At 46.5% G+C, this 72,089-nt stretch overlaps 2 protein-coding genes across 3 annotated transcripts; both read left to right on the forward strand.

The window, feature by feature from the left end:
• Positions 1-8,661: 8,661 nt before the first annotated feature.
• Positions 8,662-37,945, forward strand: LOC311231610 (tektin-4-like; the record flags this gene model as incomplete). The annotated part of the gene is made up of 7 exons (XM_084318238.1): positions 8,662-9,135; positions 9,347-9,417; positions 16,869-17,012; positions 18,597-18,683; positions 19,274-19,409; positions 37,298-37,452; positions 37,738-37,945. The coding sequence occupies 7 exons, from the start codon at positions 8,662-8,664 to the stop codon at positions 37,943-37,945; spliced, it is 1,275 nt and encodes a 424-aa protein (XP_084174364.1).
• A 6,887-nt stretch (positions 37,946-44,832) lies between these two features.
• LOC311231539 (tektin-4-like) lies at positions 44,833-52,380 on the forward strand (the record flags this gene model as incomplete). 2 transcript variants are annotated; one of them, XM_084318161.1, is made up of 7 exons in its annotated part: positions 44,833-45,363; positions 45,578-45,648; positions 46,608-46,751; positions 49,657-49,743; positions 50,328-50,463; positions 51,737-51,891; positions 52,081-52,380. In XM_084318161.1, the coding sequence occupies 7 exons, from the start codon at positions 44,833-44,835 to the stop codon at positions 52,292-52,294; spliced, it is 1,338 nt and encodes a 445-aa protein (XP_084174287.1). In that variant the 3' UTR covers positions 52,295-52,380. The 2 variants fall into 2 exon arrangements, with proteins under 2 accessions (XP_084174287.1, XP_084174288.1); XM_084318162.1 differs by lacking the exon at positions 46,608-46,751.
• Positions 52,381-72,089: the final 19,709 nt, after the last annotated feature.

The following is a 72,089-nucleotide window of genomic DNA, read 5'->3' on the forward strand; positions in this document are numbered from 1 at the left end:
GACCAGACAGCTGGTTCTTTTCAGCGTTTATTGCTTTTTCTGGTCAAGCATGACCGACAGAAACAGGTTGAATGGGGTATAGATTAGGGGAAGACACTCTGAGAAAATACGGCGAGTCCGGGAGTCGAACTCGTGTACCCCAGATCCGTGACGCGCACGGTTGTCCCCGACGCCGAAATAGCGCCGAGATACGCGGTGAGCTACTGGAGCTCCCCCGATCACAACTTTTATGTAGACGACTGCCTGAAGTCTACATCCTCGGAGGGAGATGCAATTAAGCTTGTAAAGGATTTGACTCTGCTCTGTAGTCAGGGAGGATTCAGCCTTCAAAAATGGGTGACAACCAGCCGTTATGTTTTGACATCAATCCCAGGTGACATCAGAGCAGCAGAGATGAAAGAGCTGGATTTGGACAAAGATCACCTGCCTATGGAAAGAGCACTTGGACTGCAATGGTGCGTTGAGTCCGACCAGTTCAGCTTTAGGACTTCATTACAGCCACGCCCACAAACCAGGAGAGGTATCTTGTCAGTGGTCAGCTCTCTGTATGACCCTATAGGATTTTTGGCTCCTTTTACAATGCCAGCCAAGTTACTGCTGCAGGAGCTTTGCCGGCAAAACCTGAAGTGGGATGAACACATTTCCCCCTCCTTCTCCAAACAGTGGTCTGATTGGCTGAGCGACCTCCAAAGGATGAGTGTATTCAAGGTGGAACGCTGTATCAAAACCCTGAACTTTGAAACATCTGTGACAGCACAAATTCATAATTTTGCTGATGCCAGTGAAGCTGGTTATGGTACAGTGTCGTACCTGAGACTGAAGGATAAAGATAGAGGTGATAAGGTGCATGTTTCATTTCTTGCTGGAAAGGCCAGAGTTGCACCTCTGAAGCACATCACCATTCCTCGTTTGGAACTCGCAGCAGCAGTCCTTGCTGTCCGAATGGATGGCATGCTTCAAAGGGAACTACAGTGGCAACTGGAGAAGTCAGTGTTTTGGACCGATAGCACGACTGTCATCAAATACATCTCCAATGAAACCAGACGTTTTCATACGTTTGTTGCCAACAGAGTCACTGTAATCAGAGAAGCTACAGATGTTGACCAGTGGAAGTATGTGGGCTCCAAGGCCAATCCTGCTGATGAAGCATCACGTGGATTGAGAGCTGAAGAATTTCTCACACATGGAAAATGGATTTAAGGCCCAGATTTCCTGTATTTGCCTGAAAATGAGTGGCCTACACTGGAAATGGATTCAGTGATTCCCAGTGATGACCCGGAGGTCAAAAGAGAAGCGGCAGTGAATGCCATTGTTAAGGATTCAGAAAATCCAACAGACCATCTCATCAGCTACTTCTCATCTTGGAAGAAGCTTAAAACGTCTGTTGCCTGGTTCCTTGAACTTAAAAGACTTCTGTTGCTTCTGAGTCAAAAAAGAAAGGAACTTAAAGCTACCGAAGATGACAAAGATCCTGGAGTGAAAAGTACAGTTGAACAGAAACTCAAGAGCTTCAAAGCCACACTCTGTGGAAAACATTTGACTCCAGATGATTGTGATGAAGCAGAAAAGGCAATTTGTTTTGTTCAGAAACACAGGTTCAAGAGTGAAATTGCCTCCCTCAAACATGGCTTCAAACATGGCTTAAATATCGTCTCCAAGGACAGCCCACTGTACAAACTAGACCCCATACTGGAGGACAACATCCTCAGAGTTGGTGGTCGTTTGAACAGGTCTGCATTACCATCAGAAACTAAGCACCCTGTCATTCTTTCCAAAGACCTGCATGTCTCCCAGCTCATTTTACGTCATATCTATCAACAACTAGGACACGCTGGGAGGAACCACATGTTGTACAGACTTCAACAGAGGTATTGGATAATCAATGCCAATTCAGCTGCAAGGAAGACTATTACAGAGTGCATGGTGTGTAGACGGCACAGAGGAAAACTTGGGGAACAGAAGATGGCAGACCTGCCTGAAGAGCGAGTTGTGCCAGACAAGGCTCCTTTTACTAAAGTGGGAGTTGATTATTTTGGGCCCATAGAAGTGAAAAGAGGAAGAAGCCTTCTAAAAAGGTATGGAGTGATTTTCACTTGTCTGACCAGCCGTGCAATACACCTGGAGGTGGCACATTCACTTGACACAGACTCTTGCATTAACGCCTTGCGGAGATTCATATGCAGAAGAGGCCCTGTGTCAAATTTAAGATCTGATAACGGCACAAATTTTGTTGGAGCAAACAAAGAATTGAAGCAAAGTCTTGCTGCTTTGAATAATGCAAAGATCCAGGATGCCTTAATTCAGGATGGAATTAAGTGGAGCTTTAATACGCCAACAGCCTCACACCAAGGTGGCGTTTGGGAGCGTCTCATTCGATCAGTAAGGAGTATACTGACCTCTGTTCTTGGACAGCAGGTTTTGGATGATGAAGGCCTGCAGACACTGAAGTAGTGGCGATACTAAACGATAGACCCCTCACAAAAGTGTCTGATGACCCTAATGACCTCGAGGCCCTCACCCCAAACCATATTCTCCTGCTGAAAGGAAAACCCATCTTTCCCCCAGGACTCTTTGAAAAGAGTGACCTGTACATCAGAAGAAAATGGAAGCAAGTACAGTATATCGCAGAGCTGTTTTGGAAGAGATGGACATCCGAATACTTACTTGTGATGAAAGACAGAGATGGGCAGCTCCAAAAAGAAACTTCTCCCCAGGAGATATTGTCATTATTGCCGATGCTACAGCTCCAAGAGGATCCTGGAAGATGGGTCGAGTTTTGAGTACCAAGTCCGACTACAAAGGATTGGTCCGCTCTGTGTGCATCCAAACTAAAACCAGCGTTTTGGAGAGACCTGTAACAAAGATCTGCCTGCTGGTGGAGGCCACAGAATAATAATAATACTTGTTCTATCTATTTTCTCTTTCTATCCTGTCTTCTTACCATCTGTTTTCTTTCAGTGGCAACAGAGAAGGAGACACAGAAGACGCTTGGATAGAAAGAATAGCTCCCTTACATGTTATATATATATATATAAGGGTAATTGTGACTCTCACAATTAGGGGCCGAGTTGTGGGAGCTATTGACTATTTTCACATTTATTTAATATATTTATTTGTTATGTGATTTTGTAGAATTAATTTGTTTACAGCCATATTATTTAAGTTATTATGAGTTGCAGCTAAATGCTTTTACTTTGAAGGGGTTTTAAGCAATTGGGAAGTACAGCTGGGTGTATTTAGGTAATTAGAGACAATAGCACAGTGGGCATCAGGGAAGGTATATGGTTTTTACCAGCGTCAGGAGATCATATAGTTTCATATAGTTTCAAACATAATTTTTCTGTATTCTTTGATTAACAGACAATAAATGCCACAAAACTGTCAAATGCTGTCTGGACAATTGATTGATTGATTGATTGAAAAGTTTATTAACAGATTGCAGAATGGGTACAGTACAGTACAGCTCAATACATACAATTGTTAAGGGGATGCAGACCAGAGAAAGACTTTCGTCTTGTTTACATCAGGGTCCCCCATCTTCAATTCATCATAACATATATGACATACATGACATACAGATAGACAGTACTGCTACATCTATACATTTATGACATATCAGATTTGCAAATACAGTACTGTTTGTGATACAAAAAGTGTCCAGAAAAAGAGTCTATATACATTTGACGTAGAAACTGTACATTGGAGGAGGTTGGGTGAGTGGGGTGGGGTTGGTGGGTGGGTGGGGGCTGTACATTGGAGGGGGACGATGACACTGTACTCTGTACATTGGAATACTGACAAAGCCATACTTGGTAATTTACTGTACATGTTATGGTTTGTAACCGACCCCAATCGCACAACACAAGACAGGTATGAGAGTAAGCCAAAACAGGGCAAATCTTTATTATAGAACAAACAGTCCCTTTATGGGAGAACACAAAAACACTAGAGTCAAGGAAAACTGGAAAATGCTGCACTGTGCCTTTAAGAGGCGAACAGGCTAAGGGACTAGGGCTAAAGGACAGGGCCAGGGCTAAATGTCAAGGACTAGGACCAGGGGCACTGGAGAGGGGAACAGGGGAGAACACAAAACACTAGAGTCAAGGAAAACTGGAAAATGCGGCACTGTGCCTTTAAGAGGCGAGCAGGCTAAGGGACTAGGGCTAAAGGACAGGGCCAGGGCTAAATGTCAAGGACTAGGACCAGGGGCACTGGAGAGGGGAACAGGGGAGAACACAAAACACTAGAGTCAAGGAAATAAGGAAAATGCGGCACTGTGCCTTTAAGAGGCGAACAGGCTAAGGGACAGGGCTAAGTGTCAGGGACAAAGGCTAAGGGCCAGGGCTACGGGCCAGGGCTGCTTACAGGGATGAGGACAGGGTTCCGACGGCGGAGGCCTGGCAAGGGGACAGGGGCCCGACGGCGGGGGCCGGGCACGGAGACAGGGGCCCGACAGCGGAGGCCGGGCACGGAGGCAGGGGCCCGACGGCGGAGGCCTGTCACGGGGACAGGGGCCCGACGGCGGAGGCCTGGTACGGAGACAGGGGCCCGACAGCGGGGGCCGGGCACGGAGACAGGGGCCCGACGGCGGAGGCCTGTCACAGGGACAGGGGCCCGACGGCGGAGGCCTGGTACGGAGACAGGGGCCCGACAGCGGAGGCCGGGGGGAAGAGGCGCCATCCTCCCGTGGAAATAGGGAGCGATGACGCGCCGGCTTGACGTCTGGAGTGGGAACACTGGCAACCTCCCGTAGAGAATTAGAGAGCGAAGGCGGTGTCCCACTCCAGGCACGGAGATCCTCTTCCTCCTCCTCGGGGGGGGGCACGGAGACTTGACTTGACTTGACTTGAGACAGGGGCCCGACAGCGGAGGCCGGGGGGAAGAGGCGCCATCCTCCCGTGGAAATAGGGAGCGATGACGCGCCGGCTTGACGTCTGGAGTGGGAACACTGGCAACCTCCCGTAGAGAATTAGAGAGCGAAGGCGGTGTCCCACTCCAGGCACGGAGATCCTCTTCCTCCTCCTCGGGGGGGCCGGGCACGGAGACTTGACTTGACTTGACTTGAGACAGGGGCCCGACAGCGGAGGCCGGGGGGAAGAGGCGCCATCCTCCCGTGGAAATAGGGAGCGATGACGCGCCGGCTTGACGTCTGGAGTGGGAACACTGGCAACCTCCCGTAGAGAATTAGAGAGAGAAGACGGTGTCCCACTCCAGGCAAACGGCGACAGGTGGTGATGGCTGGCACGTCGTCTCACGCCGGAGACGCGGCAGGTGATGGTAACGTACAGGATGGTAACGTACAGAACTCCATGAACACATTGTGAACACAGATACAGAACGACCCGACCAGGACTGGAAGGGAGGTCCAGGTATATAAAGCCCTCTGGGGCGCTAATCATAAACTATGACAGCTGTGTGAAGGTAGTCCAAGGGTGGGGGCTGGTGAAGAGTAGAGGAGAGTAAATCATCGCAAGGGTGGGGGCTGGTGAGGGAGAGTAGACAGGGAAAAGTTCAGGGAACAGGCGAATCCTCACAGTACAACTGGGTTAAGACATTTGTAGGGGCCAGTTTCGAATTGCAGTCTCCCGTAGGTGTTCTTTGAGAGTGTTTTTGAAAGTGGGTAGTGATTCACATTCCTTTACAGCTTTGGGTAGGGCGTTCCACATTGATGTGGCATAATTGCGAAACGTGTTTTGTCACTTGTTTGAGCCGAATCTGGGTTTAACATGATTTGTGGAGCTCCCTCTGGTGTTGTGATCGTGGTATTCACTGACCTTTGGGAAGTATTTTGACATGTACATGGGTACCTTGGTCGCGTAGTGTATCTTGTAGACCAGGCCCATTGCAAGTTGCTGTACTCTGTCGTCTACTCTAAGCCATCCTAGGTTGTCAAAGTGGGCCGGGGTGAGGTGGGTTCTAGGAGTCAGGTCAAGCAGTAGTCTGACTAGCTTGTTTTGAGATGTTTGTAATTTGTTTTTTAGTGCCTTTGAGGTGCTTTGGTACCATGAGGTGCAAGCATAGTCGTAGTACCCTTGAATGAGTGCTCCTGCCAGAGTCTTCAGGGTATTCTTGTTTACCAGAGAGGAGATCCGGTACAAGAATTGAGTTCGTTGGTTGACTTTTTTTTATTACATTGGATGCCATTTTGTCACAGGAAAGATTAGCCTCTAGGATGGAACCTAGGTAGGTAATTTCATCTTTCCTTGTGACAATATGGTCACCCACTGTAACCGAGAAGCCGTCGGTCTTGCTGAGTTTGTTATTTGAACCGAAGAGTATGGACTCTGTTTTGCCCATGTGTAATGATAGTTTGTTGTCGGCGAGCCATATGCAGATTTTGCCTAGTTCCGAGCTGAGGGCTTTTTCAACCTGTAACTTGTTCTTGTCAGAGACCAGCAGGGCTGAGTCGTCCGCAAACAGGAACAAGTTGCAGTCACAAGCTGACGACATGTCATTTGCATAAATTAGGAATAGTAGCGGTCCTAGTATGCTTCCTTGTGGAACACCACAGCTCACTGTGAGGGGGGGGGATAGGGTACCGTTTACCTCCACCATCTGTTCTCTCCCCTCCAGGTAGGATTGTATCCAGCTCACTGATAAACTATCAAAACCTACTGCTTTTAGCTTGTCAATCAGAATGGTGTGATTGACAGTGTCGAAGGCCTTTTGTAGGTCCAGCATGACCATGCCGCAGTATTTGCCCGCGTCCACCTCTTGTTTGATGTGGTCGTTCAAATAGAGAAGGCATGTGTCAGTGGAGTGGGATGTTCTGAAGCCAGATTGGAATTCGTAGATTAGATTTTTTTCCGCAAGGTACTTTTCGATCTGTTCGTATACTATTTTTTCCATGACTTTCGAGATGGATGTAAGGATAGAAATAGGGCGGTAGTTGCCTGGGTCTAGTTTGCTGCCCTTTTTGTGCAGGGGTGTTACTCTCGCAATTTTGAAGTCCTTGGGGACGTGTCCCTGTTTTATGGAGAGGTTTATTATGTGTGTGATGACTGGGGTGATGGCGGCTGCTGAGTCTCTGAGGAATTTGGAGGGGATGTTGTCATGGCCAGTGGCCTTGTTCGGTTGGAGGGCGCTCAGTTTTTTCTGTAGTTACCATTTCCAGTTTGAAGTAGTCTTTGTGGACGCCTAGGTTCTTGTAGTATGCTACTATGTGTTCTACCCCATACTGCCCTGAGTGGGAGGGTAGTTTGTCTACCAGTGTTGTGGCTATGTTTGTGAAGAAAGTGTTTAAGTAATTGGCTACATCCAGCTTGTCTGTGATGAGCGTGTTGTCCGTCTTTATGTTTATGTTTGAGAACCTGGTTTTAAGTTTTTTACTGCAGCCTAGTTGATTGTTGAGTAATTTCCAAAGTTCACATGGTTTATTTTTGTTTTCCTCAGTTTTGTCATTGATGACATTTTTTTAGCAGTTTTGATCATGGAGTTTACGTCATTTCTTAGTCTGTTTCTTTCTAGTTTGAGTTCAGTCACGTGGTCTTGGAGTTCACTGCTCGTGCTTTTGGCAAGCTTTGACTGACTTTTACGAAACTCAGAGCATTTTTTGTCTCTGGCTTTCATAGCGGTCAGTATTTCAGTGTGCATCCATGGCTCAGCGCGATTTTTTACCCTGGTGGTTCTTAGGGGGGCCATGTTGTTTAGTATTGATGAAAATTTGGATTTGAAGCCAAGCCAGGTTTCTTCAACCAGTGTACCATTGAGTTCATCTGACCAGTCCAGATTCTCCAGTTCAAGGTTAAAGGCCTCGCTAGAGTAGGTTTTGAGGTCTCTAGATGTGACTGTTTTGTGACAGCCAGCCTTTTGTTTTAGCTTTTTGCGGGTACAGAATATCATATAATGATCACTTAACCCGCATGCTATAACCCCTTACGCAGACTTCCTGATCTGTGTAAGATTCGCTGCCCTGGTGCTTCAGTGGCTTTTTAGTTTTTATTAGTTGTTGTTGACAAATAGCCACTACAAGTTGTTTTGACATGTGATATAGATAAAAATATTGTTTCATTGTGTATTGATTAACTTCACATTTGCGCTTCATTACTTTACAAAAGTTATACTGGCACATGGGTCTAATACCGCAATGGATTATGGGTAAATGCAACATTAAAGCAGTGCCAATGTAAGACTGACTTTACATTAAACAAATGACAATAATATAGTATAAAGTAGGGTATTATTTAGACTAAAGAATGGTGTTGTCTCACCCTACTCGCATGTTGAGGGAGAGCACCATACATTATACACTGAGAAACCACGGCCGAGAGTGAGCTCTCCGGGAACAACCCCACTTTGCTCGACAGCTTCTTGGCAACAGTCTTCCGGTCTGACTTCCTGAGCTAATGTTCTAATCTATACTGCTGCCACCTCTCGTCACGGAGGGGAATTGCAGCCATTTTGTATAAATAAATAAAAACTGGAAAAATACGGGAAAAGGACGGCGGGAGAGAAGGTTGAAATACAGGAGAATCCCGGGAAAAACGGGAAGGTTGACAGGTATGGACTAGAGAGTCACTGGAGTTCACCGCAAGTAACCTGGCAACGCCAAGCAACATAGATAAACAACATTAGTAACCAATGCGCTTTGCTTCGTAATTTGAACTTCTAACTGGGTTACACCGTTCTTTTCTACTTGAAATTATTCATTTTGAGAAAGAAATGTTTTCGGAAGAGAGAGAGGCAGCGTCGGACCAAGAGGCTTTGCACCCGTCTTCTGGTCTCACCTCCGCGGGATACCGTTCCGCTAAATACACCCCAGCGGAATGGCACTCGCAAAACGATGCCATCCTTCGCCAAGCCATTCACGGTAGTAACGAAGCCCAGATAATTCAGCAACAGTCCGAAACACTGTCCAAGGATACAGAGGCATGGACTCTACGGACTCAGGCGGGGGGCACGTGCCACCTGGGCGACCGGCTGCAAGATATTCACTTTTGGAAGTCAGACCTGCAAGTGCACATCGAAAAGCTGGGGGAGGAGACGGACCTGCTGCTGCCCCAGAAGCTGCGTCTGGAGAACGCGCTGGACGACACAGAGATTCCATATGCCATCGCCACTGATAACCTCATCTGCCGGGAGCGGCGACTTGGGCCTGACTTGGTGAAAGACAGTGTGGAGAACGAGCTGCTCAAGGTGAATATAAAAACTATAACAAGGCCTGCGTGCACTATTGAGTCGACTTACTGTACACGCACATACATGGATACGTGCTTATTATGATCAAATCAAGTGACTGAGCTGACTGTAGTTGCAGGAATTGTCCACCGATACCTTGTTTCTAAAAACGCCACACATGATAGATGAAAGGAATACAATAGTAAAAGTCTGCCCTTGTGGTCTGCAGGAGGTGGACTTGATCAGATGCATCCAGGCTCTACTGAAGAGAACCATCTCCCAGGCTGTCAATCAAATCAAGTGAGTGTCTATAGTACCTAGGGTGCAATTTGTTATGGGAAAAATTAAGAAAAAGTTATGTTAACTAACCAAACACATGTCCAAAACATACAATGGGTGGCATCACTCCTGGCCTATGTGTCTAGACAATATACTACTTTCGTGTAGCACCAAATGTATTGGGCCCCTTACCTGCTCCAATTCCCAACAGACACACACACACATACACTTTTACCAAATTGGAACTAAGTTACGTAAAAACATCTAACCAACGGAAAACCAGAGACAAACGGGAAGAAACAGGAACGATAGGTTATGTATATAACCTAGTTATATGAGTACTGGCTAAGCGTCCCGCTCTTATGCCATACCGAGATATACCTCATCTCCTAGTACCTACTGTACTACATAACGAAAAACTAAACACCCTTGCACTTGACCACACCGGGCGTGGTCACCACCACTCACCCTTCCATCAGAAACCCCCCCCCCAAGGGACCTCAGGGCACGCTAAGAGCGGGACACTTAGCCAGTACTCATATAACTAGCTTATATACATAACATATCGTTATATACTCATACTGGCATCGCGTCCCGCTCTTATGCCATACCGAGATATGGGGTAGAGCGGACGCGAGGCCCGACAAATGTACCCCCTGAGGACCCGTAAGCCCACATCAGGGGGGAGGGGAGTCCCGTCACCCCTCCTTCCTAGTGAAGAAGGGGCGGCAGTCAACTCCACCCAAGTGCGAAAAAGAGGGAACTAGAAACCTCCAAATGCACAGCACAGGCGGGACCACGTGTGACACAACACCTTGTGGTCCACACCCACACACCCCTGCTAACCCACCGAAAGGCGGGAAGCAGGGGAGGTTCCAGACCTCAGAACCGCCTGGGAGACAGAACCCCCAGTGATGTCCATGAGGTAAAACCTTACGAAGGGACCCGGGGAGGACCATGAGGCCGCAGCATAGATGTCCTTCACCGAGGCCCCTCCAAACAGGGGGTCAGAGGCTGCCACTCCACGAGTGGAGTGCGCCCTGACACCCCCAGGGGGGGCCAGCCCAGCCAACGTGTAGCAAAGGGCAATGCCCTCGCACAACCAATGGGACAGGCGCTGTTTCGACAGTGCCTTACCAGCGCGAGAGCCACCGTAACAGACAAAAAGCTGATCGGTAGCTCTGAGGTCCTGAGTCCGGCTGAGGTAAACCCCCAAAGCCCGGACCGGACACGACAGGTGAAGGCTCGCCTCTAACTCACCAGCGTGAGGAGGCGGATGAAACGCCTGAACCACAATATCCCTGGAGCGAAAAGAGCTCCGGATATTTTTTGGCACGAAGACTGGATTAGGCCTCAGAGTTGCACCGCTATTGACACGAATAGACAGGTACTCAGGCCGCACCGAGAGAGCACAGAGCTCACCCACGCGCTTAGCAGAGGTGATGGCCAGCAGGAACGCAGTCTTGAAGACAGCTGTTCCAAGGTGCCTGCTCAAGAGGCTCAAACGGGGCCTCGGACAACCGGCCGAGGACCAATTGAAGGTCCCAACTCGGAGACAGAGAACGTTTCACCGGCTTAAGGCGCTGAGCGCCAAGCAGGAAACGCTTCACAAGAGGGTGGCCTTACACCACTCTTGGAAAATACGCCACCTACCCACGTAAACCGCGATAGTGGAGGGAGCATGCGCGTTCCGGATGGTGTCAACCACAGAAGGATCCATCCTCCACTCACCCTCTCACCAGCCAAACCATCAGCGGCTGGCCCAGCACAGGGAACTAACAGAGACCTGTGCGCTTGAGAGAGGGCCCGCGATGACCAAGGAATAGGCCACGACGGGGCTATCAAGAGCTGGATCAGGACCGGCGCAATCAGGATCAAGGTCCTGTGCTCCTCACGCACCCGCCCCAACAACTGACCTAACAGATGTATGGGGGGAAGAATCCCAGGCGGCCACGGCATCGGTCCCAGACCTGCCTGACTATGTCCGGACGTAATCCCCACTCGTCAGGGTGAGGACCGCCCTGCGACATCACACCTGTACCCACATTCACCCTGCCGGGGATGTGGAGAGCCCTCAGGCTGCGCAGATGGAGAACACCCATAGCCAGCCGCCCGCCGCCCGGTGCAGACGGGGGGAGCGTACTCCTCCCTGTCTGTCGATATACAACGCTGATGTCGTATTGTCCGTCCTGATCAAACACCGTTTGAGGACCAGAAGGACCGCCTTCAATACCAACACATTGAACGTAGCGCAGACCGGACAGCATGTCTCCAGCGAGGTAGGCGTCGGTAAAAAACGTGACGTGTGACAGCCTACTGCCCATAGGGACCCCCCTGGTGAGGACCCCAGGCCCCCCCCCAAGGGGCAAGGTCCCCCAGTACTGACACGGGAACATTAGCCACTTCCACTTGCCTCTCACCGGGTCTATTTCCATACTGGAAAAAAACCACCTCCGTAACCTCCTCCTGGGGTGAAGAAGAGGCCAAGAGGGACCACGGAATAAGCAGATGCCATCATACCGAGCAGGCGTATAATGGACAGCGCCGTAACCGTCCTAGGACGGAACCTCCCGAGCGTGTCGATAACACGCTCTGAGAGGGATGCCCATAGCACTCCACCCGTTGACTGGGAAGAGGAGTACTCTACTTCCAGTCTACAGCAAACCCCAGGCTGGTAGGAATTCCACCACCTGCCTGGTATGAGACCTGACGATCCACCTTGACCGCCAAGGACCAGAACGTCATCAGGGCAGAATACACTTCGTAACCCCTGACGACGCAGAGGCCCCAGTGCGGCCTCCACGCACTTTGTGAAGATGCGGGGAGCCAGAGAAAAGCCGAACGGCAGCCTCTGGTACTCATACGCTAAACCCTGCAAAGGAAGCGTAGGTAAGCCCTAGGATGGAAGATCGGGGATGCGAATACGCATCCTACAGGTCTATGGAGGAGAACCAGGCCCCCACCTGACAGTGTTCAACAGGTAGGAGATGATCCCAAAATTGCTGAACCTTCCCATGGGACAGGTCCAGCATGAGTCTGACACCCCCCCCCTCCCGATTTCTCCGGCACCAGAGAATACCGGGAGGAAAACGCCACGACGATGGCTTGCTTCGTCCACAGAGATTGGATCTCGTTGACCAGAGCTGTCACTGCTGGTGACCCTGACAATAGGGTCTGTACCAAACCTGAAAATGGGTGGGGTTGTGTAAATACAAGTCCCCGCCTCAGCGTTCTCTCCATCCACATATGGCACTGCTGAAGCCATATGTGATGATACTCCCAGAGCGCACCCGCCGCCATTCGGCGCTGGTCCGCAAGGAACTGTATATAGGCGGCCCGGTCCCTCCTGCTGTGCGTAGCCAACTCTGAACCCGCCACCGTGTGGGCAGGGCGTTTCGTGGAATCGGGACAACGGCCCCTGATACAACCCACGAGGCAATCGCACCCAAGGGGGGACCCCGACAGAAAGGGCCGGTTTGATACGGGGGAAGCTGACATCAAACTAGGTGACAAAAGCTCCCCCACTGAACACCCCTCTAGAACATGCTGAGGAGTTGTTCTGCAGCTGGACATGCAAGGTGTGAGGCCCCCATGGGTTCCTACACACCGTAGCCCTGCAGTGATATTACTACCACCCAAATCACGCGCACCTGCGAGACCACTGCCAATCTTTCAGGAGTGGGAGGCACCAACGTGATACCCGGCCTGGCGAAGGCGAGGTCGGGGAAGCCTGCACTGTTTGCCTCAAAAAGGTCTCGAGCCCCCCTGCTGACAACACTTGTAGTTGACAGACGTAACACCAGGCTCAACCAAACACAGCTTATAGTGTGGGAGCCGCTTGACCACAACATTATCATGGACAGACCCAGGCTCAGCCATCAACTGGGTGTCAGCCCCTGTCCCCATGAGAAGCGAAACGTGGGGCCGCATGCGCTTCAACGAAGGCTCGCGGCCCGCAGCCAAAGGAAACAAATCAGAGCCCCTTTTCCGCTGGTGTTGGGGGAGGGAGTGATCGGAGAGCGGGCTGCTCGCGGCAGGACGGCGACAGCTTCTCAGGCCGTGCTCATCCAATATGGCCGATCCCTCGGCCGCCAAGGCTGTCGGCCTTGTGGACACCTGTTGACTCAACGCCCAGGGTACCTCTGTCGGGGAAACATGGCCGCCTGTCGAGGGCCTCGCCACAGCTGCTGGCGAGGCCGTGCTCTCACCTCTGGCTGCGCGGCGTGAGGCGGTGTGGGGCCTAGGTCCAACACCGCCCGCGCTCCAGCGGAAGACCAAAGATCCTCTGCGGAGAGGGGAGCCCTGAGGAGGGAAAATTTCTTTTTAACTTCTCACCCCCTCAAAGGGAGACTAATCCAACCAAGATGTCTGTAAACAAGCGTTGACAGCATCCTAGCCCTCCCTGCGGTTATAGCTTGCGGCTAGGTCAAAGCTAATAACGTCAACAACCTCGCGCGATGTTTCGACGTCGGCTGGCCCTCATGGCCCCGCCACCAGACACCATTTTTGACAGAAAAAAAACAGCAATGCGAACAAGTAGGGCTGGGCGATAAAACGATAACGATAACTATTGCGATAAATTATTTCCTCGAAATAAACATGAAACGTGGTCGCAAAGTTTCGATATATCGATTTTCCAAGCTTGGCTCCGTTCAGCCTCGGCTCAGCACACTCACTAACAACAACCAACGTTACGTGATGACGTGTTTACGCACAACAGCTAACAACCAATCAGTGAAGGAGATGGCCGAGAGCGAAGTATACCCGGAAGGAGATAGGACTCACTCAACAACAAGGCTTGCTAGGCTAATTAGCTTGCACGGCGATGTTTTATATATTTACGTGCCGAGTATTTGTGTGGCGTGAATTCTGAGGCCACGTTTATAGTAGTGGGGGTATACAGTGGACGTCGTTTCAATATATTGTGGCGGAAGAGAGTATTTTAGTGTCATATTTAGCACATTGTCGTCATGGAATACACCGCTTAGATACTACAGGCTTGCTAGGCTAATTAGCTTGCACGGCGATGTTTTATATATTTACGTGCCGAGTATGTGTGTGTTTTGAATTCTGAGGCCACGTTTATAGTAGTGTGGGGTATACAGTTCGTTTCAATATATTGTGGCGGAAGAGAGTATTTTAGTGTCATATTTATTGTCATGAGATACTCCGCTTGTCGGCTAACTACTAACGTGCGCGAACTGATGATGACATCAACTCGACTTGAGACATTCGCAGCAGCATAAGAAGTTAATTAAACTTGACGGACATTATATCGACGATAATTATCGATATCGAATTATATGAAAATAATTTTATAATTTTATCGCGATAACGTTTTTGGTCATATCGCCCAGCCCTACGAACAAGGTTACTAATCACTGCTAATTCTATACCGTGGCGGTACAGGCTTAACACAGCCCACCAGCCACCCGCCGGGCCGACCCACCTCATGGTGTCGGCCGGGCGGGGCACTGTTTCAACATGCCAGAGGCAAAGGACTGATGCCACCTGCTTCATAAACACTGAGCACCAGCGGTGGTTTTTAACCAGCAACCTCCACTGTGGTGTGCATCCATGAAGGGGTTAATGAATAAATTAACTAAAAACACCACCAATACACTGTAGAATGGGCTAGCCCATACACACAACGTTAAGGGGATGCGGACCAGAGAACCCAGTCCCGCATCCATTCATAATATTCACAACAAGCACACCAGCCCTAGACCTCAGCCCATTCACCGGGATCATCCCTATGTTCCCCGGGTCCTATGTTCCCCGGGTTCTATGTTCCCCGCTTTGATTGATTAATAGATTGAACATTTTATTAATTTTTATTATTTTATTAATTATTAATGTCCGCCTTGTTTCGAACGGTTAAGCTTAGGCCCTCTTTCGAACTGGTTAAGGTTAGAGTTTGGAATCAGGGCTGGTGGTCTAAAATGTTCAATCAATCAATCAATCAATCAATCAAAGCGGGGAACCCCGGGGAACATACTGTAGGACCTGGGGAACATAGACATGCTCCCCATTCACCCATGAACAGGTAAATAAGCCTGTGCAATACTCCCAACAGTAAACACCGATTGACCGTCAGCATGAATGGTTAAGAGGAGGGAAGACTTTAGACAGACATCCCTCAGCGGGGAAACAAACAGAAACAGTAGCCCAGCCTATAACATAGCGTTAGCCGCTCGCTCCAGGGTAACGGGGAAAACAACAACGTTTTTACCCAGATATCCTGCCCCTTGCGCCAATACACAACTCGGTTGTCTCACAGGACAACAAGCAGTATTATTAACACCAGCGTTAATGCCTGATGGCACAGATCCTACCTGAGTGCGAGTCAGCTCGATAGCTACACATCGCACGCCGTCCCTCGAAGTGCTGCCAAGATGAGGAAACACCAGGATAGACCCGAAGCGGAGATGCATCGAAATGCATCCATCTGCAGGGCCGCAGAACCCATATAAGCGCCGTTGGAAACATGCCGAAGATTCCAGTGGCTGGCAAATCTCCGGCATTATTCAATTTCTCTTTACACTTCATACTCGCTATCACTAGTTACACAGGGTGCAAAGCAGCCGCCATGATGGAAAACGAAAAAGAGGAAGGGTGAGTGGTGACCACGCCCGGTGTCTTATAGTAAGTCACTGGGGCGGGGCCTGGTCAAGTGAAAGGGTGTTTAGTTTTTCGTTATGTAGTACAGTAGGTACTAGGAGATGAGGTATATCTCGGTATGGCATAAGAGCGGGACGCGATGCCAGTACAAGTATATAACTGCCACATGGTTTTAAAATGGCAAACCAATCTTTAAATATATATATTCTTTTTTAAATAACCTTCTTACTGTCATGCACTCTTCCTAATGTACTAACATACACTCAACACTAGAATGTGGCCATCTGGTGGCTATGTTGGATTTGTAAGTGGCTAACATAATTGTCTTTAGCAAAGTAAACCCAACAGAACCTTTATGCCAAATCCAAATCAAATTATTGGACCATTTAGTCCATTTAGAGTCAGACCATTAGCCAATTCCTCCTGACTACTGTCGTTCTGGGAGGGTGTAGACTACCCTACTATCAGTCTAGGGAGGGTGTAGACTACCCTACTATCAGTCTGGGGAGGGTGTAGACCACCCTACTGTCAGTCTGGGGAGGGTGTAGACTACCCTACTATCAGTCTAGGGAGGGTGTAGACTAAGCTACTGTCAGTCTGGGGAGGGTGTAGACTACCCTACTGTCAGTCTGGCGAGGGTGTAGATTACCCTACTATCAGTCTAGGGAGGGTGTAGACTACCCTACTATCAGTCTAGGGAGGGTGTAGACTACCATATGCCTCCTCAAGTGGAGTTGCCAGCCGCTTCTTTTCACCTGAGAGCTAGGAGTGGTGCTCTTTCCCTTCATCTGGAGCAAGTTTGTGTGTCATTGTTATCAAATGAAACGTGTGTGTGCGTGTGCGTGTGTCAGGATCAACAGGGACACCAAGTCGACTCTGGAGTTGGACTGGTCTGATAAGTACCAGGCCTACGACTTAGACGACCAGTGTGGACATTACAGTAACATGAGCATAGACACAGAGCTACACCCCAGCTCTGCCACCATGCAGGACCAGTAAGAACACACACACACACACACACACACACACACACACACACACACACACACACACACACACACACACACACACACACACACACACACACACACACACACACACACACACACACACACACACACACACACACACACACACACACACACACACACACTGTGATAATTCTCCCACATTAGATACAAATAGATACCTCGCTAAGCTCCAGGCCATCAGGGAAAACCCCACCCATCCACTATACACAGACTTGGCTGACAGGAGGAGCATGTTCAGTGCTAGGCTCACACTACCCAAATGCAGCACTGAACGGCACAGGAAGTCCTTCATTCCAACAGCCATCAGACTATATAATGCATCACTGTGCCTCACTGCATCACTGAGCACAGAGTGGCAGCTCAATAGTGGCAGGAGGACGCGACTAGCGGCCTCCAGGCTCCACAACAGGGGGCAGCGACGGCTGCCAGACATTGATCTAAGTCTTATTGGAACCCAAGGAGGACAATACACTACCTAAAGCATACTGCACCTAGTTACACTGAATACTGGAATATATATTTCATTTAGTTAGATTTAAATTATAATTATATTGACCAAATTGTTTACCCCATGCTCAGTATGCTCAGTATATTCTTACTGTATTTATTTCTGTATATTTTATTTCATTTCATTTCATTTTATCCTATTTTATTTTACTCTACTCTTATCCTAGGCAACTTGATTTGATTTGTGTTATTATTCTAATTTGTGACCTGTCCTGTCTAAATGTTTAAATGTTGAGCGATTTGCAGTGTATAATTTCCCACGGGATAATAAAAGTATTTCTATTCTATTCTATTCTATACACGTAAAAAAAGAAAAGATATTTAAATACACAAGTTCTGGTCGTGCAGACGGTGCATCAGCAAAGCCTGCAGGTTTATCAAAGATCCCAACCGCGGACTGTTCCAGCTGATGCCGTCTGGTAAACGGTACGGAGTCTCAGGGTTTTCCCCCCAGGCAATAAGGCTCATAAACAAATAACCTACTGTAACTGCCTGCTTGTCTGCCCACTACTCACTCACTGTACTGAGTCAATGCTGAGACAATACTGTGGCTATTGTATTACAACTTAGTGATATTTATTGTGTTTTTGCTGCCACTTGCACACACTACACCCATACTGTTATTATATGGTGCAACAGGTTTCCTTTTATTTATTTAATTTTTTTTTATTTTTTACTGTTTGTGTGTTCTAACCACACTACCGACCAACCGGTAGGAGTCACTAATGCAATGACCAGGACTAATTAATATCCTCTCCGGCTTCCCACCCACTGCCAATTGTATTAATTGGACGGTCTGACCAAGCCAGAACTACAGCTACCGGGAATTGAACCCGGGTCTCTGCAGTAGTAGGCGGGTGTTTTTAACTCTACACTAACCAAACGCCCCTCACCCGGGGGATCTTAAGTAAAACAGGTTTACTTACCTTGAACTCTGGTTAGATGCCAACCTTTTGTTGTTGTACTGTACTTGTGCTGTGCAATGACAACTCAACTAATTATACTGTCATACACTACACTCTGTCTTTCTCCTTTGTTCAGAGTGAGTAACTGTGACTCGTGGATGAAATTCACACAGACCAACCTGAACGTGGCCTCGAGGGCGCTACAGGCCTCCATGGACCTCAGGTTAGACTCAATGGTTAGATCACACTCATCTATGGTTCAGAGTGCTGTAGAGAGCTACAGGCCTCCATGGACCTCAAGTTAAACCTTATGGTTAGATCTAGGCAAGCTAGCCTAGCTTAGCACAAATGAATGGAAGCGGATACAGACCACTAGCCTAGCTTAGAACTATGGGAGAGGTGTTTTTGGCCAACAGCTAGGCTAGCTGGTCCGTATCGGCTTCCATTTGTGTAAAGCTAGGTTAGCTTGCACTAACTTTCTACTGAACGCACAGAGAGGAAGATGGTATCTATAGTAGTCTCTAGTAGTCTAGTAGTCTCCTGTAGTAGTCTCCCTATGGTTATTGGTTAGACCATACCTACTCATCTATGGTTCAGAGTTTTTGAGGGCTGGGCAGTATACCAATGTTTACTGTTTACCTTCTATAATAGTGATTTATTTTCTTCCATTATGTTGTGCCAGTGAGTTGCACTATGAATCTATATTTTGTAAACATTCAACTTTGCAAAATTAATTATGTTGGTCGTCTACTAAATCTAGTTACTTGGCCAAGATGATGAGTGTGTGTGTGTGTGTGTGTGTGTGTGTGCCAGGGGGCTGGCGGACCGGGTGTTGCAGGAGATAGCAAAGGACCTGAAGGAACAATGTATTACCGTGGACCAGGCCTTCAACCAGCGTTGCCTGGAGATGACTGAGGCCAGGATACAGCTGGATCTACACCTCGCACAGGTGGCTGGGCATAGGGATGGATGGAGGTGTGGGTGGGTGGGTTGATGGATGGATGGATGAATGGATAGGTAGATCGAGGTTTGGGTGGGTGGATGGATGAATCAATGGGTGGATGGATAGATAGGATCGATATGATTGGTTAGTTAGCGGCACGGTGGTGTAGTGGTTCTATATCGTACTAGCTTCCGCTCAGCGTCATCTGCACACATCTCACTCCAGTGACGTGCACTGAATAAAAACTTCACAATGTACCTTTACATACCAACATCCGTCTGACCACACCCCCATCTGCTACCTACATAAGCAGGGGTGGGGCCACACACTCATCTCCTTCTCAAATTTCACCCCAAGAGAGTGCCTGTATACCAATCACTTTACGTGGGAAAGAAAGTATTTATCTGAAGAAAGGAAGAACAAGGAGATACGTTGACGTTATATCTTTATTTTCTCTCTCACTATTTCGAGAAAATACGGTGATAATGTCTTCGTCACTGGAGTGTCTGGAAGATGATGATCATTCTGACCTCCACCGGCTTTTTCGTATTAGGGGCTCGCGTCGCTGATATACTCCCCACCTGCAGTCCTCCTTGCTGCAGCTGGTTAGGTATGGAACCTCCGGTTATACAGCTGGACTGTGGGAGGCACCGGCTGTTGTGAGAAACTGGTTGCTTCCGAGCTGGGTGAGTAATGTTTTGCTTGCGAGCGCTAGTTGTCTGCTAGTGCTATGGGGGTTAGCTGACAATTTTACGAAAGCCGGCCCCAGATTGGGGTCCTCTGCTCGGCTTCTTAGGCGGCGGACGAAGGATCCTGGTCTGACGCCCATGATGGTCAAACTAGTGGGCCGCGACCGAGACCTGGTTGAACCTGGGATTCTCTGGACAAGCGGATGCTTTTCTGTCCCGTGCAGGCCCCATCTTTCACATGAATGTGAGAGTACACCCTAAAACACGAGGAAATGTGGGTATGGATCTTCGTTATCGGAAGTTCCATGCTCAAGTCGGCTGCAGCCCGTATGGGAATTGAGCCGACTCCGCTGTATGTCTGGTAAATCACCGTTGAAAACTGTGTTTGACATTTCTTTTTCTCTTCTCTCTTAGGATGAGGAGGGTTTCAGGCGCCGGCCTGTCTGAAGTGTGGCTTGTTATGTTGTGTACAGTTCAGGTGATAGCTGCTTAGCTTGCGTGCTCGTTTGTGGCCTACTGTTAGCCAGTCAGCTGTTAGCTGCGGCGCTAGCCTGTTGCGTTCACTAGGCTAGGAACGTTAGCTTGTTGCTATCAGTCGGGCGGCTGTTAGCTTAATGCTACACTGTTGAACGTTACTATGAGTATAACATGCCTTAAACACTCTGACTACGACGTCATCTTTGACAGAGGATGTTAGTCGACCCTACACCCGGGTGCCATGCCAGCGAGGACTTTGTCAACATGGAGAACGGCGGCTGGGTGGGTACGTCGCTCACCGTCCCCTCTTATTTTTTTTTTCACTTTTTTGTTTATTATACTTTTTTTGAGGACATAGAAATTATAAGTATATGTCTGCATATATACATTATTGTATTGTCATTGTCCACATAGAACAGATAACAACATTAAACAGAAGACAAGAAAATAAAAAATAAAAAACAAGAAAAAATTAAACAGAGTTCACAAGTAAATAATAATACAAACAAACACTGTCGCACGACAGTCGTCTCAAACGTATATACATAGTATATCAAATATATAGCACATGTTTAGGTACCCAAATATGCTTCTCCAATGTATATCCGGTATATCAAATAACTCACGTTGAATTAACGTTCACACAGATACCAACAAGTTGGCCATGCCTCTTTTTCCGGATCCACTGAGCGAAGAGGACAGTGAAATGCCCCAACTTTTTAATCACTTTGAACCACTGAGTATGGACGATGGCGAAGTTGGACCGCCGATGCCTGCGGTCTCCCCCTCTCGGCTCCGGTTCGGGTCATCTTCCTGGGCATCATCGGTGAGAAATGACCATGCTGGGTCTGGTCCATCCTCCCGTAGAAAGCGATCTTCACCTGGCAGCACTACTTCAAACTCCCCGGCCGCCTCCCCCTCCGGCAAGCGATCCAGAGTAAACCCAGCGTCAAATTCTTCCACCTCTCCCAGCCCCACTCGTCCACCTGCTGCTCCAACAGCGAGCATAACTCACCATGCCAGCCGCCTTCTTTTCCCACCTCCAGAGTGTATAATCATAGGTGATTCAATCGTTAGATCCGTTGCTGTCCCAAATAGCATTTCATACTCATTCTCAGGTGCAAAAATTCTCGATCTACTACAATATATCCCCACCATCATCGACCTTCACCCAGCTGCCCATAACGTGATTGTCCATGTGGGTACAAACGATATCAAGTGTAGACAATCAGTCAAGCTTCACGATGACTATGAACTACTGGCAGCAACGATCGAGAGCCTAGGCAAAACATGCATATTCTCAGGTTTAATCCCTACCCTCCGACGGGGCTCTGAGATGTTCAGCCGCCTCTACAGCGCCAACCAGTGGCTACAAAATTTCTGCCTGGCATGTGGCTTTGATTATATTAACCAGTTTGATTCATTTTGGAATAGGGTTGATCTATATAAAAGTGATAACCTGCATCTCAATCAGAAGGGAATTGCAGTCCTGGCCTCAAATTTTTCCCATCACCTAAGTAGCCAGACGCTAGCGGGAAATGTGCAGCACACTATACAGAATCTCCCACATGACTGACTATTTTTATTGCACACTCCTAACCCAGGCCATAGTAGTAGCTCCACTACTAGGCCTAACTCAGGCCACACCAGCAGATCTACCAACAGACCCGGCCATCCACATCGGATTATCACTGTCGTCACTACAAAATCAACGGCCGTGCCTCTGCCTGGGCAGTTGAGAGCACGTGGAAATGGTGTTGTCCACACCAACCTGCGCCCGCTGCGACGTGCTGCGTCCAGTGTGACGCCAGATATCACTCTCAACATGGCTCTTATAAATGCTAGATCGATTTTAAATAAGACATTTCTTCTAAATGATCTTTTTACTTTCCATAAACTGGATTTTATGTTTTTAACTGAGACCTGGCTCCACGCTGGTGACTGTACACCGTTCTCCAAACTGCTCCCTCCTGACTGTACATTTTTGAATTCCCCCCGGTCCTCCGGTAGAGGTGGAGGTTTAGCCTCCGTGTTCAAATCTTGCTTCCAGTGTCGCCTGTCCCAGCCTGTAGCAAGCTACTCTAGCTTTGAGCTGCAAACATTTGAACTGCACCTGTCATCCCCCGTGTTCTGTGCTGTTGTCTATCGTCCACCCAAATACAACAAGGATTTCATCACAGACTTTGCCGATTTTCTCGCTGGGATCATGGTGAAATATGACCACGTTTTAATTTGCGGTGATTTTAATGTTCATGTCTGCTGTCCGCTGCTACCCCTATCCCGGGACTTTCTGAATCTCATTGATTCATTTAATCTGATACAATCAGTCACTGGCCCAACACATGAAAAAGGTCACACGTTAGATCTTGTGTTATCGTTTGGTATATCTGTCACTATAACAGACATCTGTGCTGCAGGTCTTTGTGACCACTCACCTGTTGTGTTTACCTTAATAGCCCCGTGCCTACATAAGAACGACCATGCCCCTGCGCGCTACTCGCGTACGTTGGGCCCCCTGACTGCTGTGCTTTTTTCTGATGCTTTTAACGGTTCCCCACTTCACGCCTTGGGCGCAAACTGTGTTTTTAATATAGATGATTTAATTTCAATGTTTGACTCGACCTGCAAAAATATTTTAGACTCTGTTGCACCTCTCAGGTCCAAACGCAGCAAAACACTCCAAACACCATGGCTAAATGACTCCACGCGTGCTCAGACGCACATGTAGGCGTGCGGAGAGAAAGTGGAACAAGGATAAGCTCCACGTCTCCCTCAAAATCCTACGTGACTGCCTATCTGCATATCAAAATGCTGTCAAAACTGCTAAATGCAAATACATCTCCAATTTGATCTCTACAAATTGCCACAAGCCCCAGATTCTTTTTAAAATTCTTAACTCCCTCATTAACCCCCGTGATGTCTCCCCAGTTGTGCCATCATCTGCTCTCTGTGAACGTTTTTTAAAGTTTTTTATTGATAAAATCTCTGCTCTCAGACCAGTTCTCATTACAGCCTTCCCAGCCCCCCCCCCCTTCTCCCCTACACTCCCTGCCTGCTGTTTTTGAGCAGTTCCAGCCCGTCTCTCCCTCCTCTCTCTCTGACATAATTAAACACTTACGGCCCACAAACTGCCCCTCAGATAGCCTTCCCTCTCGCCTTCTAAAAGAAGTGCTCGATTCAGTCTTGCCCACTATTCTGTTGATGGTAAATTCCTCTCTCAGCTCTGGCTGTGTCCCAACTGCCTTTAAGCACGCTGTGGTTCAACCCCTGATAAAAAAGAAAAACCTTGATCCCTCTATTTTATCTAATTTCAGGCCTATTTCCCAATTACCCTTCCTGTCAAAAGTCCTAGAGCGAGCAGTTTACCTCCAGTTAAAACTGTTTTTAGATGTTCATCAAATCCATGAAAAGTTTCAGTCTGGCTTTAAACCGCGCCATAGCACTGAAACAGCCCTCCTGAGAGTCCAAAACGATCTAATTTTAGCTGCAGATTCTGGAAATCCCGCCATTCTCGTGCTTTTAGACCTTACAGCCGCCTTCGACACTATAGACCACACTGTCCTACTGTCGCGCCTGGAAAAACATGTTGGCATCACAGGCGTCGCCCTAAGCTGGTTCAAGTCCTACCTGACTGACCGGAGCTTCTCAGTCCAGCTTGGAGAATTCTTCTCCTCAGCGGCCCCACTTACCTGTGGGGTGCCCCAGGGGTCGATACTGGGCCCCATCCTCTTTTTATTATATATGTTGCCCTTAGGCTCAATCATTGCAAAGCACAACATGTCCTTCCATTGTTTTGCAGATGATGTGCAGATATATCTACCCTTACAAGCAAAAGGCAAGGTCACATTACAACCACTGCTAGATTGCCTGGCTGATATTAAATTATGGATGAGTTCAAACTTTCTCAACTTAAATGAGCGCAAAACAGAGATAATTTTATTTAGTAATGATTCACCTGACCCTACAGCCATTGCTCTAGGCCCCCTGGGCTCAAATATCCGCTCCTCTGTCAGAAACCTTGGAGTAATCTTCGACAGAAATTTTTAATTTGATAAGCAGGTTAGTTCGGTGGTCCAAACTAGCTTTTTCCACCTCAGACTCCTAGCCAAGACCAAACCATACCTCTCCCAGAAGGATCTGGAGAGGGTGATCCATGCCTTTATCTCGACCTGGCTCGATTACTGCAATGCGTTGTATATCGGCATTGACCAGTTGCTGCTTCGTCGCCTGCAACTGGTACAAAATGCGGCTGCCCGCCTGCTTTCCGGTACCAGGAAACGTGACCACATTACACCAGTTCTGGCTTCTCTCCACTGGCTCCCCGTCCGTTTCCGTATTGATTTTAAACTTTTACTGACTGTTTTTAAAGCACTACACGGGCTGGCTCCACCGTACCTAGCTGAGCTCCTACATCACCCCACCCCATCCAGAGCCTTAAGGTCTGCTGACCAGCTGCTGCTGGAGGTGCCTAGGACCAGGCTAAAAACCAGGGGAGATAGAGCCTTTGCTGCTGCTGCCCCCAGACTCTGGAACAGCCTCCCCCTCCACATAAGATCTGCCCAGAGCCTGGAGGTTTTTAAATCCTTGCTCAAAACACATCTCTTCTCCCTGGCCTTTGACCAGAGCTAGCCCAGCATCTATACATGACGTCAGCTGTCACTCTGCATTTTTATCAAATTTTCTTGTCTCTTTTATTGCACTTTGCACTTTGCACTTTGCACTGTACTGTACTCTACCTCTTTTCTAGTGTATTTTATTGCATTGTATGTGTTTTTTATCATGTTGTGAAGCACTTTGGTTTGGCTGTTAGTCATTTGTAAACGTGCTATACAAATAAAACTGACTTGACTTGACTTGACCAACAAGCAGCATACAAATTGCTATTCTGGAATAGTATGGAACTGTACATCATCCACAAGTACAAGGAATGAACCCCACGTTTTCTTGAACATAGATGAAGAACCTCTCAGAGTGCATCTTATCTTTTCAAGTTTGATAAAGTATAGTATGTCTCTAATCCAGTGAAGGTGAGTGGGGGAGCAGCGGACTTCCATTTAAAACAGAATCAGCCGCCTGGCCAGTAGAGTGGTAAATGCCACAACGTGTGCTTTGTGCTTTGAAAGTGATAACATAGGTGGAGAGTATCCAAAAAGCGCTGTCAATACATTTGGTTCAAGATTTGTCTCAATACTTCCCGAGATGGTTTCAAAAATATTTGTCCAATACCTGTGCAAGGAGGGGCATGTCCAAAACATGTGAGTATATGTGGCTGGGGCCGAATGACATCTATCACATATAGGATCGATATCTTCATACATTTTGGCTAATCTGACTTTCGTCAGGTGTACTCGATGAACAATTTTGCATTGTATCAGCCCGTGTCTTGCACAAATAGAAGAAGAATGAACAAGATGTAGAATGTCAACCCAAATGTCATCCGAGATCTCCTCCTCTAAATCCTCCTCCCATTTACTTTTAATATTGTGTATTGTGGTGGGACATAAGGAGAGAATGAGATTGTACATAGTCGATATCATGCCCTTGATGGAAGGGTTAAAAAGGAGTTGATGGGTGTTACCTCTGGAAGGTTGGGAAATATAGGGTTAATGCTACAGACATAGCTACGAATCTGTAGATACCGAAAGAAATGTCGGCTATGGATTGAATATTTCTCTGATAATTGCTGAAAGGAGGCAAAAACATTATCTATATACAGGTCACCTAGTGTGTTAATACCGAGTGAGGCCCATAAGGAGAATGCTCCATCCATCAATGAGGGGTGAAATAAAGGGTTAGCTGCTATCGGGGCCAAGTGGGATAGAGTTTTAAACCCAAAGTGGTGTCTGAATTGATTCCAAATTCTGAATGTAGTTTTAACGATTATATTTTTGAAGTAGGGGGCCAATGGAGAACTAATGGGGGCATGTATAAGACCGGTTAGTGAAGCAGGTTTGACAGATGAGGCTTCGATGTCAACCCACATACAGTAGGGCACACCAGAGGTTTGTCTGACTGTAGCCATTGCTGTATGATTCTGAGATTGGCTGCCCAATAGTAGGCTCTGAAGTTAGGTAGAGCCATGCCACCCAGAGATCTACGCCTTTGTAATAGAGCTTTACTAATTCTGGGAACTTTGTTATTCCAAATAAATTTGGACACTAGGCTGTAAATTTTTTGAAAGAATGAGTGGGGAAGAAAGATAGGCAGGCACTGGACAAGATAAGAAAACCTTGGGAGAGAGTTCATCTTAACGCAATTGATACGTGCAGCAAGAGAGAGAGGTAATAATGACCAACGTTCAAAATCTTCCTGAAATCGAGTCAGTAGAGAGCCAAAATAAAATTTGAATAGGTCCCCAAATGTATCCCTAATTTGGATACCGAGATATTTGAAGCCATGGGGGGAAATTTTCAATGGGAAGTTATGCAGTGGAGTGTGGTTGACGGGGTGGTGTTTCCCTCAGCCGCGTCGCATGGGACTTATGTCCGTATTATTTTTTCTGAAAAAAATTTAAATAAAAAAAGCGGCTTCTTGTCGTTCCCCAGGCGGCTTGGAGGAACGGTATCTGGTGTCTTGTTAGACTATCCATTGATGTGTTTTGGGTCTCGACGCGTACATAGTGCTGGCTCTGGGTGTTTCTGATAGGAATCACGCATGAGGCTGGTGCGCCTTGGTTGCTCGTTATTAAAACGGCGTTTTTATAGGGCAACTGGGATGGAGTTTGTCTCTTCCAAGCGCCAGTTTACTAGGTTTGTCTCGACGAATTATCGTTCATATCTGGGGGATGTTAACGGAATAAATCAAAGCATAGGTAGAGGGGTCTCACGCCCTTGGGGTGGGCCACTGAGCGCGGTACGAATGGGACCGTATGGGTGGCGCCCTCTATAATGTTTTAGATCGACACGCATACCTACCCCCCCTCCTGGAGTTGTGGATGTCGGAGTGATTAGGGCACGGGACTGGTTCTGGTCACGTTGGTCCAGGTCAGTTAACCCGTTGTCCGCCGGGGACGCAGATCTTCTGTTCTGGTACCCTGAGGGACTTGTGCTTTTTTCAGGGGGAAAATGCCAGGTCGGCCCGGGTGTCACAGGGTTGGGCGTTATGGAGACACTGTTGTTTGGTACATGTTGTACCTTGTGCTGTCATAAAGGGGCTTGGTTCTCCATTCTTTTCGCCCCTCTCTTCTCCCGCTTATGCATGGCTGAGAGGGGGCTGTTGAGGTGGTTTTTATAGTACTCCTCTGGCATCCCTGTGTACGTCCCGGTCCGCCGGGCCCGGTCCGAATTGGTTTTCGTCGACCCGTAGGCCTGGGATAACCCCTTTTTGAAAACTGAAACACTTGTACTGCGGTATAGCCAGTGTATACCCGCAGGTGTGTTTTGGAGTTTTTTCCTGAGGGGTTATAGGAACAACCACCGCATGAAGAGGGTGGTTGATTCCCTGGTGTGTTGGAGCGGAGTCAACTCCCGGGTACCCGGTTGAGTGTGCCCCCCTGCATGTTCATGACGTCTGCCAATCGTGTCAGCCTTCTCTGCCTCGGCCCCTCTAGAGTGTCGGGATTTGATGGAGGCTTTGACATGGTGCTCAAACAATGCCAGCATACGCCCCTTCCGCCGGGGTGCTGTTTTCAGTTGACCCCTTTGGCGCCTGTCTCTCGTCCACAGTGCTCCAGGCTCGGGTCAAGTGCCTGCTGCCTGGATTGAGGGACCGGCCTCTTCTGGAGGTAGTCTCCCCGGTGCGCTGCCTGCTCCCGCTGTTGTGTAGCCTCTTAAGTGCTTCGAGTTACAGCCATGCTGACTGCCTGAGTATGCCAGGATCAGTGTGCCAGGCGGCGTGCTAGTGGGGGGAAGGGCCTGCTCTTGGATGGGCCCTGTCCGAATACGCTGGCAATGTGGGGGGCGGTGTCACTAGTGACCGCCTGGTGAGGTCTTGATGCTGTGGCGTCATTGGCCTCTCCGGGCCCCCTTTTTCCGGGGGGATCCAGTCCCTTCTGGGTCTGCGTCTTCCTTCGCGCTCCGCTGCTATGGCCTTGCCACGGGGTTGAGTTTGCCACGGTCTGCTCACCCTGTGCGTTGAGTTGCTCGAGTTCCTCTTCGCACGGTCGGATCCGTCTCCCTCCCGTCCTCCAATAGGGAGGGTATCCCTCCATTAGGGAGGGTCGGGGGGCTCGGTCCTCCCCGGTTCTGATGGTTGTGGGCAGGGACGCGAGAAGTCCGCGAGGAGTGGGGGTGCTGAGATATCGATCGTTTTTGATAAAAAAAATCTTTTTTATATAAAATATATATATTATATAATTATACTTGTAGTTGTATTGTCTGCGAGACATCGCCACCACGCAACACGTCAAAATGTTCGCTATCTGCAAACAGCTCCACTGTCTGTCACATCATAACCAACACTCTCATTCACTAGAAGAGGATACTAGTATGATGAATTGAAAATGGGGGACCCTGATGTAAACAAGACAAAAGTCTTTCTCTGGTCTGCATCCCCTTAACAATTGTATGTATTGAGCTGTACTGTACTGTACCCATTCTGCAATCTGTTAATAAACTTTTCAATCAAACTTTTCAATCAAAACCGCTGCCCAACTCCGCGCTCTGAGCGTGCGACGGTGCGAGACAAGTAACTGTTCTGATGCACACATCACAGCCCAGCTTACCCCACATGGCTGTTGCGCCCTCCCTCTGCAATTCGTTCCCCGCATACATGATCGCCGGCATGCAAAAGGTCTTCAATCACGCTCGGGCTCGGATAGTTCTGCTGGCTTGTTCATATATTCCTTTACTGCGAATTCAGCGTCCCAAAAGTTAACTATCTTCCAGGCAGGGCGCAGCCGCTGTGTCTATTTTTTTTACCAACGGATTTCCAGTTCCGCGTTGATGCTTCCAGGCCGCGTCTAATCCCAACCGGTTCATGCGTCGGCTACACGCTGTTATAATATATATACTTAAGTGGCTTTCTAGTGCCAAACCTAACCACTTGCCCGGAATCAATGCGCTGCCAAGGGCATGTCCCGACTTGCCCAGACTCGCCCTTGAACCTGTCTGAGGACGAGACTGCCTGGCGCTGCCATCAGGGGGCATTATCCAATGAGGAAAGTGAATATTACTAGGATTTACACGCAGGCTTAAAGTGGAGATGAAGCATAGCGATAAATACATATTCATAGCATCACATTAGTATTTAGATAAGCCACAGAAAAAAATCACGTTATAAAAATAAGCAGTTTCTAAGAAAAAACGATTTGTTATGTGCATTTTTGAAGCATTTATAATTATGGGCGCGGCCATTTTGTTGCTGACGTCATTGGGCTGGTTTGGTGTATACACTGCTGGTTAGCTGCCTATAGTGAATGGGTCAGTCAGTAAATAAAATGTTGCCTACAAAACAACGGGACCGCGGTGGTTCTGTTTGTATTGCTCCTGGCTGTTTGTATTGCACCGCGGTCCCGTTGTTTTGTAGGCAACATTTTATTTACTGACTGACCCATTCACTATAGGCAGCTAACCAGCAGTGTATACACCAAACCAGCCCCATGACGTCAGCCATGACGTCAGCAACAAAATGGCGGCGCCCATGTTGAAAACAGGGATATTATATTTGATTTTTCAGACAAATACGATAGATTTCACATTTGATTATAGAACCCTGTCTTACACAAGGTACACACAAACAAACTAGGATCACATTGTTCACTGCTTCATCTCCACTTTAAAGGGATATAAATTGTATATATAAATAATATACAAGGTATATAAAACAATAAACGTAGATTCTCAGCTTTAATCTGGCCCTTCACAACAGCCGCCTCCTAATTAGTCCGCACCTAATTAGTTAAGGGAGACAGATTAATAGTCCAGTCAACTGCTCAATACTTGTTGTGAGGGGTAGGGCAATCTACAAAGTCAGTGGGTCATGGTCGTCATCAGGGGAGTCAGGGAGCTCCGGCAACTCTTATCAGCTTCGCCACGGGTCGGGTGTAAGTCCGCCCTTGGACTACGACTTCTGCCGCTCTGACCTTCCCATCGGCACCAGTAATCACTCTGCTTACGCGGCCGGCCGGCCACGTAGCTCGGGGTAGTGACTGGTCTATGATCGTAACGACGGTGTCCACCTTCAGGTTGTCCCTGTCCTTTACCCATTTCTGACGGGCTGGAAGGGATGGTAGGTAGCTTAGGAGGAAGCAGGCCCAAGACTGGTCGATCTGTGCTTGGTTGTGTCTCCACATCCTCCGTCCGTTCCTCTTGTTCTGTCTGTACACCGTCTGAGGAGGGGCCGGTTCCGGCCGCCCCATCAAGAGGTAGTTTGGGGTGCTGGGTTCGAGGTCAGCTACGTCGCTTGGAGCGCAGCTGAGGGGGGTGGAGTTCGGAACTCCCTCTTCTTGAGCCCACGGTTCTCTCACAAGCTTCTCGTCTAATGTCAATAGCCTCTCAACGGGCTGTACGAGAGAGTGGCCTGTGTCGCTCACCTTTGTGTACAGGCAGCGTGTAGACGTGGGTTGGCTGGCAAGTCCGTAGAGGGGGCCCTGGAGCGTCCACCCCAGTCGGGTCTGAAACGCGACTGGGCATCCTTTGGGTCCGATGTGGGCCGCCTCGATAGGGACAATGAGGTCCGCATGGTCGGAGCCTATGAGCAGGGTAGGTGTGGCGCCGTCGATGAGCGGTATAGGTAGTCTGCGTAGGTGCGCGTACTTCTCCATCAGCTGTGGGATGGGGTAGTCGTAGCTCGACAGACCTATGTCATGGCTTGTAAATGCCTTAGTGATGCTGTACCGCTTCTCGGGCTGCTCGACCGCTGCTATTGTGAATGAGACGTTTTTGCCCTTTATGGTCTTTAGGTCTCGCTGAATAGTACGGATTGTCATTGTTTCTTTGGTACCCCGCAGGCCCAACTGGGCTGTGGCGGAAGCGAGGAGGAGAGTCTTTTCTGACCCATCGTCGAGGACGGCGTAAGTGTCCAGGACCTTGCCCTCGTAGCTCAGGAGCACTCTGACCACTTTGATGAGCACTCGGGGGCTCCCACTATACTTGGGGTCGATGTGGAGCACTCCTGTTGGTGGGTTGCCTTGTAGGGCTAATCTTCTCTTGTGGGCCTCGCGCAGTGTATCGCAGCGAGCGTGGTCCTGTGTGTTCGTCCTACTCCACTGATCCATTTCGGCGGGGGTCAGTTTCTGGTATTCGTTACACCGTGACTTGGAGTGTCCGCTGCGGCAGTAAGTACACCAGGGGGGGGGCCAATGGATCTTCTGTAGTGGTGGGTATATATTCCCTTCCTCTGTGGCGGGGGAGTTGTGACTCGTCTGTGATGATACCGCCTCGGCCTGGTACATCACCGTGATGGGCCTACTTTGGTTTCCTGGTGGCCGTTTGTTGCTCTCATGTAGGACTTCTAGATGGGCGCCGTCACACTTGCCGCATCTTTTCTTCAGGCGGCACTCGGCTGCCATGTGGCCGCGCGCGCAGCGGAAGCAGCGGCGTTTTTCCTTAAGCCACTGACCTATTTCGGCTGTGGTTAGGTCTTTGAAGGCGTCGCACTGTGACAGCTGGTGTTCACTGTCACAGTACTGACAGACAGCCTTCCACTTCTCCTTGGTGTGGGGGTTGTGGCTCGTCTGCCGTGACACAGCCTCGGCCTGGTGCATCACGGTCACGGACCGGCGGTTGTCGTTGAACCTTCTCGGTCCATCTTTAGGGTCAGAGCCACCCCACACGAACGTGTCTAATCGTAGACTGCTGACCTCCCTGGCGAGGAAATCAGCCAGGTCTAGGAGGGATGGTTCTGGGCCGTGGGGGTCACGGTGGTCTTTCTGCCGCCGAAAACGCTCTTGACGGGCTGGAGGGAGCTTCTCCAGTATCCGCTCCACGTTGGAATTTGCATATAGTTCATATCTCCCCTTCTCCTTTTGTGACCCCAGCATCCCCACAAGGGATTGTACCTTGATAGAGAGGTCATCTAGTGCTCTATTGTCTTTGGCTGGGGGGAGGCGGTCAATATCTCGTATTTCTTGGATCACGTAATCCCATATGCGTCCATAGCGCGCGTCGAGGGCCACCAGAGTATCTGAGTAGGGGGTTCTTGAGTTCGAATATGCCAGCGCTATGTTATGTGCTCTGGGCACTTTAAGGTGCTTGAGGAGGATGGCATATTTATAAGACTCGTCGTGTACATCGGACATTATAGTCTCTAAACACATGCGTAGTTCCGTATACTGTGCTCTGTCCTCACGCGTAAAGTCTGGGAACGTGGGTGTTCCAAGGTAAGATGCCATGGATGGCTGGGACACAGATGCGCGTAGGGGGAGAGGCCTCCTGGGCGAGTCTCCCCGTACGGGTGGTCGTGGGTTTGTGCTGGGTGGGTACCAGAGGCCGGGCCCCCACGTACTGCTCCTCGGTGCTGACTGTATTAAACTCACCCATGGGTTGGGTTGGGGGTTTGTAACGCAGTGGCTCGGGGCTGAGGTCGGGGCTGTACTGGGCCTCCTGGTCCGAGATGGGTTCGTGCGTGTGGGCTTGATGTCCTCCCTCGTCCTCCGCTAGGTCTTGAAGTCTCTTAGTTAGTTTCTCGGCGACGTAGGCGGGATCTTCCCGTTGGCTGGGTCCCGTATAGACTGGTCGGGGAGGGGGCTCGGCGAAGTGAGCAGGTTCTTCCTTTTGGCTGGGTCCCGTGTAGATTTGTCAGGTAGGGGAAGGTGCCCTCGACCCGTGTCGTGATGATCTCCGGGAGCTCCGTGTGGATGAGTGGGGAGTCGCCCTCTGGAGCAATTGCTCCATCATCTGCGCCTGCCACCGGTCTCTTTCCGTCTCGCGCTGGGCATTGGCGACGTCGCGCTGTGCCTCGCGTTGCACATTGGCGCGGTCTCGTTGAATGTTTTCTTCAACCTGGAGGCGCCTCTCTTCCAGTCTGATGCGTTCTCTTTCCAGTGCAGACTGTTCGTGCTCACTCTGTTGTTGCGCTTGGAGACGTTCGCGCTCCACTGCAGACTGTTCGTGCGCACTCTGTTGTTGCGCTTGGAGGCGCTCTCGTTCCACTGCAGAGTGTTCGCGCTCACTAAGTGTCTGTGCTTGGAGACGGTCTCTTTCGGTTGATGCAGTTAGTGTGGCGATCAAGGCTTGTGCTAGTCGCTGGTCAGCCTCGCTGGGGGATGACACTGATGGAGGTGATCGGGCGCTGACAGGACTTGGTGGGGACCTGTTCTCTTGGCGCGCTCCGAGGTCCATCTCTTGAGCGCTGCTTCTTGATTTCTCCCGCGCCCCCCGAGGTCCATCTCTAAGACGCGGTACTCTTCTCTTGGGTGCGCGCCGAGGTCTACAGTATCTCGGGTGCGCGCTCTTGGGTCTCTTGCGTTCCGGGGTCTATCCCGGTGGCGCTTTCTTTATCCTTGGGCGCTCCGGGGTCTATCCCGGTGGCGCTGTCTTGGGGTATAGTCACGTCATGTCCCGCTTGTTCCCCCCCGTGAGCTAAGTCAGTTTTGTTTGAACCCACTGGGGTCTCTACTGGTGGGGCCGACAAGTCGATAGGATTGGGCATGCTTAAGCTATCAGTTTTATCCGTGCTTAGCGTCTTTTTAGATAAGCTAGGAGGTAAAACAAAAGCGTAGTCCTCCAGGTGTGGAGGTGGCTGACGTTTGCGCCTAGGGCGCTCTAGTTTGGGAGAGCCGTCTGGAGAGTGTCCGCCGCTGGCCATATCAATATTAATATGATATTAAGATTACTGATACCCTCCGGCTCGAAGGACCAATTGTAACTGAGGGGTTACAAAACCCTGACTGTATTAAAGATTGTGATAGATTAAACCACTGCTAATTATGTACTTAGTATTACTTGCCAGACAGTACAACTAATTATGGCAGACACTCAGAATAACACGGCACGGTGACAAAGAAATATCATTGAGGGTATTTATTATTATGCAGCAAATTGTACAGATATGAGAATTAAGGTTGCGCTTGTATGGCGAAGAATATGCATAAGTCAGTCAGTAGCAAAAGTCAGTGGGAATAGAATAATTCCTACGATGGGGTACTAGGCTTAGGATGGCAATTATAGGGGGAAACGCTGGTACCGCTGGAGACAAGGCGTTTCCTCCCAGAGATGTAAGCTCTGGAGGGAAGAAGAATGTTCGGATACTCAGTCTGTTCAATTGAAGAAGAAGGGGGTTCACGTACAGAATCCAGTCCTTGTAATCCAAATGCTCAGCAACAAAGCAATAACTGTAATCCAATTGCACGATAGCAATGACGATAGCCAGCTAGCTTCGGTCCACGAAGCCGGCCCGAAGTAGATCCTCACGGTGGTTAAATCCAAACGACAGTGGGTATTAACGATGCTCTTCTCCAAGGGTAGTACGTTCCACAGTCACTATAATCCAACCAATACTGGTTCTGCAATCGCCGCCGTCGGTTCCAATATGCACATGTCCAGTAGGTTCTCCGACTAGGCCCTCCTCGTGTACTGGCACCAATGTATTTAGTCCACGCACACTGGCTACGGTTCCACTAGCTAAACGAACGAACTGCTGGGTAATGCTGCACACGAACGAACTGCTGTTGGCACGATACACAATAATTAACGACTCTTTACTTCACATTAAGCTAAGTCGAACTTGACGTTACTGCATTAAATCTGACACTTTTACTATTCACTTCGCATGTGGTTCTCAACGCTCTGTTAGACGAACTGCTTCTCACTACATTAGAATCACACTGAACTTGATGAACTTGTTCGCACCTGCCGCGATATATATACTTAAGTGGCTTTCTAGTGCCAAACCTAACCACTTGCCCGGAATCAATGCGCTGCCAAGGGCATGTCCCGACTTGCCCAGACTCGCCCTTGAACCTGTCTGAGGACGAGACTGCCTGGCGCTGCCATCAGGGGGCATTACCCAATGAGGAAAGTGAATATTACTAGGATTTACACGCAGGCTTAAAGGGATATAAATTGTATATATAAATAATATACAAGGTATATAAAACAATAAACGTAGATTCTCAGCTTTAATCTGGCCCTTCACAACACTTGTGGTGAAATGATTGAGAAGGAGATGAGTGTGTGGCCCCACCCCTGCTTATGTAGGTAGCAGATGGGTGTGGTCAGACGGATGTTGGTATGTAAAGGTACATTGTGAAGTTTTTATTCAGTGCACGTCACTGGAGTGAGATGTGTGCAGATGACGCTGAGCGTCACTAGTACTCATAGAACTACGGTTATATTCATAACCTATCGTTAACACTGTCGCCTCACAGCAAGAAGGTCCAGGGTTTGATTCCCGCTTGGGGACCAGTTTCCATGATGCCAGGTACTCCTTTCTGTGTGGTTTGCATATTCTCCCCGTGCTCGCAAGGGTTTCCCCCCCGATAAGATAAACCCAATGGAAAAACATGCACAACAGATCGCTAACGCTAACGCTTGACGAAGACGGACGCCCTATCTGCTCCCGGCTGCCCATGGGGGGAAGGACAATGGGATAGGAAAAGTGCAGAGAGACATTTCATCTGCGACTCAGTGCATGTGTGTGTGTGCCTGTGGGTCGCCCATCTTGCGTGTGTGTGTTAAACTGCATGACAAATAAAGACTTCTAGTCTAGTCTAACTTCTAGTCTAGTCTAGTCTAACTTAACTAGTTGACTGATTCGTTGGTTTGTTGATTAAAGATGAACGGCCATTAGTAGGTACTACAACATGTTAGAAAAAAGCCAGCACTGTACTCATTTAATAATTTAGCTGACGCTTTTTTTCCTAAGCGACTTACAAGTTCTGTACAACAAGTCAGCAGGAAGGGTACAACTCTGGCAGCTAAGGGTAAGGAACATTGTTCATCAAACAGTGTTGAACTTGAGTGCTGCTACAGTCTTGTGCATAGTAGTATAGACATATTAGCATAGTAGGTACAGGTAGTAATATAGGCATAGTAGATTACTTAGTAGCAAAGTGCATAATAGTAAAAGACTGTAAGAAGGTTCGTTTTTATTTTTTAGATATTGATTGAAGAAGTGTGCTTTTAGTCGATGGTGGAAAATTGGAACGGGTTTCGGCTGTCCTGACTAGTGGGAAGTTCATTCCACCATTGTGAAATGTTCCTTTAAGTTCAAAGCCTTGTGCGGAGAGCGTCACCGGCATTTCTCCAGGCAGCTCAACAAGGAAATTAATGGAGCATGGAATAAAAGCTCAATTAAAACCTGAATAACAGGCTGACTACCATTTTCTGGAAGAGGAAACGCTTGTAAGCTAGGACAGGTATAATTAACATTTCTGAGTTTGGTTGTTTTCCTGTAGCCATTCAGTGCAGTAAAACGAGCCCCGTCTGCACTGATGCCCTAACTTCCCTTAGCTCACAAAATCACTGGAAAACCATGGAAAAAGAACAAAGTCAGAAATGTAAGGTACCTACCCCTAGGTTAGAAGAAAATGCTACTTCCTCATCTTCAAGAAAACGGTACTCTGCCTAAAATGTATTTTAAGTTTTAATCTCACTGTAATTTTGCGTTCCATTCATTTCCTCGCTGAGCTGCCTGGCGGGATTACTTTGACGCTCTCCCCACAAGGGTTTGAAGCTCCTTCTTGATGAATATGCAGCATGAGTACAGTGTGGGATTTCTTCCAACATGTTGTAGTACCCCTAAACAATATACATTTCACACATAAAATGTGAGTGTGTGTGTGTGTGTGTGTGTGTGTGTGTGTGTGTGTGTGTATATATATATATATATATATATATATATATATAGATCCTGGAGCAGATCGGTTGCCAGGAGAGGAATATAGTGTCTCTTCAGCAGGCCATCCATGACAAAGAGGCCCCAATGAGAGTGGCCCAGTCCAGGCTGTACCTGCGTTCCCTCAGACCCAACATGGAGCTCTGCAGAGATGGCCCACAGTTCAGGTACACACACACACACACACACACACACCACACACACACACACACACACACACACACACACACACACACACACACACACACACACACACACACACACACACACACACACACACACACACACACACACACACACACACACACACACACACACACACACACACACACACACACACACACACACACACACACACACACACACACACACACTTCCTTCTTTCCCCTTTGCCTCCACTCTGCATCACTCCCTCTATCACCTCCTCTCTCTCTCTCTCTCTCTCTCCCCAGTCTGGTGGTAGAGGTGGGGCAGATCGAGACCACCCTGGCCTCTCTGAGGCAGCGGCTGAACGAGGCGCGAGGCTCCCTGTCCCGGCTGGAGGAGTCACGCATGGTGCTGGAGAAAGACATCACCTGCAAAACCCACTCCCTGCTCATCGACAGGGACAAGTGCATGGCCCACCGCAGGCACTATCCCACCCAGGAGCGGATTAGATAGTGTGGATCAATAAGATGTCCACTGTGGTGTCGAATTGTTTTACTTCTACACCACAACCTTTAACTTATACACCACCACCTTAAAGCGGACAAAAGGCACTAGAGAACACATAAATTCACACCCTTTAATTAATGAAGCAAACAATAATAATAATTAATAATAATAATAATAATAATAATAATAATAATAATAATAATAATAATAATAATAATAATAAATAATAATAATAATAATAATAATAATAATAATAATAATAATAATAATAATAATAATAATAATAATAATAATAATTAATACACTGTATTTGTATAGCACCTTTCATACAAGAATTGCAGCTCAAAGTGCTTCACAGCAGTACAAAAAAAAGACAGGCATAAAATGAGCACAACATTGGCAGATCAAGAGCAATGCATAAAGTGCAGACATAAAGCATAAAATAGATAGCAGCAAAATAGACAAAGTCAAGGTAAGACATAGAACATTAAATCACATCGTTTTTCATATTAGGATCTAAGATCTAGGGTTAACTCGCCGAACGTTGAGCGCCCGGACCCCCGAAAACCAGAGTATAGTCGGGTTTTCACCGTTGTTTCTTTTATTCGATATTTCCATTCATAAAGACATGCCGGCAGCCTGTGTTATCACTGGGGATGGATCTGAGATCTCAAAAGTCCAATACCGCCGCCTAACGCCTTGCGGCCGCTATTGAACTACATTTGAAACGATGTGGCTTGGTGTCTGGGCCGCAGCTGTGTTTCTAAGGTGGAAGAATTATGTTGTCAACTTGTTGGTTGTGATTTAAAGCTTAGGTCTGAGTATCATAACACCAAGACTTAACTCACTCAAATACAGTTAGCAGCTGGATAGACTACAGATGGAAATGAGCTTCTGCTAAATCTGGTGCAAACATATTTTCATGTAACAATGATTAATTGTCCAAAAAATAATAATACAAAAATATATATAATTTAAAAAAAAATTAAGTAGATTCAGGGCTTTTCAGAAAACATTCGGGGCTTGAGCCCAAGTAGCCACCCCCTAGCCCCGCCCCTGATCCCACCGTCATCGTAGTGTCTGGCTACTGAAGAGGAGCACTGTGTGTGTGTGTGGGTGTGTGAGTAGTTCAGCTCTACAGGCATGTTTTGTTTTGTTTCCCCTTGTTGTTTGGATCAATAAGATGTCCACTGACAGACTACTGTCATATCAGCATGCCAGTTTTGGTGGTGTTGGTAGTATCTCATACTGGCCACTTGGTGGCAGTAATGAACTAAAAATACAGTTGGTGGTTTTAGGTTTGTGGCCTTAGTCTAGAGGGGGGTATCATGCACCCCCCGGAAATATACTTCTACCCAGACTTTCTAGAATGGAAAAAAGGTGAAAAAAATTATAGGCCATGTTAACAAGTTGTCAGAGTGTCCCATGTATCATTATATGCAAATTAATGATGCGATTATCAAAAATCGCAAAAAAAATCTGTTTCATATATCTCAGCCAATATTGCAGGTAACTGAACAAATGAGGTGTCTAGACCCATGTTTTGAGGGTCAAGGATCACAGTAACACTATCCCTAGAGTGATCACATGTTTCTATGTAATTTTCCTATGCAAATCTGTGCCGTCAATACAAAATAATCACATTTTTACTAATTAGTTGAGTAGGAAAGCGGATACTATCATGCACCCCCTGGAAATATATTGTTAACCAGTGTTTCTAGATTGGAAACAATGTGTAGACAATGATAGGCTATGTTAAAAATCTGTCATAGTGTCCCATGTATCATTTATATGCAAATTAATGACGCCATCGTCAAAAAACGAATGTCCCTATTTCAGCCAATATTGCAAATAACTGAACAAGTAGGTTGTCTAGACCCATATTTTGAGGGTCAAAAATCATAATAAAACTATTGCCAGAATGATCACCTGTTTGTGGCGAGGTAGTATGCAAATTAGTGGCACCTTTACAAAGAATAAAGCATTTTACCAATAAAGACAAAAAAAGATGTGGACTCATGTTTTGAGGGTTAAAGATAGTAATACAATTTCTGAAGTGGTCACATATATCTCTGGCATGCTTATATACAAGAGTGCTGCTTTCAATGCCATTTCTTACGTAGGCCTACATGTAGTAATACGGTAAATACGTCCTCTGTTCTGGATATCTTTGTTGATACAACATTCAACAATTTTTTTCTATTTGTATTTTGTGCCCTAAACTACTAATCATCATCATCACTAAAACAAAGTATCTCTTCGATCTCCATCTCTTCCTCCGCCTCATCACACTCATACTCCATCCTCCTCATCCATGTTATTTTTTGTTATATATATGTAACGGATGGTATCGTGAAGCGCAGTCAAGAAGGGCTGGGGTGAGTAGCGGTGCTATGGGTTAAACTCACTCTCACATCCTCAAAAGACGCATAGACTCAGCACTTAGAAGTGAATTCACCTCTTGGTATAGTGGTCTGTGTTGTTGCCTGCGACGTGGGACACCGGGGTTCGACTCCCACTCGGGGCATCGAAGTTTTAGGTGACGTCACAACCGTTACAATGGTGCCGTGACCCGGATGCCTTGGGTGGAGTGGAGTGAGTTTGAGAGGGTGAGTAACGGATGGTATCGTGAAGCGCAGTCAAGAAGGGCTGGGGTGAGTAGCGGTGCTATGGGTTAAACTCACTCTCACATCCTCAAAAGACGCATAGACCCAGCACTTAGAAGTGAATTCACCTCTTGGTATAGTGGTCTGTGTTGTTGCCTGCGACGTGGGACACCGGGGTTCGACTCCCACTCGGGGCATCGAAGTTTTAGGTGCCGTTGTCACAACCGTTACATATATACTGATGATCTTCCTCTACCAGCATGACCAACCTCTCTATATACTGATGATCCTCTTCTACCATGTCAGCATGACCAACCTCTATATACCGATGATCCTCCTCTACCATGTCAGCATGACCAACCTCTCCATATAGTGATGATCCTCTACCAGCATGACCAACATCTCACATACTGGTGACCCTCTACCATGTCAGCATGACCAACCTCTATATACTGATGATCCTCCTCTACCATGTCAGCAATCAGCATGACCAACCTCTCCATATACCAGGCCCGGACTGGCCATCGGGACGTTCGCGACGAATCCCGATGGGCCGGAAGTAAAGTGGGCTGGTCCAAAAATAAAAAAATAAAAATAAATTGTACTTTTTTTTTGGATGGGGGGGGGTGTTGACAGAGTCAGCTGTGGAGCGACAATAATATGTTTAGGATGACAAGGTTTCTCTCTTTAGCCTTTGGCGTGGTTTATTATCACATTGCACCCAACAGTACACATGAGACCTGTGAGAGCGACGGAGGACGAGAAAGAAGGGGGAGGGAACAATCTCTTATATACCCTCTCACCTGACGTCAGCTCCAATAGCTACGTCTCCTTGCGCCTATAGCGCCCTCTTGTGGAAACAGTTAGACAGTTACATGCAATCATACATAACATCTAACTTCAACACAGGGTTCCACTGGCCCATTTAGTCCACTCCGATCGGCCCACTTTGGTAGGGTAGGGCTGAAAAAGTTAGATGTACAAATTTAAATTGCCACAGAAAGATGCTTAAAAATAGCCTACTAGCTCTTGCAGTGATTTCAGTCATCTCCCAGGCTACATGGTCTGTACGGCGGGCCGGTCTGGGCCAGTGTGAGTCGGTGTGTGGGCCACTAATGTGGGCCGGTATGTGGGCCGGTATGTGGGCCGGTGTGTGGGCCAGTGTGTGAGTCGGTCTGTGGGCCAGTGTATGGGCCAGTGTGTGTGCCATTGTTTGGGCCGGTGTGTGGGCCGGTGTGTGAGTCGGTCTGTGGGCCAGTGTGTGGGCCAGTGTGTGCCAGTGTGTGGGCCGGTGTGTGGGCCGGTGTGTGGGCCAGTGTGTGGGCTGGTGTGTGGGCCGGTGTGTGGGCCAGTGTATGGGCCAGTGTGTGTCGGTGTGTGGGCCAGTGTGTGAGTCAGTCTGTGGGCCAGTGTGTGGGCCAGTGTGTGTGCCAGTGTGTGGGCCGGTGTGTGGGCCGGTGTGTGAGTCGGTCTGTGGGCCAGTGTGTGGGCCAGTGTGTGTGCCAGTGTGTGGGCCGGTGTGTGGGCCGGTGTGTGGGCCAGTGTGTGGGCTGGTGTGTGGGCCGGTGTATGGGCCAGTGTGTGGGCCGGAGTGTGGGCTGGTGTGTGGGCCGGTGTGTGGGCCGGTGTATGGGCCAGTGTGTGGGCCAGTGTGTGGGCCAGAGTGTGGGCCGGTGTGTGGGCCAGTGTGTGGGCCAGAGTGTGGGCCAATGTGTGGGCCAGAGTGTGGGCCGGTGTGTGGGCCAGTGTGTGGGCCAGAGTGTGGGCCAATGTGTGGGCCAGAGTGTGGGCTGGTGTGTGGGCCAGTGTGTGGGCCCGAGTGTGGGCCAGTGTGTGGGCCAGTGTGTGGGCCGGTGTGTGGGCCGGTGTGTGGGCCGGTGTGTGGGCTGATGTGTGGGCTGGTGTGTGGGCCGGCAGTGGCGCCGGCAGGATTAAATTCCATAGTACGCATGCTCGCTTGCACAGAAACAGTCCATCCAGATGATGTAGCCTACACAGCGCTCTACTACAGATACACTACCCAGAGCGCAGCGACACACATAGGTGACAATAGTTTGTGTGCGTGTGGGCCGGAGCGACTGAACGTCTCAGGCTGAATTTGTGTAGCCTATCCGTGACATCGAACGAGAGAAACTCAATGCCATTTGGAGCATACCGCGTAGCCTAATTCTCCAAATTCTCTGACACCGTAGCCTATTCTCTGACAATATAAGCCTTCAGAGATGTTTTTTGTTGTCCTTTTAATCAGGGGTGCAGTCGTAATATGGGCGAAGGCCAAACGCCCGCGCATACATGTTCCCTCGGTTGCGCACAGAACGCACATCCCCAGGCCATCAGACTGCTAAACGAACAATGAACACTACACAACAACAACCACCAAACGCACATAGCACACACATCCACACGCACACACTCACTTTAAACAGACACACTGTAGCACCCACTCCACACACTTTATAGCACACACCCACTTTAAACAAACACACTGTAGCACCCACTCCCCACACTTTATATTTATTGATGAAGGATTGCATTACAACTCGTACACCTTACTGTAAATTGTACCTAAATTGTACCTCATCCCATTTCTGCTTTGCACTATATAGTACTGTACATTAGTACACTGCATAGTATTGTATATTATATGGTAACTCAGAACATTGTACATATGTCTATACTGAACACTGTGACCTCATTTTCTTCTTCTAAATTACATGCTATACTATGTTATTTGATACTATCTTGTCTAGCACAGTCTCTGGAGCGTAACAGTAAGAAGCATTTTGTATGAAAGTATTCTGTACTTCTGTATGACAACTATTAAAGAAACTTGAAACTTGAACTTGAAACTTGATGATACACCTTGTCTCATCCTTCCAGTCGAGAGATCAAGCAACCCCCCACCTACAGGGCTTGTATTTGGTTGTCGGTATCCTATTATTATGCAAAGTCTAGGTGATAAGTGCCGGCGATGAGTCATTTTTGTGTCGTCGCGCCGGCACTTACCACCTAGACTTTGCATAATAATAGGATGCGCGCACCTCTGCCTCAGTGACGAAGCCCAAACGTCGTTTGACCGCGTATGCCCAGCACTGCACCCCTGCTTTTAATGAAGGAATACTCTCCAAATCAGATAACACGGACGATTGCTTCTACTGTGCGAGCTGCCTGCCATTGCTGTTTGAATGAAGATTCGCTTCTGTGTCGTCAAATGTTGTGCTTAGTGAACAACGTGAGGCTGCCTGGAGATATAGCTCTAAGGTGGAAGAGCTGATCAGCAGAGGGAAGCAGTAATCTAACAACTGGGAGAATTTCAAACAGTAGGCTATCTTTCCTTTCAGATTTTTGATACACTGTTTCTCCATCAAGAAAGCTTTTTCATAATTCGGATGGCATTTTACTAACTTCAGTGTCAACCAACCATGATATGCAATTCGAAATTGGCCCCTGTAAAAAAAGAAATGGTGGAGCTGAAAAAGCTAGAATTAAAAAAATTAATTTGCTAGTAATTTTATCTCCCTGATGTTGACTCCTTATATTAGCCACAGCCTTGGGTTGTTTAATACTGGACGAGTGTTTCATAACGGTCGTTGTGTGGGCCAGTTTCGGGGCCGGTGCGTGGGCTGGTGCGTCTGAATGTCCCGGGCTAAATTTGTGTCCCAGTCCGCCCCTGCCATATACTGATGATCCTCCTCTACCAGCATGACCAACCTCTATGATCCTCCTCTACCATGTCAGCATGACCAACATCTATATACTGATGAGGGGAGCTGTTAAGGCAGGAACCAAACATTAAACATGTTGATATATTTCTTATACAGTGGGCTACAGTTCAACACATATAAATCATTGTTTTGCACATTGCAATCATTGTCTCCTCCATTCTAAATATCCTGTGCAAGGCACCCATGAATTATGGTGACAGAGTTCATGATTGTACAGAACAATAATGGATAGGCCTAAGTCCATTTGGTCCCTGGTGATCATGGGTCACAGCAGCAGGATGCACTGAATTGTCAAATCATTAATGTGAGACTGTAGTAGAATATTTGGTGAAAAGGTAATGAAATATACCCCAACAGTGTTTTTACCATTTAATTATTGATTATTTATTTGCTCTGAGTGAGTCTGACAGTAGAGTCACCGGAGCTCACCTCAAGTAACCTGGCAACGCCAAGCAACATAGATAAACAACATGAGTAACCAATGCGCTTTGCTTCGTAATTTGAACTTCTAACTGGGCTACACCGTTCTTTTCTACTTGAAATTATTCATTTTGAGAAATAAATGTTTTCGGAAGTTTTAGTGTCACGGCCCAGGTTTGACGGCAGAGCCGTGGCCCTGTCTGAGACGGCTGGGAGAGAGGCAGCGTCGGACCAAGAGGCTTTGCACCCGTCTTCTGGTCTTGCCTCCGCGGGATACCGTTCCGCTAAATACACCCCAGCGGAATGGCACTCGAAAAACGATGCCATCCTTCGCCAAGCCATTCACGGTAGTAACGAAGCCCAGATAATTCAGCAACAGTCCAAAACACTGTCCAAGGATACCGAGGCAGGGACTCTACGGACTCAGGCGGGGGGGACGTGCCACCTGGGCGACCGGCTGCAAGATATTCACTTTTGGAAGTCAGACCTGCAACTGCACATCGAAAAGTTGGTGGCGGAGACGGACCTGCTGCTGGCCCAGAAGCTGCGTCTGGAGAAGGCGCTGGACGCCACGGAGATTCCATATGCCATCGCCACTGATAACCTCATCTGCCGGGAGCGGCGACTTGGGCCTGACTTGGTGAAAGACAGCGTGGAGAACGAGCTGCTCAAGGTGAATATAAAAACTATAACAAGGCCTGCGTGCACTATCGAGTCGAGTCGACCTACTGTACACGCATACATGGATACGTGCTTATTATGATCAGATCAAGTGACTGAGCTGACTGTAGTTGCAGGAATTGTCCACCGATACCTTGTTTCTAAAAACGCCACACATGATAGATGAAAGGAATACAATAGTAAAAGTCTGCCCTTGTGGTCTGCAGGAGGTGGACTTGATCAGGTGCATCCAGGCTCTACTGAAGAGAACCATCTCCCAGGCTGTCAGTCAAATCAAGTGAGTGTCTATAGTACCTAGGGTGCAATTTGTTATGGGAAAAATAAAGAAAAAGTGTCATGTCCAAAACATACAATGGGTGGCATCACTCCTGGCCTATGTGTCTAGACAATATACTGCTTTCATGTAGCACCAAATGTATTGGGCCCCTTACCTGCTCCAACCCCCCCCCCCCCACACACACACACTTTTACCAAATTGGCTAACTAAGTTACGTACAAACATCTAACCAACAGAAAACCAGAGACAAAAGGGAAGAAACAGGAAGTGCCACATGGTTTTAAAACGGCAAACCATTTTTTTTTTTTTTTTTTTTTTTTTTAAATAACCTTCTTACTGTCATGCACTCTTCCTAATGTACTAAAATACACTCAACACTAGAATGAGGCCATCTGGCGGTTATGTTGGATTTGTAAGTGGCTAACATAATTGTCTTTAGCAAAGTAAACCCAACAGAACCTTTATGCCAAATCCAAATAAAATTATTTTAGCTGCAACCATTTAGTCCATTTAGAGTCAGACCATTAGCCAATTCCTCCTAACTACTGTCGTTCTGGGAGGGTGTAGACTACCCTACTATCAGTGTAGGGAGGGTGTAGACTACCCTACTATCAGTCTGGGGAGGGTGTAGACTACCCTACTATCAGGGTAGGGGGGTGTAGACTACCCTACTATCAGTCTGTGGAGGGTGTATACTACCCTACTATCAGTGTAGGGAGGGTGTAGACTACCCTACTATCAGTCTGGGGAGGGTGTAGACTACCCTACTATCAGTCTATGGAGGGTGTAGACTACCCTACTATCAGTCTAGGGAGGGTGTAGACTACCATATGCCTCCTCATGTGGAGTCGCCAGCCGCTTCTTTTCACCTGAGAGCTAGGAGTGGTGCTCTTTCCCTTCATCTGGAGCAAGTTTGTGTGTCATTGTTATCAAATGAAACGTGTGTGTGTGTGTGTCAGGATCAACAGGGACACCAAGTTGACTCTGGAGTTGGACTGGTCTGATAAGTACCAGGCCTACGACTTAGACGACCAGTGTGGACATTACAGTAACATGAGCATAGACACAGAGCTACACCCCAGCTCTGCCACCATGCAGGACCAGTAAGAAACACACACACACACACACACACACACACACACACACACACACACACACACACACACACACACACACACACACACACACACACACACACACACACACACACACACAATTGGTGATAATTCTCCCACATTAGATACAAATAGATACACGTAAAAAAAGAAAAGATATTTAAATGCACAAGTTCTGGTCATGCAGACGGTGCATCAGCAAAGCCTGCAGGTTTATCAAAGATCCCAACCGCGGACTGTTCCAGCTGATGCCGTCTGTTAAACGGTACGGCGTCTCAGGGTTTTTCCCCCAGGCAATAAGGCTCATAAACAGATAACCTACTGTAACGGCCTGCTTGTCTGCCCACTACTCACTCACTGTACTGAGACAATGCTGAGACAATACTGTGGCTATTGTATTACAACTTAGTAGGGGTGTAACGGTACACAGAAGCCACGGTTCTGTACATACCTCGGTATTGGGGTCACGGTTCGGTACGAGTTTGGTACAACAGAAAAAAAATATTTATAATTATTATTATTAACACTTTGAGTGCCAACGACGAGATATCTTGTTTGTTCATGCCAACCGTTCAGTGCCAACGACGAGAGATCTTGTTTTTTTTTTAATTAGCGATTTGAATTCATATTTCATCAATCTAGCCTCACGTTACCACTGCAAACTCTCTCTGAGCTCCATTGGGAAAATACCGCCCCCTATCGTCTCTCCCTGTGGTACTGCACCCCTTTGGAATGGATTGAATGAAACGCATGGAAAAGAAAAATCCTGCTTGCACATTTTACTTCTCAGGCAAGTCACCCGAGACTATCGGATTCATTGTGGAGCCTCAGAACAGCGTGGAATCTGTGTTTCGACCACCCAGCGTTGGATCAATAAACGGGATCGATATTTGGAATGGCGATCAGGAATTGGAATAATCTTTTTGGAGAACATCTGATCTGAGGTAAGGAATCTATTTTACCAGTCTTAGGATAATCAGAGCTTTTTTCACAGAGATGTGTGTGTGTGTGTGTGTGTGTGTGTGTGTGTGTGTGTGTGTGTGTGTGTGTGTGTGTGTGTGTGTGTGTGTGTGTGTGTGTGTGTGTGTGTGTGTGTGTGTGTGTGTGTGTGTGTGTGTGTGTGTGTGTGTGTGTGTGTGTGTGTGTGTGTGTGTGTGTGTGTGCGTGCGTGCGTGCGTGCGATCAGGAAATAAGAGAATCGTTTTTTCAGCCCGCTTCTATAGCGTGCATAAGTACACATATACTATCGATAATCTAGCGTTTATTTGAAAACGATTCATAAATAGGCCGAAAAATGTCAACGTTTTTTTGTGTATTCCAGAATATTCCAGTAAAGGGCGTTTATCACAGAATCTTTATATTTTCCTGAAACTTTCAAAAAACTAGTTTTTCAAAATGGTATAAAACGGAAATGAACAGATTAAAAAAACAATCCGTTTCCACAATGTTGACTGCAAACAAGTCATTGATAAGCGACGGCCATATTATACACATAGCCATAATTTAAGATGTAGTTTATGCGTTCGCAAATATGAGAGCTCTATCATTGAAGTGGGCGCTGGCATGCAACAGGGTTCTGGGGCACCCGACCTCCGGCACGGAAAGTGTTAATATACTATTTTTTTTTATACATTTTTATTTTATTTTATTAAATTTATATATTATATTTATGATAATTATTATTATTAAATAGAATAATCTTCTATAGGCTTGCCGCGGTAGTCAGTGATACTGGTGTCACTCTTTGTTCAGGCATCCAGAGTAAATTAATTGCCTAGTGCCCCTTTAACAACTTATAGGCTTGGTAAGTTTCACTTTCACTTCTAGAGAGGATTTAACTGCACGAGACTGAATACTAGAGAACAGATGACAGAATGGCAGAGGATTATTTGGATTTAAACACAATAGCAGTTCAACTGGAGTCGAGAGGAGCTCAGATGATCAGTCCGAAAAAGTATGTTTATTTTTTTTATTTGATCAGCGTGAGTCCGGCGGGGGAGAATGTTGTTGTTTGTTGGCGACGCCTGTGTGTGTGTTGACGATGCGCGGCGTGTGTGTGTGTTGGCGATGCGCGGTGTGTGTGTTGGCGATGTGCGGCGTGTGTGTTGGCGATGCGCGGCGTGTGTGTTGGCGATGCGCGGCGTGTGTGTGTTGGCGATGCGCGGCGTGTGTGGGCGTTGCGCGGCGTGTGTGTGTGTGTTGGCGACGCGTGGCGTGTGTGTGTTGGCGATGCGCGGCGTGTGTGTTGGCGACACGCGGCGTGTGTGTGTTGGCGATGTACGTGTGTGTGTGTGTGTGTGTGTTGGCGACGCGCGGCGTGTGTGTTGGCGACACGTGGTGTATTTTCCGTATGGCTGAGCGTACCGCACCGTGACGGCCGTACCGTAAATTCGCGGGACGAATACACGTACCGTTACACCCCTACAACTTAGTGATATTTATTGTGTTTCTGCTGCCACTTGCACACACTACACCCATACTGTTATTATATGGTGCAACAGGTTTCCTTTTATTTATACATTTATTTACTGTTTGTGTGTTCTAACCACACTACCGACCAACCGGTAGGAGTCACTAATGCAATGACCAGGACTAATTAATATCCTCTCCGGCTTCCCACCCACTGCCAATTGTATTAATTGGACGGTCTGACCAAGCCAGAACTACAGCTACCGGGAATTGAACCCGGGTCTCTGCAGTAGTAGGCGGGTGTTTTTAACTCTACACTAACCAAACGCCCCTCACCCGGGGGATCTTAAGTAAAACAGGTTTACTTACATTGAACTCTGGTTAGATGCCAACCTTTTGTTGTTGTACTGTACTTGTGCTGTGCAATGACAACTCATCTAATTATACTGTCATACACTACACTCTGTCTTTCTCCTTTGTTCAGAGTGAGTAACTGTGACTCGTGGATGAAATTCACACAGACCAACCTGAACGTGGCCTCGAGGGAGCTAAGGGCCTCCATGGACCTCAGGTTAGACTCAATGGTTAGATCACACTCATCTGTGGTTCAGAGTGCTGTAGAGAGCTACAGGCCTCCATGGACCTCAAGTTAAACCTTATGGCTAGATCTAGGCAAGCTAGCCTAGCTTAGCACAAATGAATGGAAGCGGATACAGACCACTAGCCTAGCTTAGAACTATGGGAGAGGTGTTTTTGGCCAACAGCTAGGCTAGCTGGTCCGTATCGGCTTCCATTTGTGTAAAGCTAGGTTAGCTTGCACTAACTTTCTACTGAACGCACAGAGAGGAAGATGGTATCTATCTTCATGTCTAGTAGTCTCCTGTAGTAGTCTCCCTATGGTTATTGGTTAGACCATACTCATCTATGGTTCAGAGTTTTTGAGGGCTGGGCAGTATACCAATGTTTACTGTTTACCTTCCATAATACAGTGATTTATTTTCTTCCATTATGTTGTGCCAGTGAGTTGCACTATGCATCTATATTTTGTAACCATTCAACTGTGAGCAGGCAAAATTAATTATGTTGGTCGTCTACTAAATCTAGTTACTTGGCCAAGATGATGAGTGTGTGTGTGTGTGTGTGTGTGTGTGCCAGGGGGCTGGCGGACCGGGTGTTGCAGGAGATAGCAGAGGACTTGAGGGAACAATGTTTTACCGTGGACCAGGCCTTCAACCAGCGTTGCCTGGAGATGACTGAGGCCAGGACACAGCTGGATCTACACCTCGCACAGGTGGCTGGGCATAGGGATGGATGGAGGTGTGGGTGGGTGGGTTGATGGATGGATGGATGGATGGATGGTTGGATGAATGGATAAATAGATCGAGGTTTGGGTGGGTGGATGGATGAATCAATGGGTGGATGGATAGATAGGATCGATATGATTGGTTAGTTGACTGATTCGTTGGTTTGTTGATTAAAGATGAACGGCCATTAAAAATGTATTTAGTAGGTACTACAACATGTTAGAAAAAAGCCAGCACTGTACTCATTTACATTTAATAATTTAGCTGACGCTTTTTTTCCAAAGCGACTTACAAGTTCTGTACAACAAGTCAGCAGGAAGGGTACAACTCTGGCAGCTAAGGGTAAGGAACATTGTTCATCAAACAGTGTTGAACTTGAGTGCTGCTACAGTCTTGTGCATAGTAGTATAGACATATTAGCATAGTAGGTACAGGTAGTAATATAGGCATAGTAGATTACTTAGTAGCAAAGTGCATAATACTGTAGGTTCGTTTTTTTTTTAAGATATTGATTGAAGAAGTGTGCTTTTAGTCGATGGTGGAAAATTGGAGCAGGTTTCGGCTGTCCTGACTGGTGGGAAGTTCATTCCACCATTGTGAAATGTTCCTTTAAGTTCAAAGCCTTGTGCGGTGAGCGTCACCGGCATTTCTCCAGGCAGCTCAACAAGGAAATTAATGGAGCATGGAATAAAAGCTCAATTAAAACCTGAATAACAGGCTGACTACCATTTTCTGGAAGAGGAAACGCGTGTAAGTTAGGACAGGTATAATTAACATTTCTGAGTTTGGTTGTTTTCCTGTAGCCATTCAGTGCAGTGAAACGAGCCCCGTCTGCACTGATGCCCTAACTTCCCATAGCTCACAAAATCACTGGAAAACCATGGAAAAAGAACAAAGTCAGAAATGTAAGGTACCTACCCCTAGGTTAGAAGAAAATGCTACTTCCTCATCTTCAAGAAAACGGTACTCTGCCTAAAATCATAAAATGTATTTTAAGTTTTAATCTCACTGTAATTTTGCGTTCCATTCATTTCCTCGCTGAGCTGCCTGGCGAGATTACTTTGACGCTCTCCCCACAAGGGTTTGAAGCTCCTTCTTGATGAATATGCAGCATGAGTACAGTGTGGGATTTCTTCCAACATGTTGTAGTACCCCTAAACAATATACATTTCACACATAAAAACGTGTGTGTGTGTGTGTGTGTGTGTGTGTGTGTGTGTGTGTGTGTGTGTGCGCGCACGCGTGTGTGTGTATATATAGATCCTGGAGCAGATCGGTTGCCAGGAGAGGAATATAGTGTCTCTTCAGCAGGCCATCCATGACAAAGAGGCCCCACTGAGAGTGGCCCAGTCCAGGCTGTACCTGCGTTCCCTCAGACCCAACATGGAGCTCTGCAGAGATGGCCCACAGTTCAGGTACAGAGACACACACACACGCACACACACACACACACACACACACACACACGCACACGCACACGCACACACACACTGTTCCTTCTTTCCCCTTTGCCTCCACTCTGCATTTCACTGCCCCCCCCCTCTCTCTCTCTCTTTCTCTCTCTATCTCTCTCTATCTCTCTCTCTCTCTCTCTCTCTCTCCAGTCTGGTGGTAGAGGTGGGGGAGATCGAGACCACCCTGGCCTCTCTGAGGCAGCGGCTGAACGAGGCGCGAGGCTCCCTGTCCCGGCTGGAGGAGTCACGCATGGTGCTGGAGAAAGACATCACCTGCAAAACCCACTCCCTGCTCATCGACAGGGACAAGTGCATGGCCCACCGCAGGCGCTATCCCACCGTCATCGTACTGTCTGGCTACTGAAGAGGAGCACTGTGTGTGTGTGTGGGTGTGTGGGTGTGTCTGAGTAGTTCAGCTCTACAGGCATGTTTTGTTTTGTTTCCCCTTGTTGTTTGGATCAATAAATAGAAATGATGTCCACTGACGTCCACTGATGTCTACTGTCATAGCCGCATGCCAGTTTTGGTGGTGTTGGTAGTATCTCATACTGGCCACTTGGTGGCAGTAATGAACTAAAAATACAGTTGGTGGTTTTAGGTTTGTGGCCTACCTGTACTCAAAATGATTTATTAAGCGTTCATTTGTCATCACCATGACATACTTGTCAATGCTATCGGTGTCAATTTGGTGTCCAGATCCAGGACCTTTATAATCAACCTGGGTTACTTTAAAAAAGATTGAAAGGGCTGCTGCTGACCACTGATGGCCAGAAAGAGGACCATCACCACATACAAAACCTTATCTAATCTTGATAAATCATTGACAGTGATGTCGATGCAAATTAAATAGACAGAGTGAAGGAAGGACAAACATTTAAAGAAAAGAAAAGAAACGATACAACAGCAATCACTCTGCTCTGGACTATCACACCACAGGATAACCATCTTCACCTCAATGTCAGTAAGACAAAGGAATTGTAATTGATTCCCCCCGTCAACTCAATTCTTATCAATAACCAAGCAGTTGAAATGGTTCACAGTTCCAAATACCTTTGAGTGACACTGGACAATAGACTCAGCTTTGACCAGCACACTAATGACACACACAAAAGGTCAGTTATCCGTAACAGGCCAAACTCACACATATCCAGCACCGCTGCCAGCATAATCGGTCTACCCACACCCACCCTCACAGACCCAAACAAGATGGCCACTGTAACTATTGGTTGAGGGGCACAATATAAATGTATCATATCATATCAAGTACAGTCCTGTGAGAAGGAATTTCCCCCTGGGGACAATAAAGTCTAAGTCTAACACAATAAATGTAATGATGATGATGATTTGTAATATGAAATATGACAAAACAATATCTAAATCAAATCAAATGTATTTGTATAGCCCAAGATCACTTGGTATTGGCCCCATGGGCTGTACAAGTCAAGAAGAAACATCACAATAGATCAAGAACAAAAACAAAAACCACCATAAAATCCAAATATGCAACACTCCCAGACTTTCCCCAATGAAGATAAGGAACGACTCACTAAAACCTAGCATATATACATGTAATGAAACACATACATACATACATACATACATACATACATACATACTGTACATACATACATGGTAGCAATAGTATCTAAGGTACATAAGAACATTACAAATGTTTTAATAAATAGAGCTAAGAACAAAAAAGCATAGGAAAGGCGGAACACTTAGAGTTTGCTCGAACGCCTTTATGTTCAGAGTTTCCTCCGTGAACCAGGGAGTTTGTTTTTGCAGACCACGTTTCTTTTTAGGCTTAAGAGGAGCGGCGGCATCAAGCGTGCTACGAAGGGCGGCGTTAAGCTTATCTGTAAAGAGATCAAGGGGGCCGGAATAAGAAAGGAAGGGAGAGAGGGTATCCGGTAGGTATTGAACAAGCGTTGGGACAGTGGAGGCATTGATACGATGGCTCATGTAGGATTCCACACTATCTGGGTGAGAAACCGTCAAATCAATTTGAAATTTGATGAGGTAATGGTCTGATAGGGCAGGAATAAGGAGAAATGATCAAGTCTGACACAGAGACCGTGGGCTAGGTCTAAGTCAAGGGTGTTCCCACCACGGTGAGTGTGTTGGTGAACGGTTTGAATGAGACCAAAAGAGTCAATGATGTCAGTAAAAGCCTTGTATAAGGGATCCAGAGTTTTGTTGAAATTAATGTTTCATCATCGTACATCAGCACTCAGACTGGGGTACCACAAGGTTGTGTCCTCGCGCCTCTGCTGTTCATATTGTACATTAATGACTTAATTAGTCACCAGGACTATTGCAAAATGATTACATTTGCGGACGATGTGGCCCTGATCTGCCTTCTTACTGATGATGAGACCAGTTATAGAGGTGTGATTGACCACTTTTTTAACTGGTGCTCTGAAAACTCATTGGGTCTCATTCTCCAATGGACTTAAGACAAAAAATTCACTCTTAGGGCCATTTAAGTCATCTTAGATTTGGGATTCCCCAACCGTCCCTAAGCTTGGATTTTATTTATTTTTCCGACATCAAATGCGTAATTTTTTATCGTACAAATATTGTCATATTTATTTAAATTATGATTAATTAATTCCAAGGAGGCCTGTAGAGTTGACATGAAGGAATCACTATGATTCCTCCCAAATAAAGCCGAATCCAAGCTTAGGGACGGTTGGAGAATCCCAAAATCTAAGATGTCTTAAATGGCCCTAAGAGCAAATTTTTTGTCTTAAGTCCGTTGGAGAATGAGACCCATTGATGTTAAATACAAAAAAGAAATGTTTTTTGATTTTAGACAAATACTGTTTCTCTAGGGCGGCTGGGTAGCGCAGTGGAGAATGCACTACCACCGCAGATACTCTGGGATCTAATCCAGCTGTCAGCGGTACCTCCGGCTTGGTCAGTCGTCCCTACTAACATTAGACCTGTCGCTAAGCCACGCCCCAAAATAGAATTTGTCCAATCATATCACAGCAAAAATCCTCGCTGCAGAAACCTCGGTCAACTCGGTTTGTGGGCTGTATCAAACCAGACGGCTGTGATCGAAACCACTGTGAAGAGTTCAGTTTATATGTTATTATCTACATAATATCTGATGGTGAAACGCTGTGCGTGGGGTACCTGTAATTCGGACACCAGGTACCTTGAAAGACTGGATGGAGGAGTATATTTCATACCTTTTCCGAAGCCCAAAAGACAACTCGACAAATGCAAGCGATGGATTCTGCTGTGTCGTCGACCACATACACAACTGAATGTGAAGACCATTACCAAGGACACTTATGTTTGCTCAAAGGTAAGGTCAATTCATAAAGACATAATATTTGACGGCATGTATTAGAAACGTAGACCAAACTATTAGTTTGCTAACATTTGACTTTGACTGCCAACTAGCTAGCGTATATCCGGGCTCTCGTGTCTGCTCCGAAAAGACAGACCCTACCTCTCGAATGACAACCTTGTTAGCTTTCTGCATCATAACGTTAGCCTTATGTATCATAACATAAGCTTTCTGCATCATAACGTTAGCTTTCTGCATCATAACGTTAGCTTTCTGTATCATAACGTTAGCTTTCTGTATCATAACGTTAGCTTATACTCTGGACTGGATTGATAGCAGGGCTAGTACTAGTAGAGCCAGCTAGTTCCTCATCTCATCAGCAACGTTACCGCAAGCCAGGTGCATAACAGTGGAAATGATGACCAACAAGGACAGTTATAGTTATAGATGTAATGTAGTGACCACCATTGATAGTATAAAGAACTGGCTAAAAGACAACAGAATACTAATAACATGAATACTACTACATGCACTAAGAATACTCGATGCACTTCAGATGCCATAGTGCCACTTGAAACCAGTAACGACAGGGACAACGATGTAAATAAGTCCATGGGCCCTCATTCATCAACGTGGCGTAGAAAATGTTCTATTTCCACACGTAAGCACAGAATTTAGAATCAGTGCACGCACAAAAAAAACAGGATTTATCACACGTGCGTACACAGGTTCTACGCACACCTGTCTTGATAAATATGACTTTGATCCTACGTTTGAGCTTGTGCACTATAGCCTATGTTCTATTATGACATGATCTGTGACGACAAATGTTCTAGAATGTTTGATTAAGATATCATACTCTGACAGCATGCCTATGATCAACAAAAACGCGAACTTGAATCCCATCATCATATTTACATAGTCTGTCCACTATCTGGTGTCATTGCAATGCGTTTTTTATTCTTTCTTACAGTAAAAAGGGGGAAGAACACTATATCGTGGGTGTTCATATGACTTGTATTCTGCTTACAGCTTCGAAATTCCACTTGTTTCGTTTAACGTAAAGCCTTTTAAATATAATCAAAACGTTCCCGTGTTTCTGCGGTCTGTGCGCAAAATAATAACGAGTTGAGCTATGCGGAGCACAGTCAGTCAGTACACCCCGTATATTCCGATAACGCTATATAAACCATGCTGCATTCATTCTGAGAGAAAGATCTATTATTCCAAATGCTATTTATAGGGTTTTGACCATAATTACACTACTGTTGCTATTTTACAATGAACTATAATGAATTACGGTTCATACAGAACATGCCAGTGTTGAAACGAATGCACAGAAGCTCATTTCCTTGTTGTAATAATATATTCTACCACTGGGCGTCAGCTAAGTGTGCTCCGAGCTGTGCGTACACATAAGCACGAAGTCAAGTTGAAATTGATGAATCCCACTATTTGCTTAGAAATGGTCGTACGCACAGGTTAAGCACATATCTGTGCGTAAGACACGTTGATGAATGAGGGCCCACTTTTCGTTTTATCCCTGACAAGGCAAATATAAATGTTGATCTGTCAAAGTTGTTATGTTTGTTGTCAATAAAATCCACTTTGAGCTACATTTTATGTATGAAATATGCTCCATAAATGAACTATTATTAATATCTGTCTATGCTTAGCTAATACTCAAGCTTTTTGTGTTTTCTTCACAGAATGAGGTGTGCTGGAGATGTTACTGCCCTCACAGAGACGACACAGGTCAACCCAAGACAGGACATGAGTGACAATGAAAGAGGTCTGATTTATGTTTTTGGACTAAAGTGAGCATCATGGAATGTGTGCAGCTTTACAATCGTGTCATTGATGAACTGAATATATGAACAGAATAATATCCCTCTCTCCTCATTCACCTCTCCCCCTCATCCCTCTCTCCTCATTCACCTCTCCCCCTCATCCCTCTCCCCTTATCCATCACCCCTCTCTCCTTATCCATCACCCCTCTCTCCTCCCCTCTTACTCCAGATGAGGAGTGCCGGCCTGTGGCGCAATGGAAGGTGGACATTACTAGAAAGCTAAACAGAATGCTTAAATAGGAATGTTAGCGGTTCTAGAAGGTTCTACTATGACATCATCACCAACGTTCCGAATGATCAGGCAGAACTAAGGTTCTACAATGTACTGCCATGACATCACACAAGTTCCAGAATGTTCGGGAGGCACACATTTTCTAGAATGTTCCTAACAATAGGTCCGTGGGTGAATTATGTAGTGATTGTAATGGTATTCTATAGGGTGTTCTTGTATTTCAGTGCATTCAACCCTCGATATATTGACCTGAAGGTTGTTAAAGTGGTCCAGTTATGCGGCTTTGTGTCCCTCAGATTGCTGGTTTAAAATGTCAAAGTACTTAATCTTCATCAATAGTTGCTGATATTGCAAATGTCAACAGACCAGGCTATTAATCCATAATGGAGGTACTAGAAGAAAGGTTACAGGGTAACCAAAATCAACATGTTTCTCCTTCCAAGGGTCATCAATAATCACAGCAAATGTTGTGACTATGACTAACAGGTCAGGAGATTGACAATGTGCATCCAGCGATAACATTTTAATTCGATTTGTGAACTATGGGTCTGGAGTTGGGACAAAATAAATTTTAAGCCTTGTCACAGCATTCATTTGGCTACAAGAATATAATGGTAAATTACCATAGATGTATCACAACAGCACATGATATTGTTCGCTATTCCAGTTTATATCGTACATCCATTTGTGTAACTGTAAATCCATGTATATTTATTGTATATATTAAAAATAGTGGCTATTTATGTACACTTTAGTTGTGGGTTTTCTTTTCTAATCAGATCTGATCTATCTTGAGAATGTCTTGTATATACATTTATATTTATATTAAATATAACATACTTAGTGTTATAAGAAAAGCTATGTCCTGTACCCATATACTGTGATTTACAGGTATTTTGGTAAATGGCTGTATTTATATAGCGCTTTTATCCAAAGCGCTTTACAATTTGTTTCTCACATCTTACCCATTCACTCACACATTCACACACCGACGGTGGAGGCAACCATGCAAGGTGCCAACCTGCTCATCAGTGTCTTGCTCAAGGACACTTCGACACGCTGCCCGGGAGGAGCGAGAATCAAACCGGGAACCTCCGGATTACCAGACGACTGCTCTACTCCCAAGCCACTGTCGCCCCCTATTAGGTCTATTTTATTATTAGGTATTTTTACTTTGGTCTCTATCACTATACATTTATAGTTAGTGTAATCAATCATTTGACCTGATGTACACTAGAATGTGCAGCATACCATTCTCTGACGTCTCACCCCTTTATGGAGGAGGATTGTTGGCAAGTGACAGCTCTCACTTTTTCCCTCATTCTAGTGACTAGTGACACAACTGTCAGGTCTAGCTCGTATACTGCGTTGGACCACTAGCCTTAAACTAAATGTATCAGCAATAGTAGTAATCATGGATTATCGTCATAGTTCTTGTAATCTTCAATCAAGTCAACTGTAAGTAATGCTTGAGACGTTATCTATAGCTAATGCTTGCATCACCATGGAGGTCTAAGGTAAATGTGTATCTCATGGACGTACTTTTCCACTGCATAGTGTAACCCTCTCTGTCTGCTTCTAGATGAAATATTTGTGTTATCTTTAAAAAAAACAGGTCTATTACCCGCTGTGGTAAATCTCCCGCGGCCTATAGCCCCTTTCATGACTGAAGCAAGGCTTGCATCACAGTCAGGAAAGAGGCTGCCTGCGGCCATCGGCAACGAGAGTCATTCACGGTCGGCTTTGTTTGTCCGTGGTTTCAAAGGGGGCGTGGTTTAGCGACAGGTCTATTGGCAGTGTTAGTGGGTGGGAAGCCGGTGGGGTGCGTGTCCTGATCGTTGTAAACTGCGGCTCCTACTGGTCGGTCGGGGCGCCTGTTCAGCAGGGAGGGGATCGGGCGGAAATAGCGTGAACCTCCTCCGCACGCGTTACGTTCCCCCAGTAAGACTCCTCGCTGTCGGGTGAAAAGAGGCGCCGTCTGGCTGACTCCACATGTATCGGAGGAGGTATGTGGTAGTTCTACACCCTCCCCAGGCCGACACTGTTTCTCTGCCCCCCCCCCGTGACCATGAACAACGTGCCCATTGAAATAGTACAGGAGTACAAATACCTGGGCACTATTATAGACAGTAAACTCAAATGGAACGCTGACACCAATGCCAGGCTCAACAACGTCTGTACTTCTTGAGGAAACTTAGAAGTTTCAAAGTGGACAGAACTCTGCATATACTGTTCTATAAGACCTGCATCCAGAGTGTGCTGACTTTCTGTATTCAGTGCTGGGGGCACTAAGCGTACAGAATAAGAATAAATTAGATTGGGGTGGTTAAATTAGGAGGTAAGATGACTGCAGTATTACAAACATGTCAGACCAGTACACCAGGAAATGGGCAGAAATGATATTATAGCCGATCAACTGCACCCACTATGGTCTGAGTATGCAGTCTTACCCTCAGGGCGGAGGTACTGCATGCCTAGGACTAGAACCAAACGATGCATTACGTCCCTGTTCCACGAAGCATTCAGCTGCTTAACAAGTTTTAATCATTTGGTCTTTTTAGCACTTGCACCATGGTGCCGTTGAGGGTCATGCAGTTTATGATGTTCGTATTCATTATGCTCATGTCTTGTTTGTCTGTGCTGTATTGTTCATATTTGTGCCTATTAGGCTTTTTTGTTGCTCTCTTTGTGCAAAGCAAATTCCCTTGAAGGGCAATAAAGGTTTTATTCATTCATTCATGTTAAAATTACAGCATTATCCGTATGAGTAACAAGTGCAGAGATGACAGTGGATAACTCATCTAGACAGAGGAAGTAAGGGCCAGGGCCCTCATGTATCAACCTGACGTACGCACAGATATGTGCTTAAGCCGTGCGTACGACCATTCCTAAGCAAAGTGTGGGATTTATCTATTTGAACTTGTGCTTGACTTTGTGCGTATATTTAAGCACAGGTCGGACTATGCGTAGTTGGCGCCCGGTGGTAGAATATTTTTACAATGCGGAAATAAGCACTGACTGCGCTCCGCGTAACTCAACCCGTTATTATTTTGCGCATATATTGCAGAAATACGGGAACGTTTTGATTATATTTAAAAGGCTTTGCCATTGTTAAACGTAATGAGTGGAACCCTGAAGCTGTAAGCAGAATACAAGTCATATGAACACCCACGATATAAACGCATTGCAACGAGAACAGACAGAGGTTATTTGTTGAGTGTATGTGTATACAAAACCCTTGCAATAAATGTGTCTTAAATGAATGAAAAGCATACATGCTCTGGACACAGAGCATATATCGTGTGGGTGATATCATGACTTGTATTCTGTGTCAAAGCCTAAATCAAAACGTCTCCGTATTTCTGCAATCTATGCGCAAAATAATAACGAGTTGAGTTCTAACAAAGAACGTATTACATGCTGGTAGGCTGATAGAGTAAACTATGATATGAATATGATATGATATAAAGGTATACTGGTCCGTCCGCGAGGATATCGAGGACTCGAGTTGGGGGACCCTGATGTAAACAAGACAAAATTCTTTCTCTGGTCTGCATCCCCTTAACAATTGTGTGTATTGAGCCGTACTGTATTGTACCCATTCTGCAATCTGTTAAATAAAGTTTTCATTCATTCAGCCATTAAATGCAATTTGAGAATATAGGCTAAAGCGACGTGTCATGTTTCCAAATAAGATTGGCCACAACGGAATGCTTTCTACTTCAATTTGTTGATTAGAATAGATTACCTCGCTCCGTTGAAACTTCACTGAGCTCAGCACACAGACATGATAATAATAATAACAACAATAATAATAGCTTAATTTTACATAGCGCCTTTCAAGAGACCCATGCAAGGTCGCTTTACATAGATGGGGGGGGGGGAATAACAAAGTAATAAAGATAGTGGACAGACTATGTAAATATGATGATGGGATTCAAGTTCGCGTTTTTATTGATCATAGGCATGCTGTCATAATCAAACATTCTAGAACATTTGTCGTCACAGATCATGTCATAATAGAACATAGGCTACATGGCATGGTCCATCGTGATATTGTGTAGACTGTTATTACTGTACCACCCATTGTGACAACAGCCTTGTGAGCTCCCGCACACAAACATGATGGAATTCAGTTTGTATTGATCACATAGGCAGGCTACATCATACATGGCAGTGAGATTCATTGTTCTTGTATATGCTCTCGTATTATTGTTTATATAGGCTACCCAATACTGACATCAAAATAGATTGTATGCCTCTAGAAATCATATGCAGCAGGTAGAAAATTGACGGAAAATCCGTCGCGATTTGGAATAAAATTGAGGAGAACTTTAATCCCTGGGTATTAATCAAACAAAACGGAAAAAGGCAGTCATATTCCAGCACGGTCTTTATTAGTGTTTGCGCTGCCCAGGCAGCAATGGTTAATAGATATCATATCCGACATCACCGTACGTGTACACGTCTGTCAGCCTGTCTCATAACACGCTTCCCTCGGTTTAGTAAATTTTTCCACATTTCATGGGGGTGTTCCATTACCGTATATGGTTAATCGGGGCGTTTTTGGTATGCAAATACGTGAAAGTGTGCACGAGCCTCGGCGTAGGACCAAGGTGATAGTTATCATGACAGGTGTGCGTAGGACCTGTGTACGCACGTGTGATAAATCCCGTTTTTTTTGTGCGTGCACACATTCTAAATTCTGTGCTTACGTGTGGAAATAGAACATTTTCTGAGGAAAATTGATAAATGAGGGCCCTGGAGAACAGCCATTACAAAGGATGCAGTGGAGGTAGAAACCAGACCGCCACATCTAGCATCTAAAACATTTACCAATACACATGATATGATATAATTATCCATGCAAACGGTCTCTGGAAGCAGAAGAGAGAGAGTGCCCAGCCTCTGCACTCCAGCAGCTGGAGTTCCAGCCAACTCCAGCTCCCCGGTGGGAGACCTTGGCTCCAGCCTTGGTGCCCCAGAAGCCACAGCTACAGCCTCCCGATGCCCCACAATGGCAGACTCCATGCCCAGCAACCTGCAGGAGGTTGAAGCTCCAGCCCCTGCAGCCCAGGAGGTTGAGGCTCCAGCCCTAGCAGCCCAGGAGGTTGAGGCCCCAGCAGCCCAGGAGGTTGAAGCTCCAGCCCCTGCAGCCTGCACCCCAGCCATCTCTGTCAGCCCTAGGTTTCTGACAGTGGATTGCCTTTATCAATACATGTTCAGTTCAGTTCAACACTACAGACACTAGCTGCCCAAGAGGTTCTTCTTCTTCTTCTTTTTGGTGTTTTACGGCGGACGGCCACCATAAATGGGGCATTTACCGCCACCTACCGACCCGGAAATCGGGCCAGTCTTCCATTCTCCCCTCTTCTTTTTCTTATTCAACGGTTCAATGTCAGATCACGACCAAATCCATTCAACCCCCTAACACACCAAACAAAACAAAACCCATCCCTAACATCACCACCCTATCCAACCTAATCTATGAGTCACTCATTGCCTCCAGCGACTGACTCTGGCCTTCCTGAACACTCACCACCCCCTTCCCTAACTCTCTTACTTGATCCCTCACACCAACCTTCTTCCCTACCTTCCCTAACTCCTGTGTTACTTGCCCTATTGTCAACCCCTTCATACCCATGTCTAATACTGCCGCCTCAACTACTAACCTTAACCTCTCTGTCCTACTGCTAACCATCACTATAGTATTCACCACTCTCGTCACAAATGCCACTATCTCCAACTTCACCCCCCACACCCTCTCTTTCTCCTCTTGCACTTCCTCTACCGACAAATGCCCTTTCCTATGCCCCTTATCCACACCTTGCTTCCCCTGATCCTCCTGCACTACCCCTACTGCCAAATGCCCTTCTCCTTCCTCACCTTGCTTCCCCTGATCCTCCTGCACTACCCTTACTGCCAAACGCCCTTCTCCTTCCTCACCTTGCTTTCCCTGACCTAACTTCCTAACTGCCTCCGCATACGAAATCCTATCATCCCTTCTCACTCTCTGAACCTCAACCTCCCTCCTCATCACCACACAACCCCTAAACGCTACACTATGCTCCCCACCACAACTACAACACTTCAGCTTCACTCCCTCTCCACACTTCCCATATTCATGCTCCCCGCCACACCTAGCACACCTCTGTCCCTTCTTACAAGAAACAGCTACATGGCCAAATTCCTGACACCTATAACACCTAAGAGGACTCTGAACAAATTCCCTAACCCTAAACAACCTACACCCTACAAACACTACACTAGGAATAACCTTACCCTCAAACTTAATCACTACCGTCTCCGTCTCTACCCTATCTGCCCCCCTCTTCATCCTTTCTGCACCCTTAACTATGCCATTACGCCCGTCCTTCCCTAACCCTTCCACCAGCTGCTCCACGCTAACCTCGACCGGTACCCCAGCTATCACCCCCTTACATCCCCCCTCCCTCTTCTCCCCTACTCTCACTACCTCCCTTATACCCACGCCACCAATGCTCCTCATCTTCCTAGCCACCTCCACCTGCCCTACACTTACACACCCTACAGCCAGATTCCCATCTCTCAAAACTCTAGCATACTTTACCTCTCCTAACTGCTTACCTACGAGTTTTGGCAGCTCGAACAACCCTAACTTGCTCACTCCCCCCACCCCCTCAAACCTAACCACTACATGAATCACTCCCGCAACAACCTCGGCTCTACCCTCACCATCTGATCCACTCGAGCTATCCCCCCTACCCTTCTTCCTTTTCACCCCCTTCCCCCCACTATCCCTGCCCCTCTTCTCCACCTTACTCCACCCTTCTCCCCCGCTCTCACCCCCCGAACCACACTCCATACTGTCATCTCCCACCGCCAAACTCACTCCCTCAGGGAGCAGCAAGGCGGACATACCCATCAGCTCACACCCTTCATATCCGTCAATCTTGACCCCGCAGTCTTCACCCTCGATCCAGGAAACAAACCCCAGATACATCTTGCCATCCCCGGAGTACACAGCACGACAGCGAGAGCCCACCCTCCAAGCTAGAGCCTCCTCCATGTCTCCATATCCCATCAAACAGTTCTCCCGACAAGTAAACTTAAGTCTCTCCCGCTTTCGACACCACCGCCCCGGCACACCAGGACCAGACTCCAAACATTCAACCTGCAAAACGCTACCCCCCTGACGGAGCGACTCTACCTCCCCTTCCGACATCCTCACGCCATCGACACGGAACAGTCCTTCCACCATCTCCTCCGAAAACCTCAACCTCCTCTGCTCCGACCACGTCCAGCCGCAATCCAACCCAACCGCTCCTCCTTCCCCCATCCAGGCGCCTGTCGCTAGCCAGCAGCCGCTTCGCCACATGGTTTCCTCCGTCTCTCCAACCACCAGCTCCGCACGTCAAACTGCAGTCTCACGCTCTACCTCCCCGTCTCCTGCCCAAGAGGTTGAGGCTCCAGTCCCTGTAGCCTGCACCCCAGCCCCAGCTGCACCCCAGCTAATTAGGCCCTACTGATTAGGCATTGTTCACACCTGGGCTGCCTCATCAGAGAGAGAGGGGGGGGGGGGGGGGGGTGGCAGGCAAACAATAGATACAGATGTATGCATACGACACAGTGGTTTACGTGCACGCAAACAACAAAACCCAGGCAGCACACAAACTGAACGCAATAATGGCACGGGTAGTAAAATGGCTCTCATAAAACTGTCTCCACCTCAACGCAAAGAAAACTGTCTGCATGTTCTTCGAAAAAAGATCATCTGTAACACCTGACCCAGATGTGTTTGCAGCAAAGAAGAGGCTTGAAGTAGTCAATGATTTTAAATACCTTGGAATAAAATTTAACATAGCCAACTTTAAATACATCCGAGACTGCCTCAACATGGAAACAGCCAAACTTTACTTCAACTCAGTAATTATGTCCCATCTGACATACTGCATAACCAGCTGGTCTCAGACCTGCAAAACCACATTGACACCAATTCATTCAGTTCATAAACAGGCCCTGAAGGTGTTGGACAAGAAACCACCACTGTACCATCCTCCAAAAACATGCCCTGCTAAGCTAGGAAAACATGCTGAAACTCAAAGATGCCAGCCTGATATATAAAATCCAACACGGTCTAGCCCCACCACCTCTCTCACAGTTTTTAACAGAAAGCAGCAGGTTCAACAGAACAGTGCTAGAGGGAAATTTCATCATCCCAGGGAAGAATTTAGCAATCAGCCTTCTCGATCAGAGCTGCAGAGTTCTGGAACACCATCCCATCACACATCCGCAGTACTAATACACTCAGGTCCTTCACACACACACTGAGCAGAATCAGGAATTTCCGGGGCAGCGTGAGCCTCCCACGCGTTACTCCTCGCCACTGAGAGATCGCGCTGTGCAGGTGAAAAGATGCAATGGCATGCCTCCTTGTGTACCGGAGGGGACACGTGATGCAAGGCTTCGTCCACATTGCAGCCGACCAGTGGGAGGCATGGTCTAACAACGTTCGAGACAGGGGAGGGTAGAATTGGATAATACGAAATTGGGATGGGAGAAAAATTTAAAATGGGGAGAAAAAGTAGATCAAAAAAATAATTATACATCTTCCATTTCATTCCCCATTCCTACCCATTCCCTAAATTAAGTAAAATAAAAGAATTTAAAAATATATAATAATAAAAAAAAAACAGTAATAATAATATAATATAAGTAATACTCTCCATTCTGGTAGCATGTTTTCCAGATAGTTATAAAAAAATATATATAAAAAATTGAAAGTAAATTTAACACCCTCAGCGGTAGTAAGACCACCACAATGCCATCTCCCCAGCCATACGTGGTCTAGCAGTGTCAGAAAGGTAGGTGGGTGAAGGAGGGGGGTCATGGGGGCTGAGGTTTGGAAGGAGAGGGGACTTAGGTCATATGGGTTTTGAAATTAAGTAGGAAGGGCTGTCATGTTTTGTGGGAAAGTATCTGTGTGGCCTTGTGTTGTGAATCAGATTTTCTCTATATGTATGAGAGACATAACATCCCTCATCCAGTGCAAATATGAAGGGGGAGTGGCTGCCTTCCAGTTGAATAGGATGAGGCGTCTGGCAATAAGTGAGGCAAAGGCCATAGCATTGGATTGCCCAATAGATATAGCGGCGTTCTCTGGTGTCAGGCCAAACAATGCAATGAGAGGGCATGGGTCAACATTCACAGCAAAGGTATCTGAGTAAGATTTAAAAATGGAAGTCCAGAAAGGGGCCAGTGCTGGACAATTCATTCATTTTATTTTGTTTCGTACATAAGATAAGATAAGATAAGATAAGATAAGATATTCCTTTATTAATCCCCTTGGGGAAATTCCAGTGACACATACAGCTCATCGTCTCATTAATAACAACATATCACAATCATTACATTTTTACAGTAACAACGGCACAACATAAATTCACACAGACATGTACATTTGTTGACACATGTCATCTACAGAATGCCTGAGACGCCATATGCGATAGTCGGCTGCAACAACAACAAAGTGTCTGAAACAAAGTGTCGTCGCGCCAGGTGGCGGGAGGGAGGGCGGAAAAGATTGTCCAGAGGGAGGGGGCATGGACTGGGGGATAGGACTTTGGTGATGAAACAGTCTTAGGCCCCCCCCTCCAGCACGCGTACTAGTTGGCTGCTGTCATAGGCGCCAGGCGTACACGCGGGAGGGGGGATTGGGTAGGGATTGGGAGTGGGGGGAAGCCGCTTGCCACTCTTATCTCCCAGAGGGCCTTCGACTCCAGCAGCTATCTGGTTCGACCTTGGTCCAGGAATTTGTTTTGGCTGAGTGACTGGCATATTTATCCCAGCCACGTCACTTTAAATTTGATTTGAATAGAGTGAAATATAACTCTATTGATTTGAGTGGAGTGAGTTTTAACAACTCCGTCCAAATGACTGAATGCATTATTAGTCCAAGTGTCCAAGTGTCTTAATCAGTTCATTTTGGTAGGTCCTGTGCGCGGTAAACAGATCCAAAATATTCTTATTGCAGTCCAAAAGCTTCGATAATCCAAAAATGACCACGTCTTCAAGTTGGTAGCCCGATTATGATGTCCCAATAGGCAGAGAGGGTTAGCCTTATTCTGCTTCTTGAAGAAAATATGCAATCCACTGATTAGATCCATTTAGAGTTAATTTGAGTATAGTCCGGCAACCGGCACGAAGCAGAGCATAGCAGCGTCGGGCTCCATGGAGCAGTAGAGGCGGCGGTAGGAACGGCCTTGAGGAGCCTGGGGAGAGGAGAGAAATGCGACTGTCTCTGGGAAGGGCTGGGAAGGAGAACGGGGGTACAGTTCATCTCTGCACAATATCACCAACATATATATATTTTTTAACATGATACACCCATGGCCGAAAAGGAGCAGGATGAAGAAAACGTATGTTTCCTGCCCCCTTCCAAACTGCATATTCATTTGAACATAATGGTCAGCTCAAGTGCACCTTACAGCTTGATACCAAATAATAATAACAATAATAATAATAATAATAATAATAATAATAATAAGAATAATAAGAATAATATAATAATAATAATAATAATCATTACCATAATAATAATAATAATGATAATATGACCATGAATAATAATAACGGTAATAATAATAACAATAATAATAATATTGCTAGATACCCAAAAAAACAAAAAAAATTAAAACAATGCCAAAACATATGGATAAGCGAGTCAGGGGCTTGATGGCACCGGTCGCATGTGGGATCCATGCCAGGATTTATCTTCGCAAGTCTAGTCTTTGACCAATATAGACGGTGCACGGATCTTGAACTGTATCAGTAAATGGCGGGCACATATTGAGGATGAGTGTATTCCGGCAAGAGCCTTTTCCCATTCTTTGTCTATAAATTGATGATTTAGATCGGACTCCCAGTTCTGTCTTATAGCCAATACAGAAGAAGGAAAGATAAGGATATGGTATTATATAGTTTAGATATTGAGCCTTTGGTTGCAACCTTCACCTCCAAGATATGGTCAATCACAGTTTTTGGAGGCATATGGGGGAACTGAGAAAATGTTTTTTTTTTTTTTTTTTAACTTACTTTTTTAGCGTTTATCGCTTTTCTGGTCAAGCATGACCGACAGATACAGGGTGAAATGGGATATAGAGCAGGGGAAGACATTCTGGCAAATGACGGCGGGTCCGGGAATCGAACTCGGAGTCCACCAGATCCGTGACGCAGTACGGTTTTCCCTGACGCAGAAATAGCGCAGAGATATGCGGTGAGCTACTGGAGCTCCTGAGAAAATGTTTTCTTAACAAAATCACGTATCTGCAAATATCTGAAACAATTAGTTTTTGGTAAGTTAAACTTTAGGGACAATTGTGTGAAGGACATAAATGAACTGTCTTGGTACAAATCGTGAATGCTCAGAATGACATTCTTAGACCAGTTTCTGAAGGCTTCATCCACCATAGAGGGAGGAAAAAGGAGGTTTTTGTGGACAGGTGAGGACGGTGACATGGCGTGGAGACCAAAGTGTTTTCTGAACTGGGTCCAGATCTGGAGGGAATGTTGTACTAAGGGGTTGTTGGTGTACTTGTACTGGGAGGTTGTGACTGGGAGTGGAGAGCAAAGTAAGGACTGCAAGGATGTTCTAGCACAGGATGCCCTTTCCATGTCCACCCATGCCGGCACTCACTGACAAAGTCCGTAATGGGAATGACTCCAATAAAGAATGCTGTGAATATTTGCAGCCCAATAGTAGGCCAGGAAATTGAGTAGTGCAAAGCCTCCCTGCGATTTAGGCTTCTGGAAAGCCATTTTATTTATTCTGACTGGGCGTTTATTCCAGATGAAATCTGATATTACCCTGTCGAGGGCTTTGAAAAATGACATTGGAATAAAGGTTAAATAAATAAATAAAGGTTAAATAAATACAGACATTTCGGTAATGTATTCATTTTCACGGTATTCACGGTAAAATCCTGCTTAGTGCGCTCCAGTAGAGGGGTGAAGTTGGATGCTATGAGATTAGAATGTTTACGTGTTATCATTATGTCAAGGTAACGAAAGCAGCTTGGGAAAACTTGAAGGGGAACATAGAGAGGGGGGGGGGATTTCTAGCCAATGAGTTTTTGGGGAAAAGTTCACTCTTGTTTAAATTAAATTTATAACCAGAAAAGACACTAAACTCGTGTAGTATGTGAAGGACACGTGGAAGTGAGGCTGCTGGATCCGCGATATACAGCAGTACATCGTCCGCATATAGCGAGATTCTTTGTTCCTGTCCATCTCTAATGATGCCTTTGACATGGCGGTCCGTGCGAAAGGTGATAGCTAGTGGCTCGATCGCTAACGCAAATAATAGCGGAGGGCAACCCTGTCTTGTACCGCGGTGTAGGGGAAAATATTCCGAAGTCACATAATTTGTTCGTACTGGTGCCACTGGAGAGGAGTATAGAAGTTTGACCCAGGAGACAAATGTCTCGCCAAAACCAAATTTCTGCAAAGTATAGAATAAGTAGTCCCATTCAACCCGGTCAAAGGCCTTCTCCGCATCAAGTGCAACAAGGACCTCTGCAACAGGAGACTCAGTGGGGGAGTAAATTATATTCATAAGCCGCTGCAGCCTGCAGGTTAAAAAAAGCCATTCTGTCCTTCACAAAACCAGTCTGATCTGAATGGATAATACTAGGTGTAACAGATTCCTTTGCCAAAATCTTTGCGTCATTGTTGAGGAGGGAAATAGGCCGATATGAGCCACAGTCTTTCAGCAGGGATATTGAGGCTTGGTAGAGAGTCGGAGGAAGTGAGCGGGATTGAAATGATTCTTCAAACATTAAGGCCATAATGGGACACAACTGGGTGGAATATTTCTTTAAGAATTCCACAGGGAACCCGTCTGGGCCTGGACATTTCCCACTCTGCATCATAGTTAAAGCCTGTTGAATTTCATCAGTGCTAATGGGCTCTTCCAAAAGCATCATTGAATCATGGTCTATGACTGGTATATCCAAATCTTCAAAAAAGCTATTCATGAGGGAGGGGTCTTTAGGGGAATCACAGATATATAATGAAGAATACAATTTTTTGAATTTACTATTTATTTCCAATGGGTCCGTATAGGTCTCTCCAGTGGTAGAATACATTTGCGTGATCAAGTTCTGAGCCAGCACTTTACTAGGTTTGTCACCAAATAAAAAAAAAGACTGATGTGATTTGAGTAGAAGCTGCTCAGCATGACTGGTGGAGAGGAGGTTAAATTCTGTCTATAAGGTCACTCTTTCATTATAAAGTGAAGGTGTCGGGGAGACTGAATATGTATGATCCCATTTAAGAATTTGGTCTGAAAGTTCGGAGCGCCTGCTGTTGGGCAGTTTATTACATCGAGCACAGTTTGAGATAATTTCTCTAACTTTAAGAGCTTCCCAAATGGTGGACATAGAAATGCCGGGGGTAGAATTTACCTCAATAATTTTCTTTATCTTAGTGGACAGGAACAACGAAAATTTGTTCTCAGATAGCAATAATGGATTTAGTCTCCACGGCCTGAATGAGGGGCATTTGTCCGGGAAGGCTAGCTCTAAGACTATTGCTGCATGGTCTGAAATGACGATGCTATCGTATGAGCACGAACGCACTTGAGATAGAAATGTGTTGTCAATAAAAAAAAGAATCAATTTGAGAATATGTATGATGAACTGATGAAAAGAAAGAGTACTGTTTGGCGGAGGGTGAAGGAAGCGCCAGACATCTGAAATACCGTATTGCTTCAGGAAGGACACAATAGCTCTAGCAGTCTGAGATTGTGGGGCTGGATTAGTGGTTCCCAAAGTCGGGGTCGCGACCCAAAGGTGGGCCGCGAGCAGCCACGGGTGGGCCGCGAGATGATTAAAAAAAAATATATATATATATATTATTTTTTTTTTTTTTTTTTTTTTTTTTTATTATTATTTTTTTGTCAGGCCACTGAACTTAGAAGCAGACCAGGACAGTGTTTCTAGTTGTATTCTAAAATTCTATTCTATTGTATTCTAAAATGTGACTATATGGTTTTATATTAACTTAATAAATAAACAAAAACGAAAAATCTACTTATTTCAACGAACATTTCAAACTAAATAACAGATTATGCACATAAAACGCTGAAAACAACCGAAGCAACAATAGTATTTTAATGAGGCTATTATTATTATCATTATTATTTTGCAACAAGTTAGCCCTCTCATAAATAGCACATATAAATGAATAACTAACTTGAACTAACTTAATAGGATTGAAGTGATATTTGGCTTAAAAAATCGGTCGCATGGCAAAAAAAAAAAGAAAAAAAAGCCTGACGATGTGCATTGGGCTCTCTGATGCCTTATTTTCTGGGCCCTGGCCTGAAAAGTTTGGGAACCCCTTAGAGGATGATCGATATAAAGCTGGGTTAAGAGCACAATTAAAGTCACCTCCCATAATCAGTTGATTCGAGTTCAGGTCAGGGAGTGAGGAGATACATTTATTAATGAAATGCATGTCACCAAAGTTGGGGGCATATACGTTGACTAGGACTACCCTTGTAGAATAAAGAGTTCTTGAAACTATAATGAATCTGCTATTAGGGTCAGAGATCACATCAGATGGAGTAAATGGCGTGGCTCCCCTGGTAGTAGTCTAATAAAAATAAAATAAATAATAATAGTAGTAATGAATTCAATGTAAACTAAGTTAGCCAGCCGGCTGTAGGAAGTGACGTAATCAAACCAGCCACCAGTGACCCGGATGAAAATGAAAATAGAATTCCTTATTTAAG

The sequence above is a fragment of the Notolepis coatsorum genome (assembly GCF_963971535.1).
Source record: "Notolepis coatsorum genome assembly, chromosome: 7".
NCBI lineage: Eukaryota > Metazoa > Chordata > Actinopteri > Aulopiformes > Paralepididae > Notolepis > Notolepis coatsorum.